Below are 70,973 nucleotides of genomic sequence, written 5' to 3' on the forward strand. Positions count from 1 at the left end.
AAATATAGGATATCTCTCTTAATATTGAAAATGGGATCTTATTCTAAGAACTGGATCTAATTCTAAAGACTATATCCTATCCCAATTCTAAGCTAAACGTACTAAATGTAGCCAAAAAGGTATAGCGTTAAGCCAAGCGGTTTAATGGTCTTGGAAGAGAGAAGCTATTTTTAATTATAGCTTAAGTTATAATTCCGGGAACGGAATCTAATTCTAAAACCAAGATCCTGATTTGGGTTCATAAAGTAGACCAATTAACTACTGTAAAAAGGGCGCAATCTTAAAAAAGGATCCGGTTTTAAGAACTGGATCCCGGTTACGGAAAACAGGTCGATTACGCGCTGTAAAATAGGGTTGGCTATATCTATATTTAGCATATTAGGTTTAGCTCGTTTTAGGACCAGCTATATAATCAATCGTAGGTGCTTATACAACCAACCCAATAATTAACCCGCTGTCGCCAGCTGTACCTTACCTAGCGCCTTTTAGCATCGCTGCATTAGAGCCTTACTCTATTTAAGCCTTACGCGTCACGGAATAAACTAAAAGCTGATAACCACGATTACTAATAAATGCTGCCTATAACTTTCTAATAATACCAGAACCCTATATACGCACTATATTTTTAATCTATACAACTAAGACTACAAACGATGTTTCCTATACTTTGGGTTATTATAGCTTAGTATTTAACTAAGCCCTATAAAGCCTCGGTCTAAGCTATATTAGATTAGCTTAACTTTTCCGCACCTAATCTTTAATCCTCTGCGTGTTTACTCGCACCTTACTTCCTTCCTCACACTTTTCTCCCTAGTTATTTTCTTATTGCAAGACACTACTAACGTGTTCTCGACCTTCCTATACTTATTTAATTCTCTACTATTATACCGTCCGTTATATACTAGCCTCTTTAATCTCCCCTTCTTACTTACCTATTTGCCTGCCATGCCGGCCACCCTAACATAGCTTTTATTGCGTTTGCCTACAATAGTAAATCTCTCTAAATTAGAGATAATCAAAGCAAAACCTATTAGGGAAGGACTAAATAACTTTCGCGATTTATTTAACTTAACTTATTAGAATTTAGGTATCTTTAGCTCTTTAAACTTGTTACACCAGATAGGCGATAAAGGTAATTATTAATTAGTCTACTATAGGTCCCGTTTAACACATATAGGGCTTAAGAATCTCATTGTTAACCTTATTTTAGCATTATAAAACCTTTCTACTGCTTAACTACTCCCGTCTAGCGCTGGCCGCGGCACTCTTTATAGTGACCTTCTCCGACTCCTCCCTTCGGTTAATTCTGATAACTTTAATATTAAATAGTTCACCCCTCTTCTAAAAACAGTTCTTAATTATAAATTAGATAAGGACGTTTAGAGTAAAACTATCGCCACCGTCACAGAGCCTACGCCTCCCCCCCGACCGCTACTATTCTACATTTAAACCCCACATCTACGCAATATAAGCAGCTTCGCTAACTTGTCTAAATATAGAAAATACGTAGATAATATTTTAAAGGAGGAGCTAGACCCTCTTTATGTGGGGATTCCTAGCTTATACAAAGCATTTTTTAGGGAAGTGAAAGGTCTTAAAAAGGCAAGCGCCGCCGTTTTTAAGAAATGTAAGGAAGGGGATAATCCACTATACGCTAATAAGGGCGGCTAGCGTAACTAGCCTAAAAGCGTAGAGTAAGATAATGTCCTAGAGTGGTTTAATAACCTAATTAAATTATTTTTAGGCTTTATAGAGGAGTATGGGTCCGCCCTAAAGATATAACAAAAGCTCATCGCATATACTAAGCAGCCTTTATAAGGGTTTACGGCGAAGCAAAAGCTAGATATTGGTTTTGTGGATGATTTAATAGCTAGCGAAGGCTCTTAATGCCATTAGTTATATATACTTGTGCTAAGAGAGCTAAAGAGTAATTTAAATACTAATATAGCCTCGCAGGCATGGTTTGCTTTAGGGAAATATATAAGGGAAGTCTTCGCCGCTTAGGACAATTGTCGCTTTGTCCTAGGTTTTACCCTCTATAGATCTATTATATAGCTATAGGAGTATAACCAGGTAGAAGGTATCGCATTATTACTATTTAATATTAATAAAGACGGACTACAATTTACCTCGGCGATATTAGGGTTTCTCTTAATAAATAAAGAGCAGCTCGGGTTTAACCCTACCATTTTAATATTAGACGGCAAATAATATATTAAGGTCGTACGCAACAATTAAACTGAGTGTCTTATCCTTAACAAACTTATAAAGCGGGCACCCTACATTACTGGTCGGGCGATAACTTACTAGAAAGCGCACCGTAAGGGTGACACCTTTAAGATACCTCTCGTTATTAAAGACTCGTGGTAGTACCTAGAGCGTAAAAAAGAAGGCGAACTGCTGCGTAAGGTAGCGGAGAAAGGAGTAATTAATATAGCCAGGTATTATTACCATGGGACTATTTATATAGGTAGATAAGATAATAACATCTTTAATATCCGTAAGGGGCTGGATATTACTAAAGCGACAAACTATAAGCCTAAAAGCTTAATAGTACCTCTAAGCGTAGCTGGAGTGCAAGGCAGTATAAGGAAAGGCCGAAGCACTAGTAAAAAAAGGTCGTCTAGCTATACTAACGCCCTATTACCGCCTAACAAGCGCCTATATTTAAGCTCTCTAATTAAGCGCCCTATTATGCAGAATCAGGTGCATTAATGCGTCATTACTTACGACTATAGAAAGGCTCTTTATAAGGCAAGCTCTCCGGTTGCAATGCTTACTGCGTTAAAGGGTGGCATTAAAGGATATAAGTCTTTATATACGTAGGCTGGCATCCTCTAACGTGACATTTTAATAGGCAACCTCTTAATAAATAAGGAAGACGATAATCCCTCCTAGAAGTCATTCTTAATCGATCTTAATCTTGCGATTAAAGAGAAGTAAGAAGGACCTTTGGGAGTATAGGGCAAGACCGGTATAAGAGCGTTTATAGCTATAAGAGTGCTTCTAGGCGAGAAACACTCCTTTAGGCATGATTTGGAGTCGTTTTTTTAGGTGCTTTTCTGGATATACGTATACTATAATAGGCTAAGTAAAGATATCGGTCTAACTAAGTTTAAGCGTTGGAACTATAAGAATACTACTAAGTTGGCTAAGTTAAAATCGGGGCTAGTAAACAGGGAAGGGCATTTTCTTAACTATATAGCTAAGGCATTTATACCTTACTACCAGCCGCTAGTCCTGTGGGTTAATAAGGTATAGAAGGTAGTTTTCCTAATAGACGGGAAGTAGGAGAAGGAAAATAGGGCGCTTTATTCCTAAATAAAAGAAATTCTCTAGCAAGTATAGAAGGATCTAGAAGTGTTAGCAGAGTAGATAGAATAACATTTCATTATCCTATATTCTTCTACCGTATGAGTTAAAGTTTTATAGAGATTTGGGCGGCTAAGGCTAGGTAGCAGCCTTAATTAAAACGCATATAAAATAGCGTTAAGTAAGTCGCCTAGGCTAAATAAAACTTAGGAAAGCGGATAACCCAATCTTCCGCTAGATTATTAGGTCCCTACACCCCATTATCCTATATAGGCTTTATTTTTCCATAAAGCGCATAATCCACTCTCTAGCCTATTAGAAGCCGCTTTATGCCGCCTAAATAGAGGCCATAAAAGAATTAATCCCATCTTTTAACCAATCCCCTACTTAAATAAGTCCCCTACTTAAACAAATCCCCTACGGGAGCGATTGCCTATGTGTTTCGCCGCCCTATAGGAATTAGTCCCCTACTCTAATAAATCCCCTACAGGATTTAGTCCCTTACTTTAACAAATCCCCTATACCAATAAATCCCCCGCGCTAATAAATCCCCTACTCTAATAAATCCCCTGTGCTAATAAATCCCCTACTTTAATAAATCCCTTACTTTAATAAATCCCCTGCGCTAACAAATCCCTTACTCTAACGAATCCCCTATAGGTGCTAATGCCTACGTGTTCTACCGCCCTACGGGAACTAATCCCTTGCGGCTTGCACTCCCGTATAGCTTTTGCTCCCCTACAGGAGCCCACAGCCACGTTTTCCTCTCCCCTATGGGAACTAATGCCCTACGGCTTCCGTTCTCCTATTCCTAGATCCACTAGCAATTCGCCCCCGCTATGGCCTACTGTATAGGCCTTATTATTATAGGAGTAAGCAAGTATATATACTTATGCCCCGTATAGGAATGAAAGCCATTTACGCACTAGTTACCCGCAATTGCGGTTTTAGGAGGGCAGTAGGCACCTTGGGTTATCTAGTTATATTTATTAGAATGCGGGCCTATAACTATAGAAGACACTATTGCTTATATAGAAGTACCACAGCTGCTATAAGTATTGGCCTAGCCTAGTATATAAATCTAAACGCGAAAGGAGGCGCGGTAGCCTAGGTGGCTTTATTAAGCTCCTGTATATATATCTCCAATTACTCTAAAGCTTCCTTTCCACCTTCTATAAACGCTATATTGCTAGAATAGGCTCTAGACCTTATCAATACTCCCTTATACTTAAATTCCGCTAGAATTACTCTGCTACTATGGTAGCTAGGTTTACCTAAAAAAAGCCGATTAAACAAATTATGTATGGGAACCGCAAGCTAGCGAATATTGGGCACAATATATACAATGGCGATAATTTTACAAATCTTTAAGATATTAGGGACCTGCTTACCTAATATATAGGCAATTACTTACCTTTACCTCTCTTAAATTTTCTTCTTTCTATCCTATATAGGAGACCTTTCCTCTTTTCTTCCTTAAGGATAGTTTCCCCTACTATTGGAACCTAATAGATTGAAGTTTTGCCTATATTGGGCGTATTTATTATAGGGACAGGTATCTAAGGGTAGTAGTTAGATTATTAATGATATAAAAGGGGTGGGTTATATACTGCTTGCCTTTAGCGGGTGTATTATAGTTACTAGCCTTTAAAGGTCTTTAAAGGTCTTTAAAAGTCTTTAGAGGTCCTTAGAGGCCTTTAATGGTCTTTTTATATATTAGTTGGTGAAATACCAAGCAGAGGTCATACATATATGTCTATAAGGCCGAGCTATATAACAATTCTTATTGGAGTAACGAGAGCGTACGTAGACTTAAGCTAGGCTGTAAATGATATAAAATGCGAAGTTGCGCGTAAAGGTAGCCTAAATCCAAATCACTAGACCGTATAAATATGGGAAGACGCCACTCGCTCTACATTTTTATTCTTATATATAAAGAAGTTCCCGCTATATACTATAGGTGGTGAAGATTAGTAAAGGTCTTAACCTAACTCGGGGTCGCTAAATAGCAAGGAAGGGGTAAATAGATATATTGCACCCCGGCTTATAAAACTTAGGTATATTACCCCTTGGCTACCCTAGTTACCTAACTGCAATAAAAGCTTATAGATATGCATAAGATAATAATATTCTTAACAGCCCCCGCCCCCAATCGTCCTTAGAGAGATATTTAGAACTACTTCTTTTCCTAGCCCAGTTTACGACGTTTAGATTAACCCCTAATATGGCAACTATTAAATTTATCTTATAACTTATAGACCTTGCTAAGAAGCTTAAACGGGTTATTAAAAGTGTCCTATGCTCTTACATGCATCCTACAAAAAGCAACTATTGGACAATTAAGGATTTAGGTATAAGGCTTTTCAAAGCTATAGAAAAGCTCCCAGTGGAGATTAAAGCACTTAAAAAAAGACGTACAGAGTCGGCTTATAAGGAGGGCAAATAGCGGTTAAACCAGGCACAAAAGAATAGAAAAGACACTATTACTAGTTCGAACTTAAAGAATCGAGGGATATTCGCAAAAAACATAGCACTTTTCTTTAGCGGTCTAAAGGATTTGGTCATTAATTTGGACGTAACTTAAATAAGGAAGCAGGCGACCTAAAAAAGGTGCGAGTGGATTTATAGCCTAAGTCCTAACGGGATAATTTCCTAGGTAGCGGCCTTTAACCCTACCGTATAGACGGCAAATTTGATATTAAAGGATATGTTTGACTTTGTGGTCGAGCGGATTGACCTAGAGGATATTTAGGTGTGGCTATTTAATATATATTATATACTAAATGGTTTGGGAACTAAAGAGCCGTTATAAGAATTCTAAAAATATTATAAGTTCCTAAAAGGTAAGGTCTACTTTAGCGAGAACTTTTAAGTATAAAGCTGACGGCTACTAGCCGCTATAGAAGATAGGGAAAAACCTACGGTATTAAATCGGTTAAGGAAACGGAGGTATATTAATAAGCCTATATATAGACGTAAGTAGGATTCACCTTCGTTGCATTAAAGGCTGTGCTAATAATATATACTATAGAAATTCAATACATATTTATAAACGCGCCCACCAATTATATCCCCCTTTTAGGCGACTTTCTTTTTAAGGCAGTCCAGACCAGTAATTAATAGGAAAAGGAAAGAAGACTAGGACTTCTAATAACAGAATGTTTAACTACGCTAATTCCTAAGGGAGAAAATATGGATATCTCTATTACCCTTTAGGTTAGTCGTTAAGAGGCGGTTCTAATATATAACTTATTTAAGCTCTAGCGGACTTAAGTATTATCTTCATCTAGCCATCTATTACCTTAATTTTACACCTAGCAGGAATAGGATGCGATTTATCCTATATAATGTCTTTAAGTGGTCTAGTACCTTTAGGTGCTTTAGGATTAGAGATCCTAATAAATACGCCTCTAAATATTATTATTTAATTATAATCTACTACATTGAATATATGGAATGATATATAGTCTAGCTTTTCTCCCTCCCTAACCTATATATAAATCCCAAGTTAGCTTAAAGTTTATTTAACTGGGTTTGGCTTTAATAGACCTTTTCGGACATAATAAATTTTATAAAGGTATAACTCTAAAAGGGAATATATTGCCAGTAGATAAATAGTATAAATTTAGACAAAGCTAAGCTCTATCTAGGAGTAGTATATGTTCTCTATATAGGTTCGCGCTATTAAAAAGGACCTAAAGTAGGGGGAAACAGCGACCTAAGGATTGTGGGTAAGGGCGTTAAAGTTATTATAAAAATGGGCCCTAGGAGGTTCTGGTAGGAAATATACTAGTTAGGAAGTAAATAAAGGCTATATCTTACGTAATAGATTTAGCAGCCTATTTTGTTAGCTAAGGAAGAACTAGTATAGGTAATAGTAAGTATACAGCTTCTGCGCGATAAAGAGATTAAAGAGGTATAAAAGAGGTGGATTATATACTTAAATAGAGTAAAGCGGAAAGGATTTAAGAATATAAATAAGTTATAGAGTCTAATAGGCGTATAAATACTCGAGGCATTAGTGCCCAATAAGAGATTAATATAAAAATGATTTGGGCGGCGTTGGCTTAGCCTAGCTTGCGCCCTACTTTATATAACCAGCGAGTATTAGCCTCTGTAAAAAAAGTCAGCTTTGTGTCTAGTAAAAAAGAAAAATTAAGGCGTCCATAATTATAGCAGCGGTAGAATTGGAGAAGTTTTTTAATATATGGTCTTTTACCGTAGTTAGCATAGCGTCCATTAACCTGGCATAATGTATACTAAATGCCATATATACACGCGTATAAAACTAGGCTTAATCCTATATGCCTACTTTTGCCTACTATATTAGAATCAGTTCCATAACCGCCTTTTACGCGACCAGTAGTAAAAGGCTAAGTTAAATAGGATCACCCTCTTAAGCACTATATTCTGCTTCCTGCAGATATTTTTAAGCGCCTTTATAATTTCCTGTTTTAATACTAGGATTGGTAGAAAAAGTGTGGTTCTTTTTATATAATTTCCCAATTATATATAGTATATTCTTGGTATAGCAAAATTTAACAGCTAAGCCCCTAAATAGATTAACTAACTAACGCTTAGTACTATAGAAGGCCTAGGCTTAGCAAACGGCGTACGCTAGCCTACTCAGCGAGAGCTCTTTTATAATAACTTGGCCCTAAACTTAAGCTAAATATATTTATAAATTGTCATCTTATCTAGATTCTCCGCTAAACTCCGCCGTAACTATCCTATTACAGTATGATGGAATTTGGCTTTAACACGGTTAGGGTATTCTACTATGCTAGAGTATATGTCTAACTACTCTCTTAGTATTATAAAGAGGGATAAAGACAATAATCCTAACGCTTATGTGCTACTCCAGCAGTATTATATTATATTCGCCTATTCCCTAGCCAGGATTTCCTTTAAAGTTCCCTTATAGATAGCTTTTATACAAAATCAAACAATCCTATTACACGACTTATGTTTATCCTCTATATACCATCCTTTTATATACCGCCCATTTTGGTTTCCATTTTGGATAATCCTATATTCCACGGCCCTTATTTCTTCCTCCGTAATATCATTCTATCCTTTAGGGAAATTTTAGAGGCGGCCTAGTAGCAGAGATCCGAGCTCAATCCGGACTTAGTCCTGTTTATAGTTAATCTAAGAGACAGTCTAGATAGGAGAGAAATCTACCTTAAAGTCTTTAAATTCCTTCTGCTATTTTATGCTATCCATTATATATCCCATATTATTAGCAAACTCCCTTTTATTTGCTAGGATACGCTATACGGATAGTTGGAAAATACATATATAAAGAAAGATTTTTGGATAATCTTAATATTCTGGTATAGGGACTTCCTCCTTTATCTCGAACCCGCATTTAGTATAGAAAGTCTTACTACCCGCCGCGGAAGAAATGCTAAGTAAAATGCTGTTAAGAACCGAAATCGCTTTGAACCAGTACGTAAAGGCTTTAGCGTGCCTACGCCCCCGGTATTTTAGGTATAGTGCTAGCGTTTAAAGTATATAGTGGGGCCCAGATTTATAGAGCCACCTATTATTTAGGTGAAAAGTTTAGAATTAATCCTAAGATTTAAAGGGGTAAGGCATTATACTTTAACTTAGCTGAATTAGTATATTTCGCATAGAGCAACATAGCTTCTTTACTCTCGTCTCGCTTTGGGTTTAAGACTTCCTCCTATAGCTTATTAATATCTACGCTAGTATTAATAAAGCCTTGTAATTGCCGTAACACTTAATAATATTTACTTTCTGGCTAAAACTGCCCGCTTCGATTGGAACCTTTTGGTAGGGATAAAATTGCAACACTGATAATTATAGACTTAGTATTCTCTATGGGCGGATATATACTTTTAAGTGCGTTGTAGACTATCTTATGTTTATCATTTTCAAAAGCATTGTTTATAATAAGTACGATTCTATCCGGATTTTTAATTTCTTGTCTAAAAAGGTTTTTAAAGCTTATTAGTGTATCTCCTAGAAATTTGGCATAGTGTGGTCTCTAATATTGCTATATAGGGGAGGAAAAGTATGCGGCAGTGGCAATAAGTGCCATTTGTTTTGCCTTAGAGACCTCCGCCTTATGAAGACGCCCTAAAACAGGCGCTTTAAACATCGCTAACTGGCTTTCTCTCTGTATAGGAAGAACGTGACTTAGAAAAGAGCGGTAGGAGAAATAGTTTAGGAAGTATATAAAGATTAAAAGGACTTTAGAGATTACTATAAAGCGAAGAGAGGGTAAATATACTTAGTGTGGGCTAACAAGGTTTAACTCCTGTAGACTAATTACTAGATTATACTAGGAATTATAGCGTAGAGATTAGAGCTAAGCATCCTTTTATATTAGTCTACGGTTATATAATTTCCGATTATATAGGAGAAAGGGAGCATTATTTATAAGATAGGTTTGCTAGTTGCTATTATAAGGGCATAAAATAAACATGTCTTAACGTATATATAGGGCGAAAATTGATAAACTTGGGTGGCTAGGGTAGATGAGGGGCTATGCACCTAGTCCCAGAAGTGAGGACTCTAATAGTGTGCATTCCTATAACGCATCTCCTTCGTTATCTCCTATCTTGGCCGCGTGTTAAGTAGTATATATATACTATAAATTCCGGAATAGCTCTAACATTAGAATCCACACATTGCCTATATTTTACCTGGACGGAAAATCGTTATCATTACCTTATAAAATGTGCAACCATATTTGAATGACGCTTAAATGCGGCTATTTTATTAATAGAGTAAAAACGTAGTGCCTAAAATACTAAGAGACCTGTAAACTATGTCCTCTTAATGTTATGGGGATGTAAGTATAGAGACCTTCTAATCTAATCTAGGGTTATTACTTACGGCGTGATTTAGAGATAACTACCCGGATAGAAACTGCCGTAAGCTTTAAAGCAGCTGAAAAGATTAGGCGGTCGGCTTATTAAAACGCATAGTAGACTGTTAATTAAAATTACAGATAGAGTAAAGGATATAATTTAGCTAAAAGGTGTTATAAGGAAACTGTTTAAACCAGCTAAATATTCTTATATTGGGGTATATTTTACAAGTCTAAACCTTTAGAAATTTACCTTTTATGTTAACTCCTCGCAATCCCTTAGCAATCTCTTAGCAATCCTATTATAGCCCTATAATAACCTTATAAGACTCTTATGGGACTCCTGCGGGACTCCTCTAGGACTTCTATAGGACTCCTATAGGAATCCCCTAGTGATTTTACGGTAATCCACAGGACCTCTATCTCTAAAATCTACTTGTCGTTTTAGAGGATAGACGTTAGCACCTAAATAAGGTTATTTTCCCTCTAAACCTAACCTTCTTTATTTTTAAACTAAGAGTTTAATACCTACTAGACCTCTAGTTGCCCCCAGTCTAATTAAGGCACAGATTTCGTAGCCCCTGCTTTATAACTAGCACGCTCCTCTAGATTTTACTACTAGTGTTTCGCGGTATGTAAGAATTTAAACACTTCCCTAAGGATGTCATTTCAGCTCAAGCTTAAGCTTAAGTCTTCTTCGATCTTGGCCTAAAGCAGTTAGATCTAGTAAGCGTTACTTAAAGGGTTAACAAAACAAGCTTATATGCATTTAAGCCAGAGATATTAGATGTCGATAGTTAGTTATTAAAGTCAATGTGCAATAATATTTATTAATCTCACTAGGTAAAGCATTACGTGTACCAGAGGCTTCGGATTACAGCTATACCCCGCCAAACCTACCCCGCGCGGCTTAAAATTTTAAATAGTAAAACAACAATAACTTTAAACTAACGGTAGAACGACTAAGTAATAAGTATATAGATATTAAAGTCGTTAAACGTAGCGGGCAAGGGCTCTCTATGAAAGAAGATCTTAGTAAGGCTTTGCAAGCTTTTATAGAAGATGGGTTTCTTATTCTTAAAAGAGCTACAAGCATTAAGCCCCCTTTAGCGGAGTTATCGGAGTTATTAAGCTTTATTAAAAGGGAGATTGTTTTAAATAAGGTAAGCTATTTCTAAAGTTTATAAGCGAGACTAACATCCCTCTAGGCTGTTAAAATAATACTTTTCTTGGCTTAAGATGATGGCTTTTGTATTGCCGCCTACCTTCTATCTAAACCTGCTCTAACCCGTAAAGAGTTAGGGCGCGATTATAAATAGGAAAAAATAGCTTCTGCTAAAGATCTTATAGGGGCTATATGCTATTATTTAGGAGGAGATTAAAATATTACATAGATATTCCAGGTTAATGTATATTCTCGTAGAGTAACTACTAGGAAAATAGTAAATGTTAAGGCTAATAGAGGTGATATGTATGTACTCTTAAACCCTATAAATATTTTCGCATTTACTAAACTTCCTCTAGCTTTATTTGCTATTACTAGCTATTATAGTTAAGACCTTTCCTTAAGAATAAACCACCTTCCCTAGTATATATAATTGTGGTTTTATATATATAGACCGGGTATCCCGGGCGCGAAGTACTGGATAATTAAACTGGTGATAAGATTCTAGAGTAGTTTGGAAATAATTACTCTAGAAGTAGCAAATATATAGTTTAGAAGCGATAACTATATTAAGTGGCACGTAAAAGGAATAAAGATTATTGCTTATAGTTAGCTACAGATTCTCCTATATATCCCTCTACCGAAGTATTAAATATTGCTTTAAGCCTAGACGAGAACTAGTAGCGCATAATTAAAAGTAGATTTAGTTTAGAAGGGGGGCGATTTAGCGAGCTTAGGAGGCGGTTCTACAAGTCACGCTAATACGCTTTAGTCAGTGCTAGGCTATAGCGGGGATTTTAAAAGGCTTATGCTAGGCCTATAATGTTTAAGTCTAGATTAGAGAGTAATGCATTTGTTATACTAGGACCCTCTAGGGAGAATAACTACTATATCAACTTTAATAGAAGGTTAAAGGGTATTGTGTTAAATATATTTTAATAAAATAACCATACTTCTGCCGGAGAATTAAAGGGTACCATATTTAACGGGTTTAAATCGTCCTGGGAGAATGGCGGCTGCATTAGTTCTGGTAAATCGTTAAAGGGCGTGGCATTAAACGTATTCCAGCGAAATGACTATACTTGCCCTATCGCATTTAAAGTATTCCAGTTATCCTATAGGGGCGGCTGCTATATCGGCTCTTGTAGATTATTAAAGGGAGTGGCATTAAACGTGTTCCAATAAAATAACCGTACTTACTCCGCTGAAGAATTAGTGGCTACCGTACTTAACGAGCTCGAATTACCCTGGGAGGATAGCGGCTGCATTGGCTCCGGTAAATCGTTAAAGGGCGTAATATTAAATGTGTCCTAATTGCGATTAAAGGGCGTAGCATTAAACGTATTCTAATTAGGCAGCTGCACTAGTTCCGCTAGAGAACTTAAGGGTGCTATACTTAACGTGCGCCTAAACAGCTCTCTGCGTGGCTGTAATACTAATTGCTTAAACTCTACTTAAGAACTAGAGGGCGTTGCCTTAAATTTATAAATATTCATGTGCTGGGTAAAACTTGATAGTCTTTAGAACTCTTATTTATATATATAGTAGTATTTATCTAGTTAACTCTTTTCTTTATAGAACTTCCTTATATATTTTTAGACATTGTACGACTTACTAAAACAGCGGGTGTAGAATAGATACGGAAATTTCTTTAAAGGCTTTTTCCCCTTTTTAAGAGATAACATATAATCCGTAGCTTGTGTGTTATTCTTAGTCTAATAATACCTAACATTCCGCTTACTTTAGTAAGGTTTGGAGATTGCAGAGTGACCGCGTTTTCGCATTGGAGGTATTGCGACGTGTAGGGTTGTACTAGATTCCTAAGTTTTAGTAGATAGAAATTAAATAGGTTTTATTACTTACAATTCCTACACCTTTAAATACGTGTTCTATATAGTATAGGAAAGATATCTATAGTTCCTGCTATATAGGGGACCGAAGGCTTTAAACTATCCCTACTGTAGTTAATAATGGATACTTGTTATTTGCGCAGGAGGCTGCTAGGTGCCGCGGGGGAATTAGCGTAGATCTCTAAGGTCGCGGACTTTATTAAGCTTCGTTACTAAGTAAAGAGGCTACCCATAATTAGGAGGAATTGTAATACTAAAGGAGTTGTTATACGGATACTAAGGAAGGCAAAACCAGGGCTTATTATTGGCGAGACTAGGGAAAGATTAGGAGGAATAAGAGCGAGAATCCAGATAATGCGCGTTACGTTAGTATATTACGTGTAGGCTATAGGGGCTAAGCTTATTAAATAGAGAATTATAAGCCGCTAGGGCAAGAGTACTAGAAATAGAAAGCGTGCCAAGCAAGCCTGTGCCTTAGTAAAAGAGGTACTTGGAGATATTAAGGCCTAAAAAGGCGTATATAAAAGAAGGCGGCACTACGGATATGGCTGCTGAAACTAATCTTATAACCCTAGCTACTCTCACTACCTTTTTTTAGCTTAAGGAGGCTAGTTTCCTAAGGCGCTATAGGAGTTTTAGAGAAGTCCTATATAAGTTATATAGGAGTTTTAGAGGAGTTATAGAGGAGTCCTAAAAGATTCCTAGAGGATTGCTAAGAGATTGCCATTAAGGGGCACAATATTCTATAAAGGTGGTTAGAGGGAATTAGGCTGTAACCTAGCCTTATAGCCGCCCTATTACCTTACTACCCTATTACGCTATTGCCTTGTCGCCTTATTACCTTCTTACCCTTTTTTACTTTGGTTAATCTCTTTATTAGCAGGACACCCCTACTTTTTAAAACAATATATAAACTTCCTGTTATAGCATTTATTAGCGCTAAGTTTATTTATTTACTTATTCTTAGTTAAGTAGTGCTTTTATAGCTTCGTTTACCAACCACCTTACGGCGTTCTCTCCGCTTTTAAATAATTTTTTACTTCCTCCCTCTTTAAACTATTTTTAGAGTCTCCCTTTATTACTAGCTTAAAAATATCTCTCCTATTTCAGCCAAGTTATTATACGTATTATTAGAGCTGTCCTAGTGTACTAGACTAGCTATTAAGGTTTATATATACAGCCTCTTTAAGTAAATTACTAACTAAAAATTAGGCTTTATTCTTGTGGAGATTCTATATAAATATTCTAAAAACTATTTTTAATAAGGATTTCCTAGTCGTTACCGGCATTACTATACTTGCCTTTCTACTCCTAATTTCCGGCTTCGTACTAGTATTCTTCCCACGACACTAGACAATAGGGCGTTCGTTAGCTTTCTTAGGTGGTCTCTTAATAAATACATTATTGGGTATAACTCTTACTACTTTTACCTAGATAGTGAGAAAACATAGAAGGTTAAAAGTGTTATAGCTCTTATGCGCTACGGTTATTCTTATACCATATTCTAGCATTTACTTTACATTTATTAATATATATCTATTCCTTTCGGTAAGCTACTATAGTAACGCTCTAGTGACTTCTACTAACAGAAATAGGGACACTCTCTTATAGAATGTATTACGAACGTTGCCGTCGTTTTACTACAAGCTTGGTCGCTTTATATTAAATACCAATAGCATAACGCGATATCTTACGATATACCTATTAGCCCTAGTGACTCGGAGAAAGCTATACGGAGATATTCGAACCCTAAATACCCCGACCGACCCATTAGCCCCGATGACTTAGAGGAAGCCACAATATCAAACCCTAAATCCTCCTATACTAAAACTAATTGTAGGAGGAATGGGTTAGTTCTTAGTTATCTTAGTTACTTCTTAGGCTAATACTAGCTTAGTAGTTTTAAAATTTACGTTAGCCATTCCGTTAACATAACCTACAAAGCGCGGAGAGAAGGCGAGACCTTTTTATCTAAGAATTTCAAAGCTATAGACAATCCCCTGCTGGATAAGGGCCTTTAATCTAAGGCATATAGCCTATAGTAGGATTACGTCTTTCTACCTAAGAAGGTCGAAGCTATAGATAACTTCCTGCCGGATAAGGTTTTCCTTAGAGATAATCGCTATATACTTTAGTTATACCTTAAACGCATATGTCTTAAGCAAGAGTGGAGAGACTTTATATCCCAAATGCTAAAGCTTAGTAACTTAAGGGGGGAGGCTATAAAAAAGCTAAGGCTGTAAGAGGTATATATAAGGAACTATCAAGTTATTTAGGAGGAATTTTCTTCCTAGGTAGCAGCTATATATAGACTTTGTTAAAACTCAAAGCCTCTTACTACCTTTAAACTTCCTTAGAAAACCTAGCTAAGGTACAGCTCCTCCTTTAAAGGCACGTAGTATTATCTGAAATTGCCTTATATAGCTAAGGTTAAGATACACTCCATTAAAGCCACTAAACACGTCTCTAGCTTTATGCCTCATTATATAAAACCAGACTGTGGTTTTCGTTTATTTTTAGGAGGGAAGGCCTTATATAGAGTCTTTTGTCATTGTATAAAACTTTTATACTAAAAGTATACTAAATTTTCAAGGGCTAGGAGCGGGGACACGCTAGCGCTCCACGACTTGGCCAATTACTCCTAGTTATGCGATAAAGCCTTAATAAGTAACGGTCTAAATATCTATAGGTTTTATTGCAGATGGGTGACTAGGGTAATTGGGGGAATATATACCTAAGCACGAGCCAGAGTGTAGCGCATTTGCTTTACCCCTCTAAAATGGTTAAACTTTTATATTTTAAAGTCTAAGCCGCGATCTATGGGGTAAACTACTAATTTAAGAAAGCCCTAAATACTACCCGCTCTCTTACTCGTTAATCTAAAACGTGCTAGCTCCTGCGTATTAACTAGCACCGGAACTAAGCCTCTATATATAGCCCCGTACCTTAAGCCTATTACTTAGCTTAAAGTTAGGAGGATATTAGTATAATTTAGCACTCTGGGGCTTGCCAGCTTAGCTACTAAAACGCCTTTATATCTGCAGTGGCCTACTAATAGATTTTTTTATAGGTAATTAGTGTTCCGTTTTTGCTTTCTAGGTTAATTAGCGCCTCCGATTTTAGGCCTATGTATATTTTTACTGCCTCTAAACAATTAGGGTTGAACTATATTATAGTTAGCCCTCCACTAACCTTTGCCACGTATAACTATATATCCGTATTAAGTTGCTAACGCCGCCTTCTAATGCATTTAGCGTATTAGGTTTGGACCTATATATACCCTCGTCGTTCTAGCAAGATATTAGCCACGTATAGTATGCTTAACCTTTAACCGGTCTTCGATATGTATATAGCATGGCGTATACTATTGTTTTATTAGCCGATGTATTAATAAACCACTAAGTCCAGACCTCCAGAGCTGATATTATTGTTACTTACCATATTATATCTTCCTAGGGAGGTTTCTGATCCTAAGGATACTCTTATAGCCGCTCTTACAACTCTTAAAGCCGCCCCTATAGCGGTGAGATTTTAAGTCCTTACCGCTAACTTTAACAAAAGCGTTCGCATGACCGATGGCAATCACTCTATACTTGTTTATGTTGCAATGCCTCTTAGTAACCACACTATATTAAGTTTAGAGATCCTTTGTAATACGATTTATAAAGAAGGTATTAAGTACGTAGTTAGTGCGTATAATATTTCCAGTAAAGCCTATAAAAAGCTTCCTAATAAACTTACGGTTTTACACTACTGTCTAAGTATATATCCTTTAATAATATAATTTTTTAGACTAATTGCAATGTAGAGCGAGGGGCAAAAACTAGAAGAGAAGCCTTTAAATAAGCACTTAAGGAATATATAGCAGAGCAACGGAATAAAGGATGGATTGCATAAATGGCTAAAAAGCTTAGGCTATAGGGGTAGGTAAGCCGGCTTACTTACTACTAAATTAAGGGTGCTATGTGTTAGAGGCTACGGAAATACTATTATCCAATTATATAAAGGAATGTTTTGTAGGTGCACGGGAATAATTAGAAAATTTTATATAGACTATTAAGGAATGTAGAGTCCTATAAAATATTTTCGTCGTCATTTTTTTAAGACAAGGTTTAGAATAAATAAGACTTGGTATAGCTTGGACGAAGGACCTAGGGTGTATCTACTATAAAGACTAATCTTATCCGAGAATAGCGTTTAAAATCTAGGGTAAATAATAGATTAGTCAGCTAGACACTGGGATTTTTCCACCTCTTTAAAGCCCTTTACTACTTCAATACTTATAGACCTTATTGTAGTGCCACCCCCTGGCTGCAGCTGTAAGAATCTTATCGGCTAGGGAATTTCAGGCACTGTGTATCGCGATAAACTTCAAAACGAGGTTATTAAAGCTCTAAATAACGCGAATTCTCGACGCTTTATTGAAGTTGAAAAGGAGATCTATAAGAGACTTGGTTAATATAATGGACTCTTACAATATTATGGCAGCGAACTTTTCTAGAAGGATAACCGCACGGCGATATGTCTAGAACGCGCTCTAAATAGCTAGCTTTACGGGTTTCTTCAGGACAAAAGTAATAACATTAATCGAATTTTATAAATGCGTTAGATTTCATAGCTTGTGGACGTTCTTAAATATGTTCACTCCAGATATATTATATACGGTAATATTTTATGCTATAATATTCTCTTAGATAAACATTTAAACGCAAAGCTAATTAACTTCGCTAGTTTATCAATTAATAGGTCTCCTCTTCTTGTTTTGTACTCCGTTTAAGCCCAAGCTCCGTATTTAAGCATGCCTTAAAAGGATGAAATTTTTGCCTTTAGATCGGCTTATTATTATATCTTAATGCGTTATGTCGCCTTTTATAAGCTTTCCGATAACGATATAGAAGATCGTTATAAATAAGGAATATTTCCCGAATTAAAGTCCCTAGGGGCCTTTAAAGTCATTATTAGAGGCTATTAAAACGGTAAATATAACTATATAAATAACGTTATTAAAGAAATAGATAAGTAAGGTATGTTTATAAAACTAGAAATTTTAACTATCTAAACTTATTCGCAGGTTTACGGAATCCATCCCTAGTAACGGCGCCGCGGCATTTCCTCTATACTCTTAAGGCTTTCCTTTTAACGTTCACGAAATCTTGTCTTTAGCTTAAAAATCTAAAGGCTTCTCTATCCAGATTTATACCTTACCCATTTCTTAGGCGTTATTGGCGTTAATAAAGGTAAGTTTTATGCTTTATAAGTCCATCAGTTTTACTATCCTTCTATATAGTATAATATACTAACTATCCTTTATTTAGGACATGCTAGACAATCTCTAGTTGCTAGTAAGCTCCTAAACTGCGCTGTACTTTATATTACAGGTATTGGGTTAAGACACGCTTGCCTGTCTTGTGTAATGGCGCTAGGGTAAGATACGATGCGATTTATCTTTAAGGAATGTTTTGGTCTCTTCTAGCACTTTTTATATTTAACGGTAATCTTAGTAGATTGGCATATCTTAAGTATAGAGAAGTTTATAATTCGACGAATTCTTTTAAGTATATTAATAGTAAAAGAGAGGATTCGTGATATAAACGAATAGGTACTATAATGCCTAATAATATAACAGGTCTCACAACTTATAAGGCTCTGTTTTGATTAAATATGCATAACACAGATAAGTTGGTAGCAAAATTTGGATAAAAATGGCTGCATACAGCAATACCGTGTTAAAAAAATGCACTTAAATAATTGGACTACTAAATGTAAACCCCGGCTTCCTATTTCCGCGGGACTAACTAAAATATAAGGATACGCCTAAGCTACTAGCCCCGTCCCTTTTATATGGTAACTCTACCCTTTATTTCCGCAACTTTAGAAAAAGAGTGCACCTATAACGATCTAGCTTTGGCTTATCAAATGCGTCTTTAATAAAACTTAAGGGCATCTTTAGAATTTAAAAGCCCGCTTTTATAAACCTAGGTGGGCTTCTAAGCCACCTTATATTTGCGCCCTAACTTAGTTATTCTTTCCCCTAAAATATTATTGATCTCCCATTTATTATCCAAGCTCACTTTATTAATTTTATCTTTTTTAGTCTGGGTATAACGCTTTATAGCAGGCTCTGGGTTTAAAACGTCGCTCTAGTTATTAGCGGCGCCACCGCTATTACCGTCCTCGTCCTTATTATAAGTATAATTACTAGCCTTATTATGCGGCGGTTTAGAGCTATAGAGAAGAGTAGGCTCCTAAAGCGAAGGGCTAGCGGGCTGTAGAGTGGATACCGCTTGCTAGTTAACTTGTAGGTATTAAGAGTTAAGGTCGGGTATAGGGGGGCTAGAAGACAAGTCTTCGCGATAGGCAGGTGGCCTTTATTACTTCTAGGGACGCGAATTATTACCACCCTTACTACCCCCGCTACTCTCTTTAGTAGGGTTGTTAGAATTATAATTAGTAACGTCGTCCCGCTTAAGCTTCCGCTTCTTTAGCATAAAGGATAATTCGCCTTCCGTATTCCCTTTTTCGTAATTACCCTCCCTAATAAGCGGATTGTCTATATATTATGGTTATTAGGTTGTGGTAACGATATTTTCAATATCTATAACTTACTAATATTATCTATATTATTGGCTATTAAGGAGTTTTGGTTAGTTACTATGTGGGTCTCTAACTTCTGTATAGCCTAGGGGACAGTTATAATATTAATTCCCTTAGCTAGGCTATCTATTTCATTGACGTCTTCTGCCGTAGGTTTAAGATGGTTATATATAGATGCGCTAAAGAGATCTTCCAGCTCCTTTAAAGAAGGTAACTCCTTATCCTTATTGTCCTTATCGCTGTGGTCATTTCCACTACCTAATAATTATTAAGCAAGGCCGTTGTATAGGGGGGAAGTATATACCTAACCCATAAGGTGCTAGTTAATCGCCGACTTTATTAGCTTTATTGTTAGTATTACTAGCTCTATCCCCTTCGGCTTTGGGTTCTAAGTCTAGGTTAACTATATTATCTTTAATAAATATTAGATTCGCTACTGCCCATTAAACATATTTATAGTTATTAGAAAAAGGAGGGGATAATTACTAAATTACCTTAATTACTTCCTCTAGCGTCTTAGCTGTTACTTATATTCTTATAAATATCTTCATACTCGTTAAAAGCCTTAGGATCTACGGGTGCTTTATTAGGTGGAATATTTAAAAAAAGTAATATAGAATAACTTGCCTAAGCGTAACCAGGCCAAATATTTTACAGAATTATCTCTTAGAGGGAAGTAAGGTACTCTCCCCTTTTTTATCCTTTTTTTAAGTATATTACTTACATTTGCCTTAAAAGCCGTAATTATATAATACTAAGAAGCCTTCGGTTTTTTAGGGGGTGCAGTATAGAAATTAATATTATTAAGTAAAATTTATAAATTAAAACGGAGGGGTTAAGAAGATGCTATTGTTGTTACCGCTATTATTATTAGAATTATTATTGCCTTATGCCTTTCTAATAGCCCTAAAGGACGGGTTACGCTAGGCTTTTAAGTCTACGCCAGTCCCCTCTTCACCACCAGCTTATATCCGCAGTATCTATACTAAAATAACCCTATTAACTTAATAGCAAATTAAAACATGTAATCTACGCTCTGTTAGCAATTACCGTTCACAATATATAAAGGTTTATATGGGCTTAAACTCTATTATAAGATTAACGCCTATTAGGAAACTATAATCGAGACCCAACTAATTAAGCTAGTACATTTAGCCTCTAATAGGGGCATTACACTAAGCCTCCTTATTAAGGAGGTTAGTAGTAAAGTACCTCTACCCTTATTCCTTAGAGTTAGAGCTAGCGCTAACACATCCGTTTTTTAACCCAATTATGCTAGCAAACTAGATCTTCCGTACTAAATCTTTTATAAGACTATAGTTTCTAGGGTTAAATAGGTGGGGGGCGTGCCGTAATTCTGCTATAAGTATTAAAAGACACTCTAAGTAATAAGGGCATCCTTAAATCTCTCCCCTAGATCTAAGGAACTTCCTTAGTCATACTCTATGGAGCCTATAGCCGCTACTTAACCTCCTAAATATATATAAAAGCCTTACTTTTATCCTTACCTATAGCCGGATATCACAAACAATATAAGGGGGTAGATAGCGCGAGTAGATTAGGCGATCACGCCTATATCTATCTTACTATATCCTTTTAGCTAATGCAGCCACCGTATAAAGTCCGTCTCCGTTAGGAGATTAAATACGCGAATTTTTCTCTAGTATTCGTCAGCTAAGAGCAAGATTATAACACTAGCTCTACTAGAAGCCAGGCTATACTACTAGATAGGCCGTTTACCCCTAGATTCCGCCTTATAAGTCTTAGGTCTATATAAAGAATATTTCCGTATAACCTATACCTCCTTAGCTAAATAGGGGGCTAGATTAAACTAAAGCCCGGTGGCTTCTCTAATCGTAATGCAATCCTCTAATTATTAAGGAAGAGTAAGGTCTAGGTCTAGGTTAAGAAGGCGCTAAGGAGGGCGAGGGCTTCTAGCTTCTAGCGGCGCAGCTTTAACCAAGCTAAGTAACTAGCATCAACCTATAGTTTCGCTAAGGACCCACTTCGGCGTCCGGCTTCGCCTTTATTGTGATGCTGTAATGCGATACTGCCTAACGCGTCCTATAGCTCGCAGTAGCTGTAACCCGTATAATCTATTACTAGGCGGTTTTCGGCATAGCTATTTATATCTATTCTAATAGGGATTAAGTTGCATATTATAGTTACGTCTGAGACACTGCTAGAGGCGGAGGTAAAGAAGAGGATAAACGGAAATGTTATTCTGGTGCACTAATCGGTAGGAGATATGGGCAAAAGAAGAGGAGAGAGAAGAGGAAGAAAGGAGGAATATGGTAGGACTAAAGCATGCGTTAACACTAGAAGAGAGTATAAATGTGTCCTATAGAAAGGGCCGAAGAGTTATAGCGCTAGGTAATCGTTAGTATAAAATATATAGAGATTAGGGAAAAGGTAGAGCACCTATATAAACGCTAAGGGGATAGAAAATGCCTTATGGCTAACAGCTAGAGTCCGAGGTGGCACGGTAGCGGGAAAGAAAAGAGGAGATAGAGCATAAGGGCAAAAGTAGTAAGGGAGAAGGCCTTTTATAGTTGAGGTTAAGGTTGGGTCTTAGCTAAACTAGGGTAGGAAAGCGAGCGCGCCTTGTTTATAAAGGAACCTCCATTTCCTAATGCGTGGTCTCCATTTTATTTTTTACTAAAGAACTCTTTAATTGGATTTAAATCCGGTAAGTACATAGGCAAGTATATAAGCTTTACTCTAGCTCTCTTAAAGAGAGTAGTAATATACGGTAAGTAATAGAAGCTTATATTATCTATAATAACTACTAATCTTAGTGCTAGATAAGGATTATAGTAAGGTAAGAGGAAGTGTTTAATCTAATAGTTATAGCCTTCTGCGTTTGTTAAGCTACTATATACTAATAATACTAGCACGCCTTTAACGGTATAGGCGGGTAGTATATTAACTCTTTACTTACTATGGTTGTACGGTATATATAAAATAGGTATAACTCCTACTGGTAACTAAGACGCCTTCTATATACTAGTCTTTAAATTAGCTCTAGATTTATTTATAAACACTAGCTATTTAACGGTGAATTATAAAATATAGGCCTAGTATAAGTTGCGGTCTTTCTAGCTTTGCTTAAAAGTAACTCTATAAGCCTTATATACTTAGCAGCTTCCTTATATATATAATAAAAGCTTTCTTACTAGCTTCCTATTCTAGCCAGTAACTCTTAATTCTGCACTAAGCGTTTGCCTACTTATAATAATCTGGTATTAATTATAGATAAACTATATTATTTTGTTAAGATATATATTTGGGGCATTATTTAATTGGTAAAGCAATGCGATGATTACCTTATTGCTTAGTAGGCGTCTTAACTTATATTTGCGATTAAGCTTTGTCTTTCCGTGCAGCCTTAGATTTCTTTAAATAGACTAGATTAATCTAGTAGAGCAGTTAGCTTAACGGGCGTATTAACGTTTAGTTGTACTAGCTATAAGAAGGATTTCAATAAAGGCGTGCTGCTAACTGCCTATATTTGGAGCCATATTAATAAGAGGAAGAAGCTTTAGAACACCACGATCTGGTATAGATATCACGACTTTAGTAGGCAGGGGGCAATAAGATTAGCTTCAAATTCGAGGTGGCTCTGGTGGCCTAAGCTAGGGCTACACACTACACCTCTTCCTGCTAGCCCTACAGTTGGGTGTCATAAGTGTCCGTACTAAGCGAATTTTCAAGACAACCTACCCTATTAAATTATATATAACAACCATATAATTAATTTTAAAGCTTTAAAAAATAGCTGAAGTTTATATTATATATTAAATCTAGCTATTACAGCTTTTTTTTTAGTTTAAAACCTATAACTCTTTTAGAAATCCTATTAGTTCCCTAATAAGATCTATAATATTTAATATATATTTTCTACTACTAGATATTAATTTTTTTTAAAAAAAAATTAATATCGCATAAAGATTTATATTTATTGTAACTTAGCATATTTAGAATATCATTTTAAAAGTATAAAAGTTTATTATAACGTTATAAAGTTGAAATTTTTTATTTTGTATGAGGAATTTCAATTTTTTCTACTTTTTTGACTTTATAACCCTACAATAATTTTTTATATATTTTAAACAAAAATTTAAATATAGAGAGTCTTAGTAAAAGCAAATCTCTATAAAATATCAGAATTTTAAGAAATATTTTTAATCCCTAGTAGTAGAAAATATATGCTAAATATAGTAAGTTTAGTAAAAAATTGGTAAAACATCGAGGCTTTTAATAAAGGACTGTAAAATATAAGACTTTAAAAAAAGTTATAATAGCTAGATTTTATATAGTAATAGGCCTTATAACTATTTTAAAGCTCTAGAATTAATTTTGTGGTTGCTATATAGTAATTTAGCAAAAAATATCACATTTGGTGTGGTCTGGGCACGGACACTTATGACACCCCACTGTACATACTAATTTAGCTGCAGGTTTAGCGAAATTAGATGTGTACCGCTGCGCGCCAGGGGGGGGGGAGAAGCCGAAGCTCGTACAGGCTGTAGAGTGTAAGTTTCGTGGAGCTCCTCTTTAGCATTTGCAAAGAACTGACTGAAATGGTAATGTATCTCCAAGTTGGACTTTTGCGCCTTCTCCGACTTGAACGTGCTGGGTGCTCACGAAGCATGAAGTCGATTTCGCTAGCGACTGTAGCACGAGCAAAAACCGGGGAAAGCCTCCATGCTTTCCACGCCTGCTCCCTGGAAACCCTCTGCTCCGTAGAAATATAGCTGTGACAGCAACACCAAAGCTTCTTTCTTGAACAATCTGCATCACCGATCGACTGCAACATCTCCAATCGGGCTCCACGCCAACCATTCCAACTTGAGCCACACATAATTCCCTCCACATTCACAATGCCATCACCTACAATTGCCATCTGCAAATTTGTCGGCACTATTAGCTTGGGTCTGCTCACGGTACGCGCTCCGCTCTCCACTCTCCGGTCACCTTGACATCTCTCCACCATGTTCTTCGCGCAATCCACCATCATAACCCCAATTGCCAACCCCAATTCCCTTCTTTCCTTCATCTCCTCTTCCTCTACATCCACCCCAGCAATCCCACCCCACCCTTCCACCCTATCCAATCCACCATCCCTGCCCCTCCCTCCCCTCCCCACCACCCCCCAACTCCAAAAAGCCAACCAACTAACCAAACCCCAGGGCGTCTCCACAACCCACAGCACCCTAACCCTCCCCTCGCTCCTCGCCCTCCCCACCGCCCCAACAGCCCACACAACCCTCTCAACCCTCACACACTCGACAACACACCTCACCCGCTCCCTCCGCCACCTCTCCACCTTCGCCCTCCTGGCTGCCTACTTCCTCTCCCCCCGTCGCAGCCGCCACCCCTACCTGCTCTACACCTCGCTACTAGCCCTGCTCTCCGGCCCCGCCGTCGACTACGCCTTCGCGCGCCCAGCCCAGCCCACGGCTCGCGTTTCTTCTGCCGCTGGGGAGGAAGACGTCAACGGCGAGCAGGTGCGGCAGGCGGTGGAGCAGATGCGGGCGGTGGAGGGCGTGAGGGCCGGCGTTGCGGGGGCGGCATTCGCGATGGCTGTGGTGGGGATTTGGGGGGATGGGGCCTGAGGTGCTTCGTTTTGCCGTTGCTGGGTCGGCGGTCCGGGAGTGAGTGGCGGGAGTGGCGTGGGGCTGCGCGTATTATCAGTATGTCGTGGGACTGCGCGTGTCATTAGTATGTGTGGGACTATGGATGAATCGGATCAGATCGGGTTAGGGTGCTGGAGTTGCGGTAGATTGGTGTATTGGTATTTGGCGGGCTATGCTGGATCGGCTGGCAAGCAGACAGATGGATGGATGGGTTAGTGGAGGGCTGGTCGTGGGCTGGTGAATATGGTGTTCGGTGATGTTTGCCTTTGTGGGGTTCCATTGCTTTTGGGGTTCCGGGGGGACAAGTTTGGGGAGGGGGAATCTCTACTCGAAGTATGGCGTCTCTACTTGAATGCAGAAAACGCTGACTCCTCTCTCACTCTCTCTTATCTGCGTGCGAGCTCGCCGTGCATTGATATGCTTCTAGGCGTGCCGATTGGTGCAGCGCTGAGGCCGGATTTGTTCAAAAGTATCAACCACAGTGGTGCTGCTATCTAAGAGTATCCGTCATGGCAGGGTCGCTTTGCAGAAGTCGCAACCGCGGAGTTGTCAAGAGGTTCGAAGAAATCAGTGGTGTAGCAATTCAGTAAGGGATTTCAAGATTAAGAGCATGGCAATCACTGTTAAAGCAGAGACAGAAGAGTGATCACAGCGCATTGGGAACATTCTATCGAAGAAGAGAGTGTACAAAGGAGAAGAAAGAAGAACACCAAGTCACCTCTAGCAAACGCAAACCCAATCCCACTCATCATCCCCGTAAAAGAACAGTAGTGAGAACCACCAACTCATTACACAAAGCCTCTATCGTACAGATGATCGAGAATAGGATGTTAACATCTCTTAGACTTGTGGCCGGTCAGCCCGAAGACCATTGTCGCACATGCAGCCACCTTTGTGTACTGCCTTGAAGTAAGCTACGACTCAACCTATGCCAACGCAAGGTTAACACAAGAGACGTTGCTAGAAGGCTGTGGAAGTTTCATCACTTACACTTCTTGCCGGAGTCAGAGCAGCAGCATTCACTGCAGTCACAGCCGCCGACTCGACCAGGGCTGCAATCCGATTAGTCTCAGCTCACTGTTGATGAGCAGGATCAGACTCACTATCACCGTCCCTGGCATCCTTGCGCTTAACCATGCTGTGACCACCCCACAACTCATGATCGTCCTCATCATCCGAATCGTCTGTGGAGGAACTGTCATAACTAGTCGCGTCCCCTTCAGTTGTGTAAAAGTCCGTTTCTGAGAATTCATCTTTTTCGCCCTTATTGCGGACCCTTGTAATAGTGTATCTCGCTGAGAAGCTACAGCAAGAAAATCGATAAGAATCGATGAGATGAGACCAAGACACTTACTATCGTCGAAAGCTTAGATCATCAGTGTCAGAGCCATTACCCTCAGGCCGGTTTCCTGGTTCGAGCCAGCCTATGGGGGGTCTACCAAAAGCAATCATAGCTCCAGGCCTAGCTAAACCAGCAGAATGGGTGGAAGTGGAAGTAAAATGAGGCACCACCGGGGAGCTTGCATGGGAAGATTGACTAGGATGAGAGGTTGACTTCAGTCAATGGTCGGTTTCCCCACCTCACGTTGGTCTAGCCTGTTTGATTCGACTTCGCGCCAGTTGATAATCGTAAATGGTTCGAGGCCTGACCTGGGTTGTGCATCGTTACGCTTGCCTCCATGTTTAGAAATGCTTGAGATGGCCATCGTTGTTAAGGGTCTTGTGATCAAGGTAGTTTTGGCGATCGCGGTCAATGTGCTTGTAATCAGAGTAGCCATGGTCAGCCTAATCGGGCTAACCACATAAGATTTACATGCGGCTTGCAATGTCCGTGTAAAGTGTAGACCCAACACACCCCTCTGGAGTCGTAAGCTACGAGGGTACAGTTCTGATCTGGATTCTGCCATTTGCCACGACTTTTATGCTTGTATATGGACATGTAGAAGCTTTGGATGTCAGCATCATGGCATTTTCCTTGATGGCGAAATCTTTGCCCGACTGAGGGCCTGTGCAGTGAAGACTGACAAAAGGTGAGATCGTGATCTTTGAACGTCTCGCAGAGGTAGGTGTAAGGAGTTGGGCCGCGATAGCGAGGGACTACACGGCATGGAATGGTTAGACAAGTCTCACAAAGACGGCAAAAATTGAAAAGCTGAATGCGTTCCGAAGCCGTGGTAACATGAGGCGTGTTCGCGACGCTGTGTAGACCTGTCGGCCTGGTGTCGATCACTACTATATCAAGGTTAGATCAAGAGTGCCTGTGACTCATCTACCTCTTGTATATAGAGGCTCCAATGCCTCATTTCAACAAGACAGAGTTCTCATTCTTGATCGTCCGTTCGGCAGGACCGACAAGAAAGGCGAAGTGAAAAATATATGAGGTATGTGAGTGGGCCATGGGCAAGGGAAATTAAGAAAGTATGGACACTTTGAAGAGGCGTTGAGCCAAGGGCACGTCGATTGAAGGTCTACTGGAAGAGCAGAAGGACAGAAGACTTACCAAGAATGCTCTGATCATGGTGGCCGTGTCTTTGCTTGCGGGTATGAAATCGCGTTCCTTGAAGATGATCAAAGTCAGTGAAAGCATATCAATTGGGGTGAGGGATGAAAGACTCACCTGAACGACAAGCAAAGGGAAGGAACTGATGCTTCGAAGTTCTGAGGGGCCAACGTCAGTTCACCATGTCAAGTGGAAGACATACCACACGAGAACAAGCCGCAACTTGGGTTAATGATGCCTAGGATTGATGAAGAAGTTAGTGGATGGCCATTCAATGCAACGAGAAGCGGGTGAAGGAAGCCGACCGATGGATAAGAGCTGTTCGCTGCGATGTAAAAGAAGAAGAAGAGAAAAATGGGTGACGACGAGATTATATCCTTCAGTCTTCTGCCAAGATTGTTTGAACACCTCCCGGGCAACTGCTGTGAGGCAAGTGGAAAGTGTCCATACGGAAGGAATATGTCCAAGAGCAACCCGGTCAAAACACAGGACCAGATCGACTAGATTTGAAGAGCTGAGAAGGTTCTAGATGCACTCTAATTGAATTTATCTGATGGTGACTGCAAGGGATTCGGCATGTCTCGATATAGCTCGTGCTGGGGTTACATCGCATTCTACTACACGCAGTGTCGAGGCATTATCTCTCAATCAAGCCTTACAATCGTCACGCCAATATTTTAGCTAACAGGCTTGCATTACCCTCAAGGCAAGCTCTCCCTTAAATTCAGATGCGGTAGCCACTTCTTTAGTAAATTTAATGGAAAGTTGCTGATTTGAAGACGACAAGTCTTGTGACGCTCTTACTAATGATTTCTGAACTTGCTTTTCTCTCCGCATCATACCTGGCAAAGGCTGCCTCCTGTCATACTCCATAATGCCGAAAGGCCTTCCCTATTTTCCAGTCTCCCTAAAATGTTATGTAGAAGAAGCAAAGGATGTTGGGCATGGAAGACAACCGTAAATCATTATTAATATTTTTAATCTAATTATACACTAAGAAACAACCAAGGAGAAAATTATCTAACAGTCGATTAGCAAGAGCCTAATTATTCTTGACTCATTCCGTCGCAGGCTTGATCTCCTTCTCTTCCTCCTTCTCGTTACTGTCTTTATTTCCTTCCTGAATAAGCTTTGGAACAAACGGCTTCATGTCACCTCCAAGCACACCGGCTGATACTTTATCATCTGCCGGAATATTCATATGCATGTCCCATACCTGGTTGATGTGCGTGTACTGATGATATCCATTCCGGGCAATCGGCGCCGCTTTCAGGACATCGAAAAGCTATTTCAAAACTGGTCAGCCTCAGAGATTCAGAAGACGAAAGGCTCAACTTACCCCATCGCCAGTGATATACTCGCCGCGCACATGGATCCCGAGTACCCTTCCGATCACGATATCCGAGTTACCAACAAGATGCGGGCCAAACACGTCATCGCCATGCGCCTCATTCGCGACTCGAACAACCGAATGGACGCGGCACTCGAAGGCTACCGGGGCATCAGAAACGCGGGGGGGACGTACGAGCACAGATTTCGCTTTCGTGATGTGCCCTTCTTCAAACTCGTCGTCCCAGGTCTCGAGAGCGGAAGAGTTGACATCTTCGCGCAGAGCGTAGGAAGGCATCAGTGATGTCAGCGGTTAGGTTAGGTTACAAAAATCAGGCCAAAACCGATCCAAAATTCGAATTTAGGCTACTAACCGGTTATGTAACCGGTTAAACCAGATCAACCGGATAAGATATATAGATTTTGGAGTAATATAGTGTATAAAGCGGTAAAGGTGCTTAAGGAAGGTACAGAGGAGTTGTATAAAGTAATGAAATAGTATATAGAGGTCCTATAAAGCTTGCAGGATGTCAGCAGTGATATTGGCGATCAATAAGCAAATTAGAACGTCGTACTTACTATCGCGAGTCTTGGCATGGTGTTGAGCGACGATTAGTCGTTAATTATAAAACAATGAGGGCAGTATATAGGCAGTAATAAGGGTAACGCGATAAGGGCAGTAATAAGGGTAGTAATAATAAAGGCGACGCGTTATAGGTGACGTGATATAGGCGATGCGATGGGGATAACGCGGTTGGGATTAACCACCTTAACTTCATCAACTCCATCAAATTAACTATATCTAATCGATCTGGTTATCTACAAAGCCTCTAACGGATTAACTCGGGCGTTGCTACACGGCAATTTTGAGCCAATAGACGAGGCTTGGCTCCCTTAGGTGACGTTCGCCCTTACCTAAATCCTTACCACTAAGGCCTTACTGGTTCCTGGTTACCTGGTTATCGCTAAAGCTTCAGAACCGATCCAGATTAAGCCAATAAAATCGTCTAACCGGTTAGGCTTTGAATTTTGGTATAACCGAACCGATCCAATAAAGTAACCTAACCAGTGACATCACTGGAAGGCATGTTCCAGACGAACTCGTTAGTCTCGATGCAGTTCATGACGGTGTCCTTTGAGCGCTTCTTATACAGCGATTGGTGGGCGATGAACCTGCAAATTCTCATCAGTCAAGTCTCTTCCCACTATTTTCCACTGACCAATCCCGTCTTGGGAACTAGGCTCGGAGCAATTTAAGGTGCTTAAATGACACTCACAAGATCGTTGGCGGATCAAAAGAAACATTTGTGAACTGGCTAAACGGCGCCAAGTTATCCTTTCCATCTCTGCTCCTGGTACTAATCCAACCGATGGGACGCGGAACAACGAAGCTCTTGAAGGGGTCGTGAGGGAGACCGGATGTCTCGCCTTTGGCGGGCTGGTAGAAGAGATCGGCGTGGACCATTTTGAGTTATTAAAGACGAATTGAGATAGACGGTATTATATCAAAGGTTCGTGATTGAGTGAGGCAGTGTTGAGGCTTGGTTTATTGTGGCTGGTGATGATTTGCTTGACGGTGCTTGAATCCTTGAGGTTGGTGCTTGATTGGTTGAGAAGATGCTTCGGTTTACTGAAGATGCTGAGTTGATTGTTGATGATGGGCTCGAAAGCTGAGAGACCTCCATTGCTTTATACCATCTTCAACCTGACGCTTGATAATCTTTTAGCGCATCCGGCTTTTTTTCCAGGCTTGGTTTACAGTGCTGCAGCCACCCCTCGGGCCGCTGCAGCTGCCATATTACTCAAACCCCTGCTCCCGGTAGCGTGGTTGGTGGTCGGTGGTGTTTTCATGATGATTAGTCGTGCATCTCCTCGGTAGCAGGGGTTTTGCTGCAGCTCATGCGCCCAATTGGGTTTCGCCTCGGTCTGCAACACCAAGTCGTCATCGCAAATCTTGCTGCATCAGTTTCCATGTATCGATTTTGGAAGGGAGTAGTTCGGTTATATCTCGTAATCGAATGTAGGCACGTCACGATGCCGGAGAGTTCCGATGAGAATAATCAGTGATATCTGTCGCGGAAGTCTAATAACCCATGCCTAGGCATGGATATCCTAGATGTATTGCAATGGAGAGTATATATATCTTGGAACTGCTTCTTTTGCCTTCAATACCACAGTCATACAATCTTTACAGCGTCAACTTTCCTCAACACCTCAACTAACAAGTCGAAAGAGCTGCCAGCTTATCCAAATATCTAACCTCTTCATAACTTCCATAATCCAAACATGTCCACCACAACCACCACCCTCCTCACCTTCCCAACCCCCTTCACCCCAACCACACGCCTCCAACCCTCTCTCTCCTTCCTCGAATCCTATACCGCCCGCGTCGACTCCCTCGACCTCTCCGCCCCCTCCACAACCTACTACAACCCCAACGCCACCTTCTACAACACTGACGGCACTGTCTACTCTGGTGGCGCCGCGATCTGGACCTGGATGCGCGGGCTCTTCGGTCCCTTCGCAGCCCTGAAACACAACATCCTCTCGATCCGCCTCACGCGGGATGTAGAGGTCGAGGGGGCGGGCAAGGGCGATTTAGTGGTATTGGAGACGGAGACGAGCTTTTGGTTAAAAGGAGCAGGTGGGATGAGACAAGAGGAGCCGGTGGTTGTGCCGCGCTTGCTGAGTTTTTTGGTGGGAGAGGCAGAGGAGGGGTTAGGAACGCATGGGAGGTGGATTTCAGAGGGAAAGGCGTGGTGGGATAGTGGGGTTTTGATGAGGGAGATTGCAAGGAGAGGAGGGGAGGGTGGGAAGTGAGGGATTCTGCATGAGAGCGCTGGTAGAGAGGAGGAATGCCGAGAATGGGAGAAGATGAGAAAGCCCAGGTTGCACGGTCCAGATCACGAGAACATAACTCTCTCAAGTGCCAATATATTATACAGCTAGGTGCTATAAAAATGGAATCAATATACAAGACTTGAAAAGGAATAAGTCGAGGTAGAAGCAGCGAAGCCATACAATACATATCATCAGGCCCACTCGATACCTGAGCTTAATTGATTAGTCTTGCGTGACCGTTGACTAGAACAGCGGAAAGGGGTTTACGTGCCACTTGCCCCATAACGATACCACCTTTGCTGTGCTTCGCTCCATCTCCAGCCACCTGATGTATTGTTAGGAGGTGGTGGAGCTTCCAGTGCTCGGGTTAGCTCTTGCGTCCTCCTTTCTGTTTCAATACGATTCTCTGCCCTGCGCTGTTGAGCAGCGTCTTCTGTCTGCCTTGCCTCATCTGTAATGAAAGTCAGAGCAGAACTTGGAGCCAAGACCGTCGTACGTGTACAAGGAATAAATCTGCAGGCATACCCTTCCCAACAGGGTTTATGGTTAGGAGGAAAAATTCTGGATTTTTTAGCAGAATTTCTTTCCCAAGTACAACCATTTCACCAAGAACCACATCGAACGTGGCATCTTTAACAACTAGGAAACGGTCGTCGAAGCTTTTAGAACTTCTTTTATCCGGTAAATTGAAGGTCCATGTGGCATAGATTTGATAAGCAGGCCGGAGCTGTCCGGTGCCCATATTGAAGTCTGGTCCGTTGTACCTCTCAAGCTTATGACCGAGAATTAATGCCTTCTCCTCGGACATGAAGTTTGCATCTGATCCAACATCCAACCTTGCGCGCATGAATTTATCTTGACCTCTGTGATCCTTGACTATTATATCGCGAACCATTGTACTCGTAGAAGTGTCGCTTAGACTTCTGGGGGCCCCTGGCCTCTCAGCAGAGTTATTCATGGCCATGTTTTCCTTGTTACGACTTTCGTAGGAGGAAGAACTACCATAATGGGGCCTTGATGAAGAATGTGTAGAGTTAGCTGTAAGAACATTCCTATCGGAGTATATTTTGAAGGATGAAAAGGCAGAGCACTTTGACGCATTCACATTATACAACGGTCATATAAAATAATGAAAATATAGCTCTTTACCTTGAATTAAGTGTTCGGGTAATCGCTTCAGGTTGGGTCGACTGTGAAGGTTGAGCCACCTGGGTAGACGGCGAAGGTTGTACAGGCTGGCTGGACTGCAAGGATTGCTTTGCCCAGTGATATATGAGCGAGGCGCCATTATTGCTAACATAGTAATAATCCATATGAGTATCACTCCATATCCAACCTTTATCAGCCATTTTCGAAGAGAAATGATAATCTGACCAGACAAGGCTGAGACGGACGTATACCGGTTTTAACGCCCTTTCAATCGTATTGGCTTGGCTTGGCCTGGCCAGGCTGAACCGTCCAATAAGTTCGAATTAGAAAGAAGTAGAAAACCAATACGTGACCGAAGTGCCCGCTAAGAAAGCTAGAGAATGGTAGAGAAACAGACGGGCTATCCTGGCCTGGCGAAGGTGATGGGGCCGCACCCTGGTATGGCTCTGTTCAAGCGATTCGCTGTGCTGAACGCGCGGAACCTCCTCTACATGCAGGCTGAACTCATCGACCTCGAGCTGCAATTCGATATCTTGACGTCGCAAGATCATACCTCCAGTGATCCGCGACGACGAGCCTTTGCGAAGGAATTCCTGAAGCTCAGCGAACCGTTGGACGGCCTTCAGGCGCAACAGTGGCAAAAGGCTCTCGAGATTCGGGAAAAGTTGAAGGAGTACAGTAAGCTGTCACTCGGGCTCAGCGTGTCTATTTAATATTACACTGACGGATGGAGCGGATGCTGCATTGTTGCAGCAAGCAGAGGTGAATGCGCTTCCTGGCGCAAATCAGTACGACCTCGGAATCTTACGTCAATGGCTTAAACATCTTTCTGGTGGAGCGGGGTTTCTCTGCGGTCTAGAGGCAGCACCATGGCGGGACGGTGATGGAGACGACTTGGTCGCCGTTTCTACAAGCTTGAGAGAAAACCTCGATGTTATCACTCGGTTGACGGCGGAGAAGCTCGTGCCATGGCTTCATAAGAGGGGAACACACCGTTGGAGGGTTGGCCTCACCTTCAATATATCCCTCCTATTTCAGACTGACACCACTGCATAGACTCCCCTTCCCGGCCACGAAGAGGTAGGACTCGTTGAGTGGAAAGATGCACATTTTTTTAGGTTGTCACGAGTTCTTAGCGTCATCATCTCGACCTTGTTTCCCTTCATTGCCGTTCTCGTGCTGTACCTGATTCATAATCTAGCTTCACGGCTTGGGGCCGTTGTAGCCTTCTCCTTCCTTTTTTCGACTGCATTGGCTATCTTTACAAATGCGCGGCCTGTTGAGATCTTTGCTGCAACTGCGGCGTGTGCATCTGTTCAAGTGGTTTTTGTAAGCAGCACTAACACTGCCGGAGGATAGCAGACTCATCGAGGTACTAAATTGATACCGAGCATCCATGGTGGCCCACACCTCTTTCCACTTGTGGTTATTTACCATAACGCATACATAAAATGTAGATTGAGGAAGAAGGATTGTTACGAGACTGTGGACTTCGTATTCCTGCTGAACTATTATAATATAAACCTTAATTACAATATCTGAATGTACTACCGAAACAAGGCGGTATCGCAAAGCTAAAAATTCCGTAAGGCAACCACAATCAAACCATTGTATCGCTCATCAATTGATAAGTTTGCGGCCAAGGTATCAAAAAGGAAGACTAACTGCTCAGTTCCTCCTCGAGGGAAGCACTTATGGGAGTACCCACCAATACGCTGCGGGCCCAATTCGAAAACAAAAGAAAGCCAAGCAGTGGAAGCAGCGGCAATTGTAACATTACGCTGGATACAGCATAGGGCAACATTCAGGGACTCAACACCAAGCGTGTGTTAATAACAAGCACCTGAAATATCTCACCTGCTAACGGCAGGAAGACCAACTCAGCTCTCCCAACGGCCACCCCAACTCATTCATGTAAATGCCAGTTTTTACTCTCCCACTACTATCACCTTATTTCATAAGTAGTGAGTTTTTGCCCGCGCCAGAAAGCGAAAATCTCTTTACCTTGCCAGACTCATCGAAAAGATGCGGGTTCTCCTTGAAAACGTCATCATTCATCAACATCGCAGAGGTCTCGTTGAGCTCACTCCTGATTCTTTCCGTGAGTTCTTTCACAGTCTCTGAAGAACAGTTGTTGGACATGTAAGGACTTCCGGGAGGGGTTGTTGAGTCCTTTGATCCTGCTGTTTGCATTGCGTTATCGTCCAACATCATCACAATATCGTCCGTTTTTGGGAAGGGATATTTCTTCCTAGGAGTGTCCGGCTTCGCGTTGTAGCCTTTCTTCCTCATATTCTTTTCCACTTTCCTGAAATATTGCTTCTTTGGCCTCCCAAGTAACTCTTTCTGATCTTCATTTAGAGCATACAAATTCAGATATTTCCAATCTTCGGAGGAGAGGACTTGAACAGGTATAACGACTTTCTCTTTGCCACATTTGCTGATCATGTCAGTACCTTTTCCGTCTTTTAAATCTTTTCCAACAGTGTTTTCTCCAATCACTACAACTTCGCCTCTGAAAACGCCTTCCAACTTGCCCGCAATTTCATATCCAGATCCTTGGGCCCACGTCCTGAGGGTAGTGCCATGATCCAAGAACAGAGCCAAAAGCTCTGCCATTCCACTTTCGCCGCGCTTCTTCGCTTCTGCCTCTTGCCGCAGCGGGCGGACAACCGTCGCCTGAAACACCGCTAGCACATCAGCGGGGTGCCGATTGTGGCGTTTTGCGAAACCAATGTGATCAAAGGAGGCAAGAAGCTCGTGCGACAGGTCAAAGTACTCGCTCCTTTCCCAAGGCGTCCAGTTTTGGGTCTTCAAACTGAATGGGATCAGTTTGGGTAGATCATAATCCAGGGTACCAAGAGGTGAAACTGTCCTCGAAGATTCCCATATGGATGGCGTGGACGGGTTAGCCATGAAAGGACTGACTAAATTCTTCGAATTTGGAGCAGGGGTTAAAGTCACGCTTTTGGGAGGTCCCATGGAGGCGGGTTTGGTAGGTGAATGCCTAGATGGTGTCGGTGGCGGTGTCTTGAAAGCAAGCCCTGGATCCGTCGTCGCTGAACTAATCTGAGCAACCTGCGTCACTTGTGCATCTCTGCCGCTTCGAGACTTGCGGGGCTGAGGAGACACATCACGCTTCCGGCGCTGGGGGACCGAAGAGGCGGGGCGATGTGTTGGTGTGTCAGGCTCGTTTTGAAGATGGGATAACATGTGACCAAAAGAAGTCGTTTGAGGAGTTCTTGGGGTTCTGATATGTCTCGGTGATGTAGTGAATGACATGGAACTCGGCTCATCGCTTGTCAGATCAATGACCTCGACATCAATCCCAAAAACGCTATCTGGGGAGAAGCATATTTCAGACTTGCGAAGCCTTGGTGGGGTTTTCACAAGATCTAATAACGGAGACTTGTTGAAGCGTTTTTGTCTTTCAACCGATGGCGAAGGTTGTGGTGGGTTAACTGATTCTTCACATATTAGATATTGCAAAGGGCCAAAGGTGCAGAGCAGCAGACTTACGAGGTTCAAAAACCTTTGTTGCATCTGCCGGTTGAACGGATTTCGTCTCAAGGGGGTTGCTAAGCTCTTTTTTGTCGGCTAGAGTGTCGGCGGGCTCGCTGTTCACTGCATCCTCAGGCTGCATGCCAAAAGATCCGCCAGTGATGAAAGTAGTGGAATTGACTTGGTCCCCCATTTTGTCGTGCTTCTATGATGGGCGGAGGAAGTCGTGGAGATGAACGAGTCATGGTGGAGTTGGAACGGAAGCGTAGTGAATAGCATTGCAACCTGCCGAGTCGTGGCGGTGAATGCGTGGAAGTGAATTGAAGTGAAACACTAGAATTGCTTGATGCCACGGAAACCCGTTGTTGGCGAAGAGGGTCGAAAGAAAGTACTTTCGAAGTTATAGCTTGCCATGTCGGGCCCTTGGTAGCGGGTTTAATATCAATATCAATAGATTGTTAAAGTAGGATATAGAGTCATTAGACAAAGTGGGATATAGACCGTGTTGTAAATATTGTGAACAAGTCCGAGTGTTTATGATATCTTCTAGAATGAGTTGTGGAATTCTGTTTACCTAGACTACAATACTTCTACTGCCCATAGACCACTGAGTTGACAAGTTTCTTCATCATGACGCTTAGATAAACAAATCCCTGATCTAGAGAACCATTTAGTAACCAGATCTATCTCGATTACAAATGCTCCACTTTCAAACTCTATGTTGAAATGGTCTAGCTGGCGTCAGCCTTCGTGAGACCTCCAATGGTTGTTCTTCTAGCCAGTGATTTACTTCTCCTACGCCGAATAGTGAGCTCTGGGGTTTCCTACTATTAAGCGGGATGGGCAGGGAAAAAAATTGTTGCATGGCTTTAGAATAGGCAATACCATGCCTGTAAAATGCATGTACCATCCCCAAGAGCCGCCAACTGCCGATGGTCAGGCCTCCAATCGGCTCGAGAGGATAAAGAAAAATAGTATATGATTCAGAGCAAGCTCCAAGAGAAACCAATTAAACAGACGAACAAGTGTCATTATCCACCCTCCAACTCCAGCCGAGCAAAGCCAACTTTGATGGCAAAAACAATAAGGAATGTAATACATCTTTTCGCTTTATAGCAGCTCAGTGGAACTCCTTAGCGAAGTGGTCGGCTCAGGGGTAGTTTTGAAATGCTTGACGATACAAAGACAACTTTATAGTAATGAAAAAGCCGATCCTAGCAATGCGAGCCTTTTGTCCGCCGGAAAGTCTTCCTTGATCACCGCAACGAACAAGATACTGGAATGTTGGACAAGGAGTGATGAGCTACTGCTGCTAGGAGGTCTGAGTAAAGGCATGTAGAAGGTGCATCTGACCGTTGAGACGAGAGAGAAGTCTGTTGATGACCTAGGCGATCGCAACCTACCTTGGGAGCCCTGGATAAACCAATTTTGCAACTGGCCAATAAGGGTGAAGTCTCTCTCAGCTACATCCTGTCCTCAAACTACTCATACTCCGCCCTCTGAAGTGGCCCCAAAGCTTCCTTTTCCCTAAGTAGGCGCGCCTTTTCAATCACTACGCAGCGCCGTCAACCTCAGCTGGAAGCCCCTGCGGCAGTCAGACTCTATATTGGGCCGACGTTTCAGCAGGCCGGGTATATGGGACATCTCGCTTGGCAAGCGGGGAGCAATCTATATAGCGGAAAGGGCGGAGAAGGATCACCAGCAAAGCCAAGGAAGGATTACTTATTTGGGCTGCAGCTCTCAGTGGTGCCTATCCAAGCCCCCGATTCGTGTAGGCACTCATACCGGTACACGACTCGTTCCGGATTATTTTGTGCCTCATTCCGGAACAGATCGTCCTCGTGCATCGCTTTGATTGTTTGGATTTCGGATCAATTGCCTCATTCCAGAATATCTTTAACTACACAACATGCCAAACAACCTCCAAATTGATGTCGGATTACCTTGATTACGGGCGCTCCATTGGCTACGATTTGGGGCCTTTTGGACGTTCTTTGGGCGTCCTTTGTGAGCCGATTTCAAGCGATTCGCGGGACCTTGACTCGTGTAGGACGGCTTGGCTCTACAATTACTTTAATTGGGCCTAGCTCAGGGGTTATCTATTTCGTAGTGAGTCGTTTATTCTGGAATACACGACATTGTTCCGTATTAGAGCGGTTTTTCTGGCAATCCTGCTACGGCACCTGCCCGAATGGACAAGGCGCTTTGATCTTACCCTTGCTACCCTCCTGCCCACCCCTTGTACGAGGCTTGCACAGTAAAATGAGGCGGCTTGCTTAATTCTTGCCAAGCAGGTGGATGGTCAATACACTTGCCGTATAAGGTGTAGTTAATTGGGTAGTGCCCGCGGCGATGAGGCTATTTGAACCTCGCGGGGGCGCGAGGTAGTCGCGACGACGCGACCGCGGAAGACGCGTCTTCCTTTTCTATCACCGCCTTGTATTTTAATGACCTCCTATCAAGCATCTGAGCGGCTAGATACCGATTGCACCGGGGTGAGGTTTGTGAGTTCGGTTAAGGCACCAGAGCAGAAATTATTAATTAGGCCTGCACCATTAAAACACAAACCAAATTAACTAAAAAAGGTATGAATATAATAGCAAAGACCTTGCTTTAGCCCTGCAAAATATAGATAATGATAAAAAATGTCTTTGTTGTGGATATGTTGATGGCAATTCAAATTTGGTGGGTGTGGCAAGACCGCACTCACAGACCTCACCCCGGTGATTGTAATGGCAAATTCGAGTCAGCAGGAGCCTCAAGCACGAGGATCAGGCGCCCGAACGCCACCTCCTCTATCACTGAAACTCGGCTTTGATTTGCCATCTAAAGAAGTGGCTCATTGATTCGGGCGTTATACACGAAGGAGGCTTTGATACAAAACCACCAAACACGTCAGATTCGGGCGACGAGGCGAGATCGCGATGAGACGCTTGATATCAGATGAATTGGGTATAGTGCAATTGTAAGGAACCCTTGTGTATAACCTCAATCGACGGCATCCTTTTACTAACCAGCATACTACCTATATGCGGCAGGTGGTTTGACGATCCTCATTTTCCAGAAAAACCGCTCTATTAAGGCAGAAATAATCCGGAACAAATCATATACCGTTATTGGGCAGAACAGGCACACTAAGATCAAGCCCATCGGCGGTTCCTGCGGACCTGCAGTCCTGTCCAGAACTGCCCATCAAAGACGAGAGACGCCACAACATAAGCTATTACCAATTATATAATTAAGGTAAAGAAAATGTAGGAGTAATGTAGGAGTAATGTAGGAGTAATGTAGGAATATACGATTCGTCCTACGACGACGAAAGAAGATAACTTGTATAAAAGATGTCTGGGGTCGGCCTATCCCCAAAGCGGAACGCCTCTTCCCAAATTCTTCAACGGTCTGTATCATATCGCAGCCACCCAGCCCCATAACACACAAGCCTCTTCCACCCCTCGCAACCACGTTGTCTATCAATCTCGAGCCAGGACCGAGCCGCGTAAAGATGGATGCGAGGATGCTGCAAGTGATACTCATATTTAGAATGACCCCGCGTCCCGTTTCCAGGTCGCGATGTGAGTTTAATTCTCTTCCTGACTCAGGATGAAGTCTATGTCAACCACGCTTGTTTCTTCACAGCACAATTTGCTGTCCGTTGAACTATATTCGATATTTGTTTTGAACATCAACTGCGCCGCACTAAATCCTTAGATTACCCCCTGAATGCCTCTTTAGCTCAGGGACTACATAGTCTTCGTATACAGCGAGCCTAGGTGGACCGCACAGCAGCCCTTGCGCTTGTGCAGCGCTGCACATATATTAAAGTCTGACAGCAGCCATCCTTCACTAACACATCTTTCGTCACACAAATGAAGATGTTTGCGCCAATTCGTCCCCTCAAGAATATACTTGCCCCTAACATCGACCCAGAGCTTCCAAAAATCTTCACTTATGAAGGTAAGAAGGAAATATTTACATCGTCTAACGACATGTCGATCCCGGAGTTTAACCCGCTGGTAACAACGGCTTGGGAGCTGCAGGAACTACTATCGGGAAATATTTTAACGAGCGTGGAAATCATCGAGACCTACCTTGCACAGATCGAGCAGCACAACAGACGAGGCAGGCAGCTTCGGGCACTGATATCCGTGGCTCCCAGACACGAACTGCTCAAGATAGCTAGACAACTTGACAGCGAGCGCGCACATGGTAGGCTGAGAGGCCCACTACATGGCATTCCCATTGTCGTGAAGGACAACATCATGACAGACCGAAGTCTAGGAATGGATACAACAGTTGGTTCATACGCATTTGTGGGATGTGTTCCGAAAAAGAATGCAACCATCGTTGACCGCTTGACCCGGAAGGGAATGATCATATTAGGGAAGGCCAACCTTACCGAGTTTTGCGGTTTGAAAACACCACTTATGCCACCAGGCTGGTCTGCTGTAGGTGGGCAAACACGGTCTCCATACATCGCAAGACACATTGCCAAGAAAAAGTTGCATTGGGAACTCTCTGCGCCTGGAGGATCTTCAACTGGATCAGCGGTAAGCGTAGCTGCTGGCTTCAGCACACTTGGTATTGGGACGGACACGATCGGGTCTTTGATAACTCCAGCGAATCGAGCCGCGCTATACGCCCTTAAGCCAACTATTGGTGAGATTCCCATGGACGGCGTGTTCACTCTGAGCAAGACTTTCGATACTGCAGGCGGTATGGCGAAGTCAGCAAAAGACCTTGTGCATCTTATGGATGCTCTTATGTTACCATCTCGTCACGAGCATGGCACTAGGACGGTCAGTCATTATTTTAAAATTAAGGAAGACTGGGGAGGTTTGCGCATTGGTTTTACGGAGCCAACAATTTGGAGGTCTTGGATGAAGAGCGGTCGTATCAATGCAGATGCGGAGAAATTCATGGTACATTTCAGAATTCTAAGTGATCAAGAGCGGGATTGCTAACTTCCTTACCATTCAGAGGGGGAAATACGAATCTGTGATCAATACCCTGATCGAAATGGGAGTCGATGTGGCATATCCAGTAGAGCTTCCAGCACTATCCAGTCTGAATCTGGATGACCGGAATAGCTTCGAACCTATCGTCTGTAAGCTACTCTCTGGAACAGTTTACAAATGGAATGGAACAGCTAACTATATTCTTAGATCATGAATTCAAGGACCGCTTGGCCGAATTTATCAGACACTTTGACCAAACAAAAGTGCATTCGCTCGCTGAAATCATTAACTTCAACCTCGAACACCCAGAGCTAACATTACCACCATGTTTGTAACCCCAATATATATATATACAGATCTTCAATCAAAGTTTTATTAACCTTCCTATGTAGCCTCCCCGAATCAAGACGACCTCATGGCAGTACTTCAATCTGGTACTCTAAAAGAGCAAGTACAGGCAGCAAGGTCGCACCTCCAACATGTCGGTGGCCGCGAAGGACTCGATAGACTATTCGAAGAACATCAAATAGACGTCATTGCTGCTCCTGGAGATACAGCGTTATCCTCTTTAGCTGCCGCAGCAGGTGTTTTTAATTCTAATTTCGTTTCTACTAAGAACGGGACTAATAATTCCCTCAGGCTGCCCAACAGCAGTGGCTCCACTTGGCGCCCTGAAGCTTAACGGCCAACCATTCGGCATAATCCTCACCTCACCTCCGCATACCGAACACCTTCTCCTTCATTTCCTCACGGCATACGAAGCCACATTCCCACTACGGGCTCTACCCCTCCCACTTTCTTCAGTACCGCTACAATCTCCGAATGAGGAGCTCCTTCCAGATCGTCCAATTGTTGATCTAATTTTGCACGAATGGGACACGAGACGATTCAGCTGTTCCGCGGACGCCTTAGCAGATTGGCTGAACGTGAGGTGGAGAAAGTCAGGATATGTGCTTAGCCCGGAAACAGTGTGTGAAGTATTGAGGGGCAACGGAAGAGTTGCATTTAGGGGACTTGGAGATGATGCTGAAGAGGCATTTTCGCGATGAATATGGACCGGACACGATATCGTGGAAGTATTCATTGTACTCTTTAAGCGAGCGGGTATGGGGTTTCGGGATGGGCGGATTGGTGGATATTCGGTCGTTACTGGATCGACGTCTCTGTAAAAGCGTTACTTGGGGTGATTAGCTGATTTGCACTTGGATAGGACTTTTTTAGTGGAGTACCACTTAACGATCACGGTGCTATAGGAGTTTGGAATATAGTCAGATATGTCGGAAACGTATTTTTATCTAGTATATGAATGAGTTAAAATTTGCGTCGCTGAGTTCTATTTTATATTAGGATTATACTGCTTATTATTTACAATATTAATTTAGAAAGTCTTAGTACTATAGGATCGAAATTTAGAAGTCCTTTTATCTTATAGTTTTTTTATTAACTATAACTCGCTTCCTAATAGGAACCTCTTATATTAAAATCTATTAACTTTTATAGTTAAATTGTAAGGCATATTGCCTAGGTGTACGGTAGGGAGCAGGTAAGCCGAGTATAAGTCACAGAAGAGTTAATAGAAGAGGACGATATAGTAAAGAGTAGGTATGGCAATACCTATCACATATCGGGGGGGCTGATTTGGCGCGGTTACGACCCAGGTTAATACGAGGTTAGGGCCACCCCTGCTGATAACGCGCCCGAACCCCGCACGAGGTCGCGCAGCAACCGCCCCCGAGTACTTTCGCACGCGATTTTGGGCGAAAAGGTACATAATTTGTGTTAGATCGGTACTTCTGGACGGTCGCGTAATGTTACTCTAAATTTACAACACCTAAACGGGCTCTATTCCTACATTAAGGCGTCTTAGTTACTATAGTGCAGTCCTATATTAAGACGTCTTGGTTACTAAAGTATAGTCCTATATTAAGGCGTCTTAGTCGCTACGGTATAGTCCTATATTAAAACGTCTTAGTTACTAGTAGAGTCCTATATTAAGGCGTCTTAGTTACTACAGTAGTCCTATAGTAAAATAGTATTATATATATATATATATATATACTACTTAATACGGAGCCTTTCCCTCCCTTTCCCTCCCCTACCCTAAGGGCTAGTTAGTAGTTAGATATTTTTATAAAGCCAATCTAAAGAACGCCGGCCTTGTAGCTATTCTAGCTAGTTAATAGCCTATCTCTTATCTTTTACCGTACCGTCTTTTACGCGCCGTCTTATATCCTTAATTATTTTATAGTGACGGCTATAGAATATAGCCTCGCCGTTAACCTACTAGCGTACCCCCTAGTAGTAATTAAGAGCTTTAATTAACGGCCTACCCGCTAGCCCTAAAGTTTACTTAGTCTAAAGCTAGAAGACTAAATTACCGCCTTAAAGCATTTTATATTTCCTTAGCGGCGCCTATAGGTTAAGGATAAATAGGAAAGATAGTTAAGTATTAGCTTATACTTACGCTAGTAGGGGCGATGCAGATATAGTAGATGGCTAAACAGGTAGTATAGATATTGTAAACGGCTAAATAGATAATACGGATATTATAGACAGTTAAGCGGATAGTATGGATATTATAAACGGCTAAGTGGATGGTGCGGATATTATAAACAGCTAAGTAGGTAGTACGGATATTATAGATAGCTAAGCAGGCGGCGCAGATATAGTAAACGTTATAGTAGATAGTGTGGGCTCGCCTAAAGGTAGATATACGGACTCCGTAGGCCCTATTTAAATACCCGTCTTCCCTTACTAAATCTATATAGGTATAAATAATGCTAATAACCTTTCTATCTCGCTAAGGCGTTCTAAAATCGTCTATACGCGTAATTAAACCCCCTTTATCTTAGAGATTGCGGCTTTATATTTTAGCTTAGTTACGGCCTTATAGGCGGGCTAGTATTTCCGCATTATTAGCTTATCTAGCGTAACTACATTAGCTAGCAAGCTTTTTACCTATATAGTAAACCTCTAATACCCCTCGCAGCTAAAAAGGGGATTCTTTTATAAAGGGTAGAGTAGGAACTACTTACGTAGGATTACTAAGTCCTATAATAGGATTACCCTAAGCGTATAAAAGAGGCGTAGAAATCCTAAGCCTATAACGTAATTTACTAGCTAGTGGTAGCTACCACCAAGTAGTAGCCCTTATCAAAAACTCGCGACACGCAACGGGTTTTTCAGAATATATAGCATGTATGTGCTCTAGACGTTAAATAAGCATGTATTATATAGCTACACCAAATATATTTATTCGTGGTTAAGCAATTCGCATTTTTAGCGCTATGAGTTTTGGTGGGGCCACTACTTAGTAGTGGCCACCACTAGCTGGTGAATTACGTTAAGGTTAAGCCGTATAACCTTATTATTGGCCCTACCTAGGTAGTAGGCCTTTATGCGTTTTAGCCAGATATTAATCTTAGGCTATATCTTTAAATAGAGGGCCTTCTTTAGCACCTCCTATATGCGGGAAAAAAATAGCCCTTTCCTTTCTTTAGGAAGCTAGTAATTAACTATATAAATATATAGAGTAAGTAGCTAAGGTAGGCTCCTATTATCGCGTCTATATTATAGCGTCTAGCCTATTTAATTTAGATCTCCTTAACGCCGCTAAGTTTAGTATACTAGACGCTCTACTTATAGGCGCTATAGATTTTCTCCTTTAAGTAAATTCCTACCCCCTAAAATATCTTTTTATTCTATTTAAACTGCGTATAATAGCTTAGCGGCTATTACGGTACTTTAATACTACTAGGGAAGATATATAGGTTATAGTAGTCCTCTAGCTACTAAAAGGATAAAAAGCTCTTAGCGCTATTTTTACCCTAGTGGTTAAAGAAGTAGAAGGCTATTATAGAGAGGGGGTAGAGAATAGGGTTAGTGTTCCGTATATAGCTTATATACTTAACCTTACCGTACTAATTTTACTTCCCTTATATTATTAATATAATTATATATAGCGCTAACTTATCTAGTTTAGGCCCTTTATTCTCTAGTTTAATAAAAACAAAGTTAGTAAGCTAAATATCTTATCTACTTTTATTATAGGTAACGGTAGTATAGCCTAAGAAATGGGTTAGAAAACAGTAGTTATATAGACTAGTATTACGGGACGGGGGCAGTGGCTACAGAGCGTATGTATTCGAGGAGTCTACAAGACGTTACGCAATCGATTGTAAGGGTCGAGGGCGTAAGGAGGTGATATACCTACGCGTAGCTGACATAAGCTATACGTAAGGTATATGCAAGAGTACGGGGTTCTCTTATAGAGGCCCCTATGGTGGGGTTCCGTAACACTCCCCCCCCTCCTATAAAGGCGGAGCTCCGGTGACACTATGGTTACTATATATATATAGAAGGGACACTTAAGGTATAGAAAAGAAGAAAGGGGGGTATTGCTAAAGGCTTAAAATAACGTTATGTAATAAGGCTTAGTATTTAAGAATCCGACTAATTAGATAACTTTAACTGCTGGTTAAAGTTCCTAAACATCTTAATAATATTCCGGTTACGTAATCGCACTTTACCGCAATTTAACGGCAATCTAATAGTAATTTGCCCTTATGTGGTAATATATAACGGTTTAACTCTATAAGGGCTCCTATAGAGGATTAGGTATAAAATCTTTACTTAAGCCCGGTTTCTATAGGTTCGCGTAGTAAAAGTTGCTAATTAGATCCTTTGTATTTTTAAAGTCTTCCTATAGTTGCTATTCTAGCTAATCTATATTAAATTCTATATATATAGCTCTGTAGTAAAGCCGTTATCCTCTACCTTTGCTAAAGTATTTAGAGTTAATAATTTGTTTAATGGTCCACTTCTTATAGTTCTTATCTTCGTTCTTATCTTAGATTAGTACTAGTAGGGGTTTAGGCTATATCTGCCCTAGTAAGGGGTTAGGCTAATAGAGATATAGTAGCTATAGGTAAAATATAGGCTATATCCTGCGGGTAGCTAGGGTAGGTAGGAGTTCTAGCTTATATACAGCTCCCCTATTAATAACTTGTTTAATTAGATAGGGGCTAAGGTTCTTATAATTAAGTGACTTTATAGGCCTCTGCGTAGAGATATTATATATATCTAGCTATACCTAGTTGCTAACACGCATCTCCAGTGGTGGCGTTCTATAATGGTCGGCGAAGTAGGCCTACTTTACTTAAGCCTAGGCCATTTCTCCCTTGCAGTAGTTAAGTAGATTTTTTATATAGTCTACATACTAGTCAGTAAGTAGCATCTTAAGGCGTTTTCTATATAGTAGTTTCTTATTAATAGGTTCTGGTAGCTCTATACTAAATTAGGGGTAATAACCCTTATTCACGAAGAATAGGGTAAGTCCTATAGTGGTTAAGATATAGTTATTCGCTGCGAATTTACCTAGTAGGAGGTAATTTACCCAGTTATCTTAACTATAGGCGACTACCTATTATAGGTACGCTTTTATACTAGCATTAGCGTTTTCCAGTTACCTGGCAGTTTTATAGTAGAAGGATATAGACATCTTAACGGAGATATTAAGGCGTTAGCAGATTCGTCTCTATATATTAGAGTTAAATTATATGCCTTAGTCGGACGTAATTAAGTTAGGTTACCTATATAGTCGGTAAACTTTACAAAGGAAGGCGTTAGTAACGTCGCTAACGGCTACGCCTTTAGTTAGAACGTAGTGGCGCTTTTTTATAAGTCGGCATATTATTATAAGGATGTTCTTATAGGTACGGCCGTATCGTTTATAGGGTAGTAGATTAATAACGAAATCTATAGCAATATCTGCCCATTATCGTATAGGTATTAGTAGAGGGTGCAGTAGTCCTTAGTACTTTATATTAAAGGCCTTAGCGCGCTTATAACCGTAATAGGCGCCTATAAAGCGTTTAACTAAGTCTATTATTTTTGGCCAGAAATAGTATCGGCTAAGGAGCTTATAGGTTCCTCCTCTACCTAGGTAGCCGCTTAATTAGAGGTTATAGGCCATTTAAATTAGTTGCTGTTATAGATTTTCTAAGTTAGGGATAAATAGGCGGCCTCTATAATAGAGCTTATTCTCTTTTACTTTTAAGGCTGCTATATTAATCTAGCCTAAGCTTTAGAGGTTAGTAGGCAGCATATAGGCGCTAGCGGTCTTTGCGGCGATAAGTTAATATAGTAATAGGTTAATAGAGGTGTTATATACTATAGTAATAAGCTCGTTAATTTCGGAAGGTAACTCTAGTTCTATAGTATAAAGCTAAGGTATAGTTAGCTTTATTATAGGTAGTATATTACGGACGCTTTAAGTACAATATTACGGCTACTTAGAGAAGAGACGGAAGAAGCTAGTTGGTTAATTCAAGCACGGTCCAGGATGGAGCCGGTAGAACTATGTGACGAGGAATAGTAACTAAGGTCATATAATGCGCTACGTATTAAACAAGAGGAACAAGAGGAACTTACGTATCTTATATATAAGACGTACATCACGTACAAAAAGGGATTTCATAGGAGTACGGTTGTGTATTTAAGGACCCTCAGTCCCTACCTAAATAGTTCCTTCTTTATAGTGATTCTTAGAATACAATTAAAGTTAATCTATTAGGCAACCACTCCACCAGTTATTATTACGTTATTAACTTTTATACTTATATTTCCTATATACCTAGCCTAATAATGAGCCCATCGTAGTTCTTGCTATAAGGTTCCGTTACACAATTACTACCTAGTTATAGTATTAATATAAGAAGTCAAACAACATGCCACCAAAAGCAGCTACTATAACGCCATTAACGGCAGCAACTACTTTAAGGATAGGAGGTAATACCAGTATAGCGGATACTAACTTATAGCAACCTGTAACGGTTGGATAGCTACAGGAAATAGTTAACTAGCTAACAGCTAATAATATAGTGTTAGAAGAAAGACTTAACGGGATAGGAGTAGTAAAGATTAAGCTACTATTAATTAAGAGATTTATAGGAGAAAGGTTAAAGCTTAAAGGATTCCTTACGTAAATGTATTTTAAGGTCTTATAGGAAGGAGCAAAGTTACCTACACCTGTGGATTGGATAGCCTATACAGGACTATTCTTATTAGGAAAAGCACTTAAGTAGTTTAAACCTTACCTTACGGAGATATAGGTAAATGGAATGACAACTACTAACTAAGATATGCGATTTATATTCTTAAGTTAGGAAGGATTTATAGAACAACTTATATAGATATTTAGAGACCTAGAAGAAACAACTATAGCGGAAAAAAAACTCCAGAACCTCGTATAATAAACTTTAGCAATTAAGTATATAATATAGTTCTAGATACTAGCAATATAAGTAGAGTGGAATAATAGGGCGCTTATGGTATAGTATAAATAGGGACTTAAGGCTAAAGTNTAGGACGTAATTATNCTAATNGAAGATNCGGANACCCTAANNGANCTAATAGATTAGGCGATTAAGATTAATAATTAGATCTACTAAAGGGAACAGGCTAAGAGAGGCTAGGATAAAGTTCTATAGTTATATAAGGCGTAGAGTATGCAATAATAAAAGCTAAGTTAGAAACTATAGTATAGCGCAGAGCTAATAGACCTAAGTAGTACTAAAAAAGCCTATAAGAGATAGAGTAAACTATGGAAACCTAGAGGATAAGGATTAGGTAATTAAAGGTCTAAGGAGCAAAGGCCGAATTAGGGATCTTAACAGCAGAAGATATTTAGGCAGACTCTATAGCAAAAGAAATAGTTTAAAGAAGGAGCTTGCATAAATTGCGGAAAACAGGGTTATTATATTAGAGACTGTAAAGGCAGGTAGAGTCACTATATAGTAAAGGGTATAAGACTAGTAGATAATATATACGTATAGAGGGATAATAATGTGCTATAAGGAACAAAAGAGTGTTTAATTAAAAGTTTTGCGTTTTGTTATAATAACGCATGCCAAATTTATAAGGACGCTAAGTATGGCGTAAGCTATTGGCTATAAGAGCTAGCACCTATAGAATATAAAGGAACTAATGAACTAGTTCGTAGATCGTATATTAAGGATAATAAATTCAACCTAAGTAAAATATTCTGTGATGATGAGGTAATAAGGGCCGCTTACTAGGAGTAAGTAGACCTTAGAGATATTATACTAGAGGTAGAGGATAATTCCACTATAGAATAAGGAATATTAGTAGGGATTAAAACCCTACTAGATATGATATCTATCGCTTCGCGAGATATAAGAGAAGTAGGATAGTGAACCACTTCGGCACTCGATAAAGGCAAAAGGCCAAAGGCTTAAGATTCTTAAGACGAGATAAGAGATAACTAAGATTCTTAAGATAAGATAAGGCGCACCCTAGGACCCACAATAGATGAAAACCGATAGAGTAGGGCAGTAGCTTAGTTTAAAAATATATAAATAAGCTTGGGATAAAGTTTCCCATAGATATAAGACTCTTAAGATAAGATAAGTAAGATTTAAGACTCTTAAGATAAGATGAGTAAGATTTAAGACTTTTAAGATAAGATAAAAACACTATAGACGCCTAGTTAAACTAAGGCGGGAGCTAAGCTTAAGTTAGAAGCAAGCTTAGGATTAAAGAATCTAAAGGACTAAGATTTTGGAGTATAAATAAGGATACCTATAGGTAAGAGGTAAGGAGCTTCTTTACAGATTAGAGAATCTGCAATGTAAATAGTAGTTAAACTGGGAGACAGACATATAGACCTAGGAGACTTACTAGGAGAATATAGTGTTTAGCCTAAAGATCGAAAGTTTAATACTAGGATTAAAAAGTAAGACAACTTTAAGAATTAGGGCGCAAGGCGCAAACCAAAAGAAACTATAGAAGAATTTAGGTAAAGAATTATCGCATAGCAAGAATAAAAACTAGACAAGAGATTTAGCACATTAGGACGTATAAAGGACAGAGCACTAGTATAAAGAATCACTAATAGGCCGAGAGTAGGCATACTAAGAGCTAAGTGGCTTACTAAACTAGAAAATAAAGAGGATCTAGGAATTCCAACTAGGTTCAAAGAACAATACATAAAAGGCTGTTACGATATAGCAGTAAAAAGATACTTCCTTATGGACAGACCGTATATACTTTAGTAGCTATACTAAAAGTAGTATAGGCAAAGGCACAACGATAAATGGGAAGATTTCTATATATAGTTGGATGAAAAAGTTATCTAGGACCACCCGATTACAGAGAAGGCCATAACGCATATTAAGGGAGCCTTAATTATAACGTTAAAGGATCTAGAGGAACGTTTAGAGGACTAGAAAAGTAAAAGACGTATCTTAGTACCTGCAAATAAAGTCGCAACATTTAGATTAGCATAATAAAGGTTTAAACTTAGGGACGAAGACGAGCTAAGAGTTAACTTAAAGCACCTAGCATACTATACGTTATTATAGATTGCGTGCGTAAATAATATATACGAAATATATAAGAATCTAAAGGAAAAGAATCGGAAATACCCTATAAGAATATACTGGATAATGGACAAGTAATAGTACAGAAATACTAAATATATACACAGATAGCATCTAGTAGAGATCTAAGAGGAAGGAAGTTTAGCACTTTAACTAGGAAGATTCCTTATAGAAGAATGCTTAGACGGATAATAGTAGTGGGAATACCTAGAGAATACGTATCTATAGTATATTAAAGATAAAAAGCGAACTAGGTATTAGCCGAAGAGCAAGCTAAGTGCACTAGGATTAAGCAGCTAATAGTTAGGAAAAGTAGAGGCCCACAGGACCAAAGGGAGCCAGTGGTAGAGCCTTAGACCCTTAAAGGAATTTAAGAACAACACCTAAATTTATAAATTAATTGGTAGGATTAGCAGTTTAAAGCGCTAATAAATAGTAGAGTAACGCGAAACCATATCTTACTAACAGCAGTTAAGAGAATAGGACTACCTTATAGATAGAAGGAGCAACCTTACCTATTAGTTACAATTTTAGGGGATCTAATAACCTATAGAGGAGGGATCATCAATCTTAAAATAGGACCTATTTAGATAACTATTAAAGGAAGATAAATTAAGATGTCTTTTAATATCCTACCATTAGGACGGGACGAGGCAGTATTAGGTATACCTTAGTTATAGGAATACAATCTAAGGATTAATTAGATTACGGGTTAGATCGATATTAGAGATACTTAACGCCGTAAGATATAATAATAAGCTAAGTTAGTATAGTACTAAGTAGGGGCAACCTATGAAGAAATAGAAAAAGGACTAAGTTATATACCAAAGAGGTACTATAAGTATGGCAAAAAACTATAGTCACCGGAAAGTAAAAAGCTATTAAAACATGCAGTATAGGATTATAAGATAGAATTGGAATAAGAAACAAGTCTAAGGTTCTTTCTAATCTACAAGCTTACCAAAAAAGAAGGTAGAGCGCTAAAAGAGTTTGTCTAAGAAAATCTATAAAAGGGATACATCAGACCATTACAGTCATTAGCGGGTTATTTAGTACTATTTATACCAAAAAAGAATAGTAAACTAAGGCTGTGTATTAACTATAGATAGTTAAACAGTATTACCAGAAAGGATAAGTATCCTTTACCCTTAATTAGTAAAATCTAAGACAGGATAGGTAATGCGCAAATCTTCACAAAGATAAATCTAAGATAGGCGTACCATTAGATTAGGATTAAGGAAGGCGATAAATAAAAGGCAGCCTTTAGGTTAAAGAAAGGACTATATAAACCATTAGTTATATAATTTAGACTTATAAACATACCAGTAATATTCTAAAAACGTATTAATAATGTATTAGGAGAACACTTAGACGAATTTGTTATAGTATACCTTAATAATATCATTATCTACTTAATAACTAAGGAAGAATATAGGGAACACGTTAAATGGGTCTTAAAGAGACTATAAGAAGAATAGATGCTAGTAGCAATTAAGAAATACAAGTTCTTTACCAGGAAGACCGATTTTGTTAGATTTATTATTAAACTAGGCTAACTTAGCATAGATCTAAAGAAGATCAAGGCTATAGTAAATTGGTAGGAACTAGAGAACGTTATACAGTTAAGATTGTTCCTAGGATTTTGCAATTACTGCAGAAGGTTTATAGCGCAGTAGTTAAAGAATATTAAGCCATTTACGCGGTTAACAAAGAAAGAAGAACTATAGGCATAGGGAAAGGAGTAAAGAGAACTCTTTAAGAAGGTTAAAGAGTTGTTTACCTAGGAGCTAGTTCTTAAAATCTATCAACCAAAACTAGAGATGGTTATAGAGATAGATGTATTAGACTATACACTAGGAGCGTACTTTATATAAAGGCATTAAGATAGATAGCACCCAGTAGCATACTATAGTCGGAAGATAACACTACTAGAGTTAAACTATAACATCTACAATAAGGAGTTATTAGGTATAGTTATAGTATTAAAGGAATAAAGAGCATTCTTATAAGGTATAGAAGAACTATTTATAGTTAAAACGGATTATAAGAACCTAACAGGATTCCTAATAATAAAGGAACTTAACTAAAGACAGGTTAGATGGGTAGAGATGCTTACGGAATACCATTTTAAGATTTAGTATACTAAAGGTACAGATAATACGCGGGCAGATGCTCTAAGCTATAAAGCTAAACTACAAAATAAGGAAAAGCCATCGGGGGCTTTATTGCGAAAGGATATAAACGGATTAATTAGGTATAATTATCTAAAAATTATAGCAACTTAAGAAGATGATGAACTAGAGAAAGTCTACAAGATACTAGAAAGCTTTTAGGTATAAAGAGTTCTAGAAGTATAGCTAGAAGATCTACAGACGGATATATACAAAAATTGAGAAGCGAAATATATCCTAAGAAGTATAGCAGAGTAGTTCGTAGAAGACTTCTATAAGGGACTAACTTAAGGATATAATAGGGCCACGGGCTTAGTGTTAAGACTCTAGGAGGAATACATTATTAACGGAATCTAAAGGATAGCTAGAAAAATTATAAAGGAATGTCTAGATTACTAAAGGAATAAACTAATAAGGCATAAGCCATATAGAGGGCTATAACCTATTAAAATACCGGAGAGACTATGGGAGGTTATATTATGGGACTTTATTATTAAGTTGCTAAAATTAAAAGATCCTATTACTAGACAAGATTATAACGCAATCTTAGTGATAGTGGATAAGCTTATAAAGTAGGGATACTTTATAGCATGTATAGAAGAAATCTTAGCGGAAGATATCGCTAGAATCTATGTTAAAGAAGTATTTATAAGATATAGAGCACTAAGCAAGATTATATTAGATAGAGATCCAAGATTCGTAGTAGTATTTTAGGAAGTATTCTTAGCGGAGCAAGGAGTTTAAGCAGCAACTTCTACCGCATATTATCTATAGATAGATAGTTAAATAGAAAGACTAAACTAGACACTAAAACAGTATCTAAGGCATTATATTAATTATGCACAGAATAATTAGGTATTGCTATTACTAGTTATATAATTTATATATAATATAACACCTTAAGAAGGAATAGGCATATTACTATTTAAGGCAAATTATGGATATAAGCCAAGAACATCGTTATTACTACGGCAAGTGAAGAAAACGAGTAGTATAGCTAAAGAAAGAATAAAGGATTTAATAAATCTTTATGTAGACCTTATAGAGATAGCTAAGGTAGTACAGTAGAGAATAAAAAGGTACTATAATGCTAAGAGATCTAAGGGACTAGATCTTAAGGAGGGAGATAAAGTATAGCTACTATATAAAAATTTTAAGAGTCGACGACCAAGCAAGAAATTAGACCACATTAGACTAGGACCTTTTAAAATTATATAGAGGATTTTACCAGTTACGTTTAAGTTAAACCTACTAGCTAAAATAAAGATCTACCCTATATAGCACATTGCAATACTAGAGCTAGTATATAGGAATATTAAGCTACTAGGCTATAAGGCAGACACATATAGAGGATAAAAAGAAGACAAATAGTAAGTTTTAAAAATCGTCAATTATAAGGACATCGACGACGAAATATAGTACGAGGTTAAGTAGATAGGCTATACTAAGACTACCTAGGAACCACTAGAGAATTTAAAGAACGTTATAGGAAAGGTATAGGAGTATTAAAAGAAATTAGGTCAGGCAGTATTAATAAAGAAAGATCGCCAAAGAACGAGTTACCTAAGGGGGACCTAAGAAGAGCAGTTACTAAACTACTCGGATCTGTTTCCTTCTCTATTAAAGGAGAATCTATTCTTTTATTACCCAGTTCCTATAAACCTTATTTTATAAGTTTCTACTCCTTAGAATAAACCTTCTTATAAACCTTCTTAAGACGAAGTAGATAAGCAGATGCCGTAATTTAAGTATTTAGGGCCTTCTATTCCGCGTTATAGGAACGTTCTAACTTAGCAAGGGCTTGCAATAGTTTACCATCTAGCCGCGTAGTAGTAGATTAAATACAAGACCCTAAGACAAATTAATTAGGGAACTAGACGACTATTAAGAGTAATAGGTCGCGTATACTTAGTATTAGAAGTAGAGCGAATATTATAGGACGAATAAACGTTCGCTTTAGTACACTCCGAGTAAGAGGATAGTTATCGCGAAAACGGGTTTACTAACGCAATATAAACTAACCCCTCTTTTAAACAATGAGAATATAGAGACGGCATAATCTTACTAAGAGATAATATTGCAGTAACAGTATAAGCACGACGTTGGGCGTATAAAGAAGAAATTGCTTTAGGTATAATAAGCAATAATATTAACCAAATTAATTAGACGGATATTACACCTCTAGTAAACGACTTGGAGATGTTTTAAATCTTTAAGGACGAAGATAAAGAGGAGGGAGATGGTGTTACGGACGCTTTAAGTACAATATTACGGCTACTTGGAGAAGAGACGGAAGAAGCTAGTTAGTTAATTTAAGCACGGTCTAGGATGGAGCCGGTAGAACTATATGACGAGGAATAGTAACCGAGGTTATATAATGCGCTATGTATTAAACGAGAGGAACAAGAGGAACTTACGTACCTTATATATAAGACGTATATCACGTATAAAAAGGGATTTTATAGGAGTACGGTTGTGTATTTAAGGACCCTTAGTCCCTACCTAAATAGTTCCTTCTTTATAGTAATTCTTAGAATACAATTGGAGTTAATCTGTTGGGCAACCACTCCACCAGTTGTTATTACGTTGTTGACTTTTATACTTGCATTTCCTACACACCTAGCCCAATAACGAGCCCATCGTAGTTCTTGCTACAAGGTTCCGTTACATAGTATGCCTAAGGCCAAATTTCGTACTTTTAGGATTGTCTATTGTTAGAACTAATTATAGGGGTTATCTTTAAATTAAGGAAGGTCTTACGAGCGGCGTATTAGGCTATTAGGTTTAGTACCTTATACTCCTAGTCTATATATAATTTTAAAGTTAAAACTAGAGAGGAACTCGTTCTAATATACCTAGTATTAGTTTAGCTACTTTATAGTTATAAAGTACTTAAGATTGCGATAGTTAGTAAGGACTTTAGTTAGCTAGTTAGGCTTTACTAAGGAGAGTTTTAGTTAGAATTCTTTAAACGCTTATATAATTATAAGGAGTTCTTTATTATAGATCTTATAATTATACTCTTATAGTATAAGCTTAGACGAGTAAAATGTAACTAGGTAAAGGAGACCGTTATTACCTATCTAAAAAAGGACGCCTGCGTTAACATAGTCTAAGGAGTTGGTTTTAAAATAGAGTTATTGTCCTAGTATAAAGTAAGCTAGGATAGGTGCTTTAGTAAAGGTATTTTTAAGGTCTTAGAACGCCTTCTTGTATTTAGGCGTCTAGGTAAAGCATAGGTACGTTTTTCTTCCTTTTACAAAAAGGCCCTTTATTTGCATTATTACTATAAGTAGTGCTACTACGCCTAAGAAGTTGTATATAAATTTCTAATAAAAGTTAGCAAAACTAAGGAAGGCTTATACGTCCTTAATACAGTTAGGGGCTTGCTATTTAGTAATTATATATACTTTCTTAGGGTATATACAGACACCTTTAGTAGTAATAATTAGTTTAAGGTATTTTACTTCTATAACTAAGAATTTATATTTCTTTAAATTAATATAAAGTCCTACGTCCCTAAGGCGCTATAGGACCTTTTAAACGTGTTCGGTATGCTTAAAAGGGTTATTACTATAAATAAGTATATTATCTAGGTACGCAGAGCAGAAGTCGTTAAGGTAGTCCCGTAAGGCATTATTAATATAGCTTTAGAAGGTGCCTAGGCCGTTATATACGCTAAAGGGTATAATAGTATATTTAAATTGGCCAAAGCGCAATACGAATGCGGTTTTCTATTTATTACCTTCCCGTATTCGGAGATAGTTAAAGGCGGCGATAATATTAAGCTTAGTATAGATTTTAGCTTAACTAAGCCGCTTAAGGGTCTTACGTATAAGCGGTACTAAGTATTGGTTTTTAATTATAATAGCGTTAAGTCCTTTATAGTTAACATAGAATTAAATACCTTCTCCTAGTTTCTTAGCGAGAAGGATAGGGGCAGCTATTAGTGATATACTAGGATAAATAAATCCTTTATTAAGGTACTCGTTAATATACTTTTTTATAACTAGAAATTCGTCTTTTAATATTAGGTAGGGTCTCTTATAAGGTAATATTTTTCCTTATTTAATATTAATGATATAGTTATTAGGTTAATATAGGGGGAGTATATCTACGCCCTTTTATAAGCATATATTGGTAAAGTTATAGTACCTCTTAGGGAGGAGCTTACGGAGTTCTTCGTTAGTAAGTCCTTTTTTAAGCTTTATAAACTTCTTAAAGTTTAAAGGTAAAAGTCTATAGAGTTCTATAGGGGCGTCGTTTTCTAAAAAGTTAACTATATCTATCCTGTTACTATAGAGGATATAGTTCTATTCTTTATTAAGCTTATATAGTTATAATTAAAAAGCTATAGTAACGGTTTAGCCTTTTCTACGTACTATATAGTAGAAGGCCAGGGCACTTATATAGTAGTAGTTAGTTATAAATAGGGTAATAAGGGGTTCCGTAGGTTAATATTCTAAGGAGTAAATAGAGGTGGCTAGGCTATGCCCTAGGCAAGTCTCTCTATAGTATTTAGAGTTAAAGGTTACTTCTTTCTTCTTTTAGTTAATAGCGGGGTTGTATTATTTAAGCTAGTTTATTTTAAGGATAATAGGGTAGTTAGTAAGTGGTATAATATAGGCCCAGAGTTTTTCCTGGTGCCCATTTATATTTAGGTAGAGTTATACTATATAGGTGATCTTTTATGCGGTATAACTACCGTTAGCAAGTTATAGGGCGTGGGCTTTAGTAAGGGGTAAGGTAAATAGGTTATAAGTACGCACAAATTAGGTATCTATAAATTTATTAGTAGCTNCGAAATTAATTATAGAACGGCTTTTATATTATTTTTTAGCAGTAGTTTCTATTATAGGTAAAACTATCTATTTTCGTCTATTTATCTTTATTAAGTTATTTATTAAGCAAGCTAATATATAAATCCCTCTGTTATTAGGGCGTCCTAACCCGCAACTTAAAGCTAAGACTTAGCGTTTTCCGTATCTATATCCGACTCTACCGCTATTACTACGTCTTTGTTTTATATAGTAGTAGTGCGTAGTAACGTATTTAGTATTTAGGGTATTAGGCTAGGTATTAGGTAGCGGCTATTAAACCTAGCTATTAGGTAGTTTAGGTTATCATAATAGCAGCCTTCTTAATAGTATTTATAGTAGCGTTCTAGTTTCCGGAGTAGCTCGCGCTCTCTATCTAGGAGTTTTTATAGGAAGGTTAGTATAGAGAAATCGATATTAGCTCCGGTAGCACTTAAGGTAATAGGCGTTAGTAGCTTAGTATATATAGGTTTAGTAGGCCTAGAAGGCTTTTATAGAGAGGTCTTTAGGTAAGGGTTAGTAGTAGTAATCTAATTTAGTTATTGTTTAATCTCCTATAGAGCTACTACCATATTATAAACATTGTTATAGTTATAGCTGGCGGCTGTATAACTAAGGTAATAAATAACTTTTTTAAGGAGGTCCTTCTAGTCTTTAGTATTATCTTAGGCAAGGGCTTTAGTGTATTCCTGGAATTTAATATAGAATTCGTTAAATAATTTAGTAGGGTTTATTTTTAGGGCATGTAGTTTAGCTCGGCTAGTAGCTAATAAGTTATAGTTACGGTATATTAGGTTAAGATTATTAAGGACTTTTTAGTAGAACTGCCACTTCTAGGGGCTATTAGTCTCCTATTAGGCAAAGAGTCTGTTAAATAGTATACCCTTTATTCGCCTAATAATATAACTAATCTTAGTGTCTTCCGTAGGAAAAAGGTAGGCGCTCTAGGTTAGTTTCTCGTGGATTTATATCTTTTAGTAGCTTTATTCCTTACGGTTTCCCTAAAAGACTAGGGGATTAAAATAACGTATATTAGACTCTACGGTAGCAGCTTAGGTTCAATTATTATAGCTTTTATTATTGCTGCTTTAGTAGGGGTTCCTATTAGGTAAAGCTACTTAGCGCTAACCCTTTATTAAGCGTTAAGTAGGTAAAGTTGCCGGGGGCGTAAAGACTTAGGTGGCGTTATATATAGTAAAGAGGTATCTAGCGTTATTATAAATATACTTATTAAGCTAAGATTATAGGTATTTAATTATGCCGTCTTTTTTAGTAATTATAGCAATAAGTGCAATTTTAGCCTTCTTTAACCGTTAGACGTTGTGTTTAGATACGCGGAGGTCATCTTTAGTCTCTTAGCGTATGTTATCGGCAAGCACCTCACAAACTTATAGGTCTTGGATAATATCGCAATCTTAAGCAGCACACATTTTAGCTTATATAAGCTTTAGGTAGTAGTTCTATAAAAGGCGGTAATATTTATTAGGTTCTTATGCTACCTTTTTTATAAACGTCTTAGCGTCTTATATTTTAATTTTAATAGGTAGTAGCTCTTTTACTTGCTTGTCCGTAGTTATATAGTTAATAAAAGATAAGATATTGTTAATATCTACCTTATTAAGGTTATTATAATCTTTTAAGCTACTAGGCTTCCCCTTAGGGGTTAAGGCTAAGACTAATAAGTTAAATTCTACTGGGGTTAATTAGCGGCGTAGGTTAAGTATAGGTATTAGATTATTCTTTAGGTTTAATATAGTGGCTAGTAAGGAATATTATCTTACTATTATAGGTTCCTTAGAAGTATAGAGTAGGGTAACTTATAAATACGCTGCTTTTAGCAGCGCCTACGGTATTACAGAGACGTAGAATTGGTTATAGGCTAAGTGTCGGTGGTAAAAAAGGCGCAACGTAATGTCATGGGACGGGGGCAGTGGCTATAGAGCGTATATATTCGAGGAGTCTATAAGACGTTACGCGATCGATCGTAAGGGTCGAGGGCGTAAGGAGGTGATATACCTACGCGTAGCTGACATAAGCTGTACGCGAGGTGTACGCGAGAGCACGGGGTTCTCTTATGGAGGCCCCTGCGGTGGGGTTTTATAACAACTAGGTAGGGTATATATAAACCTAATAAATACTTAGCTGCAGTTTAAAGGTAAAACTTAACTAAACTTAGTATCTTAGAGCCTGTCTCCTAGTACTAAGTAATCGCCTTTTTAAGCCCTTTAACGTTATAGCCGCTAGTAATTATAAATAGGCCTTAATTAATAAAGTTAACGCGTTAAATTTAGTCCTTATTACGGCGGACGCTATCTAGTACTATTAAGAGCTTCGCCCCCTACAGCGGCTATAAGGTTTTACCTTTTAACTACTACGCGTAAAGCTTAGTAATAGCAGAGACATAGCTTTTTATAACTAAGTATTAGACTATCTCGTTAAATAGGGCGTCTTAGGCCTCCTTATCCTATATCTCCCCTTCCTCCTTTATAGCTTCCTCCCCTATACCTATAGCTGCCCCTATAGCTACCCCTATAGCTACCTTTCCCTCTAGCTACTCTACCCACTTAACTATCTTCTACCTTTTCTTTACCTACTTACTATCTTTCTATATCTCTTTCCGTTTTAACTTCTGTTTTTAATAGCTAGCAGCCTATAATTTTTAGTTAACAACTTACTGCTCTAAAAATAGGTAAAGCTTATTTTCTATTACCTAGGCACCGTCTATATTACCTTTTAGTCTTATATACTGGTTTTTCTACTTTTTCTATTTCGGCTTATACGCCCTTATAGTATTCTTTAAGCGCTAGGCCTTATAAATATTATATAACCGTGCCGTCTAGGCCTTAAATTTATTCTAAAGGCTATAGAAAAAGGGGGAGGAAGAGGCTAGGTATAACGGAACCTTATAGTAGGAACTACGATGGGTTCTGTTAATAGGCTAGGTATATAGGAAATGCAAAAACAGTAGTCGGCAACGTAATAACAACTAGTAGAGTGGTTGCCTAATAGATTAACTCCAATTGTATTCTAAGAATCACTATAAGGAAGAAACTATCTAGGTAGGGACTAAGGGTCCTTAAATACACAACCGTACTTCTAAGAAATCCTTCTTATACGTGATATATAACGTTCCTTACATTTAACGCAGATAACACGTTTAACCATTATATAACTCACTTACTATTCTTTATTACATGGTTCTATAGGTTTTATTCCAGTCCGTGCCTATATTAACCAACTAGCTTCTTCCAACTCTTCTCCAAGTAGTTATAATATCGTACTTAAAGCGTCCGTAATACCATCTCCTTCTTCTCTATCTTTATCCTTAAAGATACCTAGTATCTCTAGGTTATTTACTAGAGGTATAATATCCGTCTAATCAATTTAGTTAATATTATTACTTATAATACCTAAAGCAATTTCTTCTCTCTCTTAGGTTAAGCGTCGCCTTCGTACTATTTCCTCGATACTATTACTGGGTGAAGTAATAGTAATTCCTTGCTCTTATTGTGCGAAAGAGGGGTTAAGTTATATTGCGATCGCGAGTCCTTTCGGTCGCCAACCTTCCTCTTATTTTAAATGCACTTGCGCTAATATATGTTTATTATGTAACGTTTGTTCTATATCTAATATTAAGTATACGCGTCCTATTCTTCTTAATAGTTTTTAAGTTCCCTAAGTAATTTATTATAGGGTCTTATATTTAATCTACTGCTATAAAGCTTAATAGTAAGCTGGCCTCTGCGCTGCTTAAGGTTTAGCGTACCTTAGAAGAGTCCGCACGTGTCCTTAAAGCTTAGCGTCTAGCTTACGCTCATCTTTAGCGTTTAAAACGTGTTTGTAAGAAAGTTCGTTTAAAGGAGTAGAAACTTATTTAATAAGGTCTTTAGGAACTAAGTAATAAGAGAACTAACTTTCCTCCTATAGTAAAGGGAATAACTTTAAGTAGTTTAGTAGTCGCTCTTTCTAGGTCCCCCTTAGGTAACTTATTCTTTAATAATCCTTCTTTATTAATATTACCTAACCTATTTTCTTCTAATACTCCTATACCTTTTCTATAGCGTTCTTTAAATTTTCTAGTAGCTCCTAGGTAGTCTTAGTGTAGCCTATCCACTTAACCTTATACTATATTTTATTATTAATGTCCTTATAACTAATAATCTTTAAAACTTGCTATTTATCTTCTTCCTAACCTCTATACGTGTCTGCCTTATAAACTAGTAGTTTAACGTTCCTATATGCTAGCTCTAGTATCGCGATATACTATATAGGGTAAATCTTTATTTTGGCTGGTAGGTTTAACTTAAACATAACCGGTGAAATCCTCTATATAATTTTAAAAGGTCCTAGTCTAACGTAGTCCAATTTCTTACTTAGTCGTCGACTCTTAAAATTTTTGTATAGTAGCTATACTTTATCTCCCTCCTTAAGATCTAGTCCCTTAGATCTCTTAGCATTATAGTACTTTTTCATTCTCTACTATACTGCCTTAGCTATTTCCGTAAGGTTTACGTAAAGATTTATTAAAGTCTCTATTCTTTACTTAGCTTTACTACTTGTTTTCTTTACTTAGCTTTACTACTTGTTTTCTTTACTTAATATAGCGATAACGATATTCTNNGNTTATATCCGTAATTCGCCTTAAATAGTAATATACCTATTCCTTCTTATGGTGTTGCATTATATACAAACTATATAACTAGTAATAGCGATACCCAATTATTCTATACATAATTAATATAATGCCTTAGATACTGTTCTAGTGTCTAGTTTAATCTTTCCGTTTAACCGTCTATTTGCGGATAATATACGGTAGAAGTTACTGCTTAAACTCCTTATTCCGCCAAAAATACCTCCTAGAATACTACTACGAATCTTAGATCTCTATCTAATATAATTTTACTTAGTACTCTATATCTTATAAATACTTCTTTAATATAGATTCTAGCGATATCTTCCACTAAGATTTCTTCTATACAGGCTATAAAGTATCCCCACTTTATAAGCTTATCTACTATTACTAAGATTACATCGTAATCTCGTCCAGTAATAGGATCCCTTAACTTTAGTAACTTAATAATAAAGTCCCATAATATAACCTCCCATAGTCTCTCTAGTATTTTAATAGGTTATAGCCCTCTATACGGCTTATACCTTATTGGTTTATTCCTTTAGCAATCTAAACACTCTTTAGTGACCTTTCTAGCTATCCTCTAGATTCCGTCAATAATATACTCCTCTTAAAGTCTTAACACTAAGCCTATTACTCTATTATGTCCTTAAGTTAATCCCTTATAGAAGTCTTCCATGAACTGCTCTGCTATGCTTCTTAGGATATACTTTACTTCTCAGTTTTTATATATATCCAACTATAGATCTTCTAGCTATGCTTTTAGAATTCTTTATACCCAAAAGCTTTCTGGTATCTCGTAGACCTTTTTTAACTCATTCTCTTAAGTTACTATAATTTTTAGATGATTGTACCTAATTAGTCCGTCTATATCTTTTTATAGTAAAGCCCCTAATAGCTTATCATTATTTTATAGTTCAGCCTTTTAACTTAACACATCGGCTCGTGTGTTGTCTATACCTTTAGTATACTAAATCTTAAAATAGTATTCCGCAAGTATCTCTACCCATCTAACTTACCTCTAATTAAGTTCTTTTATTATTAGGAACCCCGTTAGGTTCTTATAATCCGTTTTAACTATAAATGGTTTTTCTATGCCTTATAAGAATGCTCTTTATTCCTTTAGTACTATAACTATACCTAATAACTCCTTGTTGTAGATGTTATAGTTTAACTCTAGTAGTGTTATTTTCCAACTGTAATACGCCACTAGATGCCATCTATCTGGATGCCTCTATATAAAATATACTCTTAGTGCGAAGTCTAATACATCTGTTTCTATAACCGTCTTTAGTCTTAGTTAATAGATCTTAAGAACTAACTCCTAGGTAAACAACTCTTTAACTTTCTTAAAGAGTCCTTACTATTCCTCTCCCTACGCCCATAGTTCTTCTTTCTTCGTTAATTATATAAATGGCTTAATATCCTTTAACCATTATGCTATAAACCTTCTGCAGTAATTGCAAAACCCTAGAAACGATCTTAACTACGTAACGTTCTCCGGTTCTTACCAATTCACTATAGCCTTAATTTTCTTTAGATCTATACTAAGTTGGCCTAGTTTAATAATAAATCTAACGAAATTAGTCTTCCTGGTAAAGAACTCGTATTTCTTAATTACTACTAGCATTTATTCTTCCTATAGTCTCTTTAAAACCCACTTAACGTGTTCTCCATATTCTTCCTTATTTATTAAGTAGATAATAATGTTATTAAGGTATACCATAACAAATTCATCCAAATATTCTCCTAATACATTGTTAATATACTTTTAGAACGTTACTAGTGCGTTTATAAGCCTAAATTGTATAACTAATAGTTTATACAGTCCTTTCTTTAACCTAAAGGCTGCCTTCCATTTATCGCCTTCCTTAATCCTAATTTAATAGTACGCCTACCTTAGATCTATTTTCGTAAAGATTTATACATTGCCTATCCTATCTTGGATTTTACTAATTAAGGGTAAAGGATACCTATCCTTCCTAGTGATGCTGTTTAACTGTCTATAGTTAATACACAGCCTTAGTTTGCTATTCTTTTTTGGTACGAACAGTACTAGATAACCCGCTAATGACTGCGATGGTCTAATGTATCCTTTTTATAAGTTTTCTTAGACAAACTCTTTTAATGCTCTACCCTCTTCTTTAGTAAGCTTATAGATTGGAAAGAACCTTAGACTTATTCCTAGTTCTAATTCTATCTTATAGTCCCATACTATATATTTTAACAGCTTTTTACTTTTAGGTGACCATAGTTTCTTGCCATATTTATAGTATCTTTTTAGTATATAGCTTAGCCCTTTCTTTATTTCTTCGTAGGTTGCTTCTACTTAGTACTATACCAACTTAGTTTATTATCGCATCTTACATCGTTAAGTATTCCTAATATTAACCTAACCTATAACCTAATTGATCTTTAGATTATATTCCTGTAACCAAAGCATTTCTAATACTGCCTTATTATTCCCCAATGGTAATATATCGAAAGACATCTTAACTTATCTTCCTTTAATGGTTAACTAAATAGGTCCTATTTTAAGATTAATAATGCCTCCGCCATAGGCTATCGGATCTCCTAAAATTGTCACTAATAGGTAAAAACATTCCTTCTGTCTATGTAGTAACCCTATTCTTTTAACTACTATTAGCAAGATATAGTTTCTTATTGCTCCACTATCTATTAATACCTTAAACTGTTAATCTTACTATTTAACTTTTAAATTTAGGTGTCGTCCTTAAATTCCTTTGAGGGTCTAAGGCTCTACTACTAGCTCCCTCTAGTCCCATAGGCCTCTACTTTTTCTAACTGCTAGCTGCTAGATCCTATTTGTACTTAGTCCAACTTAGGCCAATACTTAGTTTATTTTTTGTCTTTAATATGCTATAGACAGGTGTTCTCTAGATATTTCCACTATTGTCGTCTATCTAGGCGTTCTTCCGTAAGGAATCTTCCTAGTTAAAGTATTAAGTCCCCTTATTCTTAAACTTTTACTAGATACTAATTATATATATACTTAACATTTCGATATTTTGCCTTATCCGTTATCTAATATATCCTTATTAAATACTTTTAATTTTTGTCCTTTAGTGCTCTATATATATTATATATATTATCCACGTATGCTATCCATAATAGTATATAATATGCTTAATGTCTTAGGTTAACTCTCAGTTTATCTTTGTCCTGGAGTTTAAACCTTTCTTATGTTAATCTGAGCGTTGCAACTTTGTTTATAGGTACTAAGATTTGTCTATTGCTTCTCCAATCCTCTAATTACTCCTCTAGATCCTTTAATGTTATAATTAAGGCTCCTTTAATGTAAGTTATAGCCTTCTCTATAATCGGGTGGTCTTAGATAACTTTTTCGTCCAACCACATATAGAAATCTTCCCACTTATTATTATATCGTTGCCTATACCACTTTTAGTACAGCTGCTTAAGTGTATACAGCTCGTCCGTAAGGAAATATCTCTTTATTACTGCGTCGTAATAGCCTTTAGTGTGTCGTTCTTTGAACCTAGTAGGAATCCCTAAATCCTCTTCTTATTCTAGTTTAATAAGCCACTTAGCTCTTAGTGTGCCTATTCTAGGTCTATTGGTGATCCTTCGTACTAGCGCTCTGTCCTTCGTACGTCCTAATGTGCTAGATCTCTTATCTAGTTTCTGTTCTTGCCATAAGGTAATTTTTGCTCTAAATTCTTCCATAGTTTCTTTTACGTCGCGTCTTATAAGTAGATCCTTAAAGTCTTCGTGCTTCTTAATCTTAGTATTAACTTTTTAATCTTTAGGCTAAATACTGTGTTCCCCTAGTAAGTCTTTTGGGTTTATATATCTGTCTCCTAGCCTAATCGCTGTTTGCGCTATAGATTCTCTAATTTATAAGGAAGCTCCTTGCTTCTTACTTATAGGTGTTTTAATTTATACTCTAAATTCCTAACCCCTTAGATTCTTTAATCCTAAGCTTGCTTCTAACTTAAGCTTAGCTCTAGCCTTAGTCTAACTAGGCCTAACTAGTGTCCTCATCTCATCTTAAGAGTCCTAGATCTCACTTATCTCTTCTTAAAAGTCTTATACCGTTAGGAATTCTTATCCTAAGCTTATTCATATGTCTTTAAACTAAGCTGCTACTCTACTCTATTAGTTTCTGTCCGTTATAGGTTTTTAAGCTTACCTTATCTTATCTTAAGAATCTTAAGCCTTTGGCCTTTTACCTTTATTAAGTAGTAAGCTAGCACTAGCAGTTATCTGCTTGCTTAATTATCTCTAGATATTACTCCTTCCGTCTTATAAAGCAATGGATACCGTATCTAACGGTGTTATAATACCCGTTACTAAACCTTACTCTATAGCAGTCTCAGTCTCTACTTCTATTACGTTATTAAGGTTTAGATACCCCTAGTTAGTTCCTTTACTGTCCTCGTTACTATTAATTAATAAGTACTCTAACTCCATTATTATTGTTGCTGATTATTGTCCGTATGTTACTATAATATCTTAATCCAGCTTATAGAGTCGATCTTATTCTTTATCTAACTCTTTAGTTCCTTTAAGTCCCTTTAACTCTGGCTCTTATAGCCAATAGCTTGCACCGTACTTAGTGTCTTTATAAATTTAGTATACGTTGTTATAACAAAACGCAAAGCTTCTAATTAAATATTCTTTTATTCCTTATAGTACACTATTATCCCTCTATACGTGTGTGTTATATGCTATTAATCTTATTCCCTTTATTGCATAGTAACTCTAACTATCTTTATAATCCCTCGCGAAGTAACCCTATTTTCCGTAATTTATATAAGCTCCGTCTCTAAACCATTAACTTTATTATGGAGTCCGCCTAAACGTCTTCTACTATTAAGATCCCTAGTTTAGCCTCTGCTCCTTAGTCCTACGATCACTAGATCCTTAACCTCTAAGTTTTTATAGTTTCTTACTCCCTCTCTTATAGGCTTCTTTGGTACCGCTTAGGTCTATTAGCTCTACGCCATACTATAGTTTCTAACTTAGCTTTAGTCGTTGCGTACTTTGCGTCTTATATAACTATAGAACTCTATCCTAGCCTTTCTTAGCCTATTCCCTTTAGAAGATCCTATTATTGATCTTAATCGCTTAATCTATTAATTCCCTTAGGGTGTCCGCATCTTCCATCAAAATAATTACGTCCTAAACTTTAGCCTTAAGTCCTTGTTTATACTATACTATAAGCGCCTTATTGTTCCATTTAACCTATATTGCAAGTATTTAAAACTATATCGTGTATTTAATTATTAAAGTTCGCTGTATTAGGTCCTAAAGCTTTTTCTTTGCTATAGTTATTGCTTCCGGGTCTCTAAATATCTATATTAATTGTTCCGCAAATCCTACCTAGCTAGAAAACACAAATTGTACCTCTTAATTTGTAGTAGTTATTCTATTAGTCTATATCTCTATTAAGTAGAGTTTAAACTATTTAAGTGCCCAACCCGTTAGGAATAGTCCTGCGTAGGCTATTTAGTCCATTATTATGGCTAACTTAGCCCCTTCTTACATGACTTTAAAATGCATTTGCGTTAGAAATCCTTTAAGCTTTAATCTTTCTCCTAAGAATTGTTTAATCGATAATAACTTAACCTTTACTACCCTAATTCCATTAAGTCTGTTCTTAAGTACCGTATTATTTTCTATTAATTAATTCACTATTTCTTATAATTGTCCTACCGTTATAGGTTGTTGCGAGTTAGTGTCCGCCATACTAGTGTCACCCCCTAACCTTAAAGTAGTTGCCGCCGTTAATGGCGTTATAGTGGCTGCTTTTAGTAGCATATTGTTCGACTCTGTGTTTAATACTATAACTAGGTAGTAATTGTATAACGGAACCTTATAGTAGGAACTACGATGGGTTCTATTAATAGGCTAGGTATATAGGAAATGTAAAAATAGTAGTCGGCAACGTAATAATAACTAGTAGAGTGGTTGCCTAACAGATTAACTCTAATTGTATTCTAAGAATTACTATAAGGAAGGAACTATCTAGGTAGGGACTAAGGGTCCTTAAATACACAACCGTACTCCTAAGAAATCCTTCTTATATATAATGTACGTCTTATCTGTTTTAAACGTGACGTTCCTTATATTTAACGCAGATAACACGTTCAACTATTATGTGACTCGCTTACCATTCTTCGTCATATGGTTCCACGGGTTCCATCCCGGTCCGTGCCTGTATTAACTAACTAGCTTCTTCCAACTCTTCTCCAAGTAGTCGTAACATCGTACTTAAAGCGTCTGTAACACTAGGGGGGCTTCCTTTAACTATAAAGTAGACTATAGGGTAAGAAGATTTTTAAAAAACTTTATCTCCATAAGAGGTTAGGGGGAAAACGCGTAAGTACGGCGTAGGTATAGGTAAATAAAGCTACTAAACGCGCAAATATTAATAGAGGAGGAGAAGAAGAAGAAGAAGAAGAAGAAGAAGAAGAAGAAGAAGAAAAAGAAAGCTCTATATTATAGAATTAGAATTACAGTAGGTTATTCTATATAAAATTAGAAGCCCTATATAAGCTAGGAGTTAGCGTAGGTATAAGAACAAAAAGAGGGTTAAAAAATGGATTATTAAGGCGATAATAAGGTTAAAGGCGCGCGATAAGGTCCTTTATACTAACCTAGGCCTTAAAAACGCGTCTAAAAAGTAGGGGCTACTACTAAAAGAGGGGGGTAATATTTAGACGATATATCGCGGACCTTAGGGGGTTGTATATAACCTAAGGTTATACTAAGCCTAACCTAGACCTCTAATACCTATTATATATTAGGGGGGCTAATTTGGCGCGGTTATAACCTGGGTTAATATAAGGTTAGGGCCACCCTTATTAATAACGCGCCCGAACCCTATACAAGGTCGCGTAGTAACCGCCCCTAAGTACTTTCGCACGCGATTTTAGGCGAAAAGGTATATAATTTATGTTAGATCGGTACTTCTAGACGGTCGCGTAATATTACTCTAAATTTACAACACCTAAACGGGCTCTATTTCTATATTAAGACGTCTTAGTTACTATAGTGCAGTTCTATATTAAGGCGCCTTAGTTACTACAATATAGTCCTATATTAAGACGTCTTAGTTACTAGTAGAGTCCTATATTAAGGCGTCTTAGTTACTATAGTAGTCCTATAGTAATATAGTATTATATATATATATATATATATACTGCTTAATACGGAGCCTTTCCCTCCCTTTCCCTCCCCTACTCTAAGGGCTAGTTAGTAGTTAGATATTCTTATAAAGCCAATCTAAAGAACGCCGGCCTTGTAGCTATTCTAGCTAGTTAATAGCCTATCTCTTATCTTTTACCGTACCGTCTTTTACGCGCCGTCTTATATCCTTAATTATTTTATAGTGACGGCTATAGAATATAGCCTCGCCGTTAACCTACTAGCGTACCCCCTAGTAGTAATTAAGAGCTTTAATTAACGGCCTACCCGCTAGCCCTAAAGTTTACTTAGTCTAAAGCTAGAAGACTAAATTACCGCCTTAAAGCATTTTATATTTCCTTAGCGGCGCCTATAGGTTAAGGATAAATAGGAAAGATAGTTAAGTATTAGCTTATACCTACGCTAGTAGGGGTAATATAGATATAATAGACGGCTAAATAGGCGGTGCGGATATTATAGACGGCTAAATAGACGGTATAGATATTATAGACGGCTAAGTAAATAGTATAGATATTATAAATAGCTAAGTAGATAGTGCGGATATTATAGACAGCTAAATAGGTAGTATAGATATTATAAACGGCTAAGCGGGCGGCGCGGATATAGTAGATATTATAGTAGATAGCGTAGGCTTGCCTAAAGGTAGATATATAAACTTTATAGGCCCTATCTAAATACCCGTCTTCCCTTATTAGATCTATATAGGTGCGAATAATACTAATAACCTTTTTATCTTACTAAGGCGTTCTAAAATCGTCTATATATATAATTAAACCCCCTTTATTTTAAAGATTACGGCTTTATATCTTAGTTTAGCTACGGCCTTATAGGCGGGCTAGTATTTCTATATTATTAGCTTATCTAGCATAACTATATTAGCCAACGAGCTTTCTATCTATATAGTAAACCTCTAATACTCCTTATAGCTAAAAAGAGGATTCTTTTATAAAGGGTAGAGTAGGAACTACTTATATAGGATTACCCTAAGCGTATAAAGGAGGCGTAGAAATCCTAAGCCTATAAGGTTAAGCCGTATAACCTTATTATTGGCCCTGCCTAGGTAGTAGGCCTTTATACATTTTAGCTA

The 70,973-nt window shown here is 38.6% G+C and overlaps 11 protein-coding genes across 11 annotated transcripts; 5 read left to right on the top strand and 6 right to left on the bottom strand.

The window, feature by feature from the left end:
• Positions 1 to 9,079: 9,079 nt before the first annotated feature.
• Positions 9,080 to 9,325, bottom strand: K441DRAFT_540233 (uncharacterized protein; the record flags this gene model as incomplete). The annotated part of the gene is made up of 1 exon (XM_067642589.1): positions 9,080 to 9,325. A coding segment is annotated over one exon (246 nt), but the record flags the coding sequence as incomplete, so codon positions are not given.
• Positions 9,326 to 17,786: 8,461 nt separating this feature from the next.
• On the top strand, positions 17,787 to 17,945 carry K441DRAFT_540380 (uncharacterized protein; the record flags this gene model as incomplete). The annotated part of the gene is made up of 1 exon (XM_067642593.1): positions 17,787 to 17,945. A coding segment is annotated over one exon (159 nt), but the record flags the coding sequence as incomplete, so codon positions are not given.
• A 6,066-nt stretch (positions 17,946 to 24,011) lies between these two features.
• K441DRAFT_257054 (uncharacterized protein) lies at positions 24,012 to 24,711 on the bottom strand. The gene is made up of 3 exons (XM_067640804.1): positions 24,348 to 24,711; positions 24,184 to 24,295; positions 24,012 to 24,130 (listed from the first exon to the last, which is right to left on the bottom strand). The coding sequence occupies exons 1-3, from the start codon at positions 24,666 to 24,668 to the stop codon at positions 24,102 to 24,104; spliced, it is 462 nt and encodes a 153-aa protein (XP_067508565.1). The 5' UTR covers positions 24,669 to 24,711; the 3' UTR covers positions 24,012 to 24,101.
• K441DRAFT_674020 (uncharacterized protein) lies at positions 24,646 to 25,380 on the top strand (the record flags this gene model as incomplete). Its single annotated transcript, XM_067650703.1, has 2 exons — positions 24,646 to 24,708; positions 24,955 to 25,380. The coding sequence occupies 2 exons, from the start codon at positions 24,646 to 24,648 to the stop codon at positions 25,378 to 25,380; spliced, it is 489 nt and encodes a 162-aa protein (XP_067508566.1).
• Positions 25,381 to 26,786: 1,406 nt separating this feature from the next.
• Positions 26,787 to 27,530, bottom strand: K441DRAFT_653492 (uncharacterized protein; the record flags this gene model as incomplete). The annotated part of the gene is made up of 1 exon (XM_067647549.1): positions 26,787 to 27,530. A coding segment is annotated over exon 1 (347 nt), but the record flags the coding sequence as incomplete, so codon positions are not given.
• Positions 27,531 to 28,958: 1,428 nt separating this feature from the next.
• On the bottom strand, positions 28,959 to 30,998 carry K441DRAFT_703091 (uncharacterized protein; the record flags this gene model as incomplete). Its single annotated transcript, XM_067653449.1, has 4 exons — positions 30,508 to 30,998; positions 30,297 to 30,403; positions 29,241 to 29,503; positions 28,959 to 29,186 (listed from the first exon to the last, which is right to left on the bottom strand). Exons 1-4 carry the CDS (start codon positions 30,693 to 30,695, stop codon positions 28,959 to 28,961), a joined length of 786 nt encoding a protein of 261 aa, XP_067508568.1. The 5' UTR covers positions 30,696 to 30,998.
• Positions 30,999 to 31,358: 360 nt separating this feature from the next.
• Positions 31,359 to 32,050, top strand: K441DRAFT_693246 (uncharacterized protein; the record flags this gene model as incomplete). The annotated part of the gene is made up of 1 exon (XM_067652633.1): positions 31,359 to 32,050. The coding sequence occupies exon 1, from the start codon at positions 31,517 to 31,519 to the stop codon at positions 32,048 to 32,050; it is 534 nt and encodes a 177-aa protein (XP_067508569.1). The 5' UTR covers positions 31,359 to 31,516.
• Positions 32,051 to 32,121: 71 nt separating this feature from the next.
• K441DRAFT_257147 (uncharacterized protein) lies at positions 32,122 to 33,125 on the bottom strand. Its single transcript, XM_067640805.1, has 4 exons — positions 32,597 to 33,125; positions 32,343 to 32,522; positions 32,252 to 32,279; positions 32,122 to 32,182 (listed from the first exon to the last, which is right to left on the bottom strand). The coding sequence occupies exons 1-3, from the start codon at positions 33,033 to 33,035 to the stop codon at positions 32,263 to 32,265; spliced, it is 636 nt and encodes a 211-aa protein (XP_067508570.1). The 5' UTR covers positions 33,036 to 33,125; the 3' UTR covers positions 32,122 to 32,182; positions 32,252 to 32,262.
• Positions 33,126 to 33,600: 475 nt separating this feature from the next.
• K441DRAFT_603310 (uncharacterized protein) lies at positions 33,601 to 34,772 on the top strand (the record flags this gene model as incomplete). Its single annotated transcript, XM_067645298.1, has 3 exons — positions 33,601 to 33,898; positions 33,954 to 34,222; positions 34,277 to 34,772. The coding sequence occupies 3 exons, from the start codon at positions 33,601 to 33,603 to the stop codon at positions 34,577 to 34,579; spliced, it is 870 nt and encodes a 289-aa protein (XP_067508571.1). The 3' UTR covers positions 34,580 to 34,772.
• Positions 34,773 to 34,794: 22 nt separating this feature from the next.
• Positions 34,795 to 36,914, bottom strand: K441DRAFT_674026 (uncharacterized protein; the record flags this gene model as incomplete). Its single annotated transcript, XM_067650704.1, has 3 exons — positions 34,795 to 35,001; positions 35,225 to 36,687; positions 36,740 to 36,914. The coding sequence occupies 3 exons, from the start codon at positions 36,912 to 36,914 to the stop codon at positions 34,795 to 34,797; spliced, it is 1,845 nt and encodes a 614-aa protein (XP_067508572.1).
• Positions 36,915 to 40,707: 3,793 nt separating this feature from the next.
• K441DRAFT_674027 (amidase signature enzyme) lies at positions 40,708 to 42,725 on the top strand (the record flags this gene model as incomplete). The annotated part of the gene is made up of 5 exons (XM_067650705.1): positions 40,708 to 41,640; positions 41,699 to 41,825; positions 41,884 to 42,003; positions 42,069 to 42,260; positions 42,316 to 42,725. 5 exons carry the CDS (start codon positions 40,708 to 40,710, stop codon positions 42,723 to 42,725), a joined length of 1,782 nt encoding a protein of 593 aa, XP_067508573.1.
• Between the last annotated feature and the right edge of the window lie 28,248 nt (positions 42,726 to 70,973).

This window comes from Cenococcum geophilum (assembly GCF_001692895.1).
Source record: "Cenococcum geophilum 1.58 unplaced genomic scaffold K441scaffold_5, whole genome shotgun sequence".
Lineage (NCBI taxonomy): Eukaryota > Fungi > Ascomycota > Dothideomycetes > Gloniales > Gloniaceae > Cenococcum > Cenococcum geophilum.

Excerpts from the sequence above, each read along its gene's own strand:
- K441DRAFT_257054 (XM_067640804.1), bottom strand. The coding sequence starts at position 24,668 with ATGGCAATTGTAGGTGATGGCATTGTGAATGTGGAGGGAATTATGTGT. Across the intron at positions 24,296-24,347 it reads CAACTTGGAGATACATTACC|TCTACAGCCTGTACGAGCTT; the intron begins ATTTCAGTCAGT and ends CGAAACTTACAC. Across the intron at positions 24,131-24,183 it reads TACAGTGGGGTGTCATAAGT|CAACCACAAAATTAATTCTA; the intron begins GTCCGTGCCCAG and ends ATTACTATATAG.
- K441DRAFT_257147 (XM_067640805.1), bottom strand. The coding sequence starts at position 33,035 with ATGGCCATGAATAACTCTGCTGAGAGGCCAGGGGCCCCCAGAAGTCTA. Across the intron at positions 32,523-32,596 it reads CATAAACCCTGTTGGGAAGG|ATGAGGCAAGGCAGACAGAA; the intron begins GTATGCCTGCAG and ends CTTTCATTACAG.